The sequence below is a fragment of the Conger conger genome, chromosome 9 (genome assembly GCF_963514075.1).
Source record: "Conger conger chromosome 9, fConCon1.1, whole genome shotgun sequence".
Lineage (NCBI taxonomy): Eukaryota > Metazoa > Chordata > Actinopteri > Anguilliformes > Congridae > Conger > Conger conger.
Genome location: NC_083768.1, coordinates 22745145 through 22817233, shown reverse-complemented (window position 1 = coordinate 22817233; position 72089 = coordinate 22745145). Strand labels below are relative to the sequence as shown.

Below are 72089 nucleotides of genomic sequence, written 5' to 3'. Positions count from 1 at the left end.
GACGCATTTTTCTTTCCCAGGAACGTCCTGTGCTGCTGCTGCTGCTTGTTTATGTGCCTTCATATTTACACAGGGACTGGAGGAGTGTGGAGTCGAATGTGAAGGGAAAGGGAGGCTGCTTCCAATCTTCTTTACCACAAATGTCAGTCATTTCAAAGAAAGTGCATCTTTTTGTTTTTAATATTCATGACTGGGCATAATTTTCTTAAGCAATGATACATATTTTGAGAATATAGTGTCATAAATGAAAATGGGAATACAGTTATTCTTTGTTTTATTGGCTATTTTAAAATTGAGTTAACTGAATAAAGCAGTGCAATGCAGTTGCTCATCAGTGTTGCTCAAGGAGCTGTGAACTGGGGAGGACCTGTTCTTACTGTCACTTTCGCAAGGATGGGCACAGTGCCAGACCCAGTCTCACACCCCCTCCCCTGCCCCGCCCAAATGTCCTCCTATGAGAATACCCACAAACCTTGAGTAATGCTTTCAAGTGATTCATTCTTCACTGTGTTTATAAATATATATGTGTGTGTGTGTGTGTGTGTGTGGGGAACGCCTACAAAATTTTTATCCAAGCCTGTGGTGAGTTTCCATTGACAGTTAGAGACCTGACCATAAGCATATTTCTCTTTAGAAGAGATGCTTTCTTTCTCTCCTATGGTTTTGAAACCTTGATCTCACAAATATAGCCATTGATCTTGTCAGCAGAGGTCCACACAACCTGACAAAAGGTTTATACAAGTTATTGCACATTTCAATGTCTGAAAGGTTGTTGGTGAGACTATTAAATTGGAACAAAGTAAACTACAGAGTAATGTATGGTATATTTGGTGTAAAACTATGAAAGGAATTAGTGCTAATTAATAAAAGTAATTCAGTGCAGCTGACATGATTTGAGGTGTTGCTGTTGGGCTTTGAGGTTGCTTAATGCACTCATAACCAGACTGAGTACATGGCACCAGGTGTCAAGTCACTCCCTGGACAACGCACCAAAGGTAAAATTCTGCCAACGCCACTGTCTGCCATGATGTTTGTACAGAGACACGTAGATAAAATGTGCATTCATGAACCCAGCCTGCCTGTCAGTATGGAAGGTAGGAAATGCCGAAGATGCCCATTCTCTTGTCGGCTGTGTGATTCCGTGGGCTGTAGCCTTTGTGATTTCAGTTTATTTTTTGTGCCTGCCTTTTGTCTGCGTGACAGGGAACATTGTGACTGGCCTCCTATGCTGATTCACGGCTGGGATAAAGAAGGTAAGCGTGTGCAATTTATGACATAAAGCAGACGTAAGTGGGGCAGTAGGTCAGTGTTTGACACAGCCGCTTACCGCTGAGGTCATTGTGTTCCACGCAGCTTTCGTGTGCCACAGCTTTTTCCAAACAAAGACACGGGCCAAAATTCTGCCTTCTCTGTGGATTAGCCGCTGGCAAAATATCATGGAGCCTTTTTTGTATCAAGCACCGAATTAGCATGAGTTTAATGAAGATCCCCCTGATGTTAAAGTTTCATGAAGGCTACAGTAAACCAGCTAGGCCTATTCATTTATAAAATCAACACAGGAAAAAATGTTTAATAAGGGAGGGGGAGATGCAATGAAATTAAGTAAAGCAACATTTCAGCCATAGAACAGGTTTATCCACATATATGCTCAGGATGTTTAGGATTACATCATGTATTAGATCACATTTTCCACATTAGCCGTGTGATAATCTGTTTTTCCTTCCACTGTTTATTCGACACTCTCAAGGTGTGACTTTAATGTTTTTATTACATAAAGTCCTGTGTGGTCAAGCTACCGTCTCTCCTGTAGCTAGCCTTGATATGAGCCCTGAAACCCCCTACAGTGCAGGCTGGTGTCTGGGATTTCAACAAACAAATGGAACAAAATGTGAAAGTAAGTTTCTCCCAATGGTAAAACACAGTATTCCAAGATTGTATCTTGTATTCTTAATAAGAATACAATAAGATATGCATTATGAATTCCTGCTACTGCAAAGGTAGGTCTCCAGTGGCAGGTGGCCTGCAAACCATAGGTTGATTTAATAGGCCGGTGTTTCCCTGGTTACAGCTGCATTCATTCCTCCCTCCTAACTGTAAGCTGGCACTGAAGGCTGTCACTATTCAGTAGAGGTGGAAAGTCCAGAAAGTAAAAGTCCTGCCGTGTGTTCCATCTGTGAATTCAGAGAGGAAAAAGGGAAGGGCAGGGGAGTGTTGAAAGAAATGTCGACAACAACAGTGCCCTACATTAGGATTCAAACCCATGGCCTGTTTCTTCTCCAGTACAGTAGATGGTGAGATTGGTTCACACAGCCTGCAGCTTTTTAAGTGGGTCAGATTTGCGCCGGATGTTGCCGGAACACTGACACTGGGTTAGTCTATGTCCTTTTCGCAGTTATGTCATCCCCAAGACCCGCTGCGTCAGGGTGATGCCAGCCCTCAAATTCGCCCTGTCCTCTCAGGAGGTAGCTCTGTGTCTTCCTGCAGGTGTTTATACCCCTTGTTGGCTGTAACTAATTCTGGGGCTATTTCACAAAGCAGGATTACTGAGTTTGGTAGCCCTCTCAAATCTGGAACATGGACTTAAGTAAAAAATAATTAATGACAGAGGCCCCTGGTAATCCTCCAGACCCCTCGGACTCCCCGTCCAGCTCTTTCTGTTTACCCAATGTTTACGCTCCCACACCCCCACCAGTCCTACACAGGCTTTGGGATGAGGGGTAGGTTTGTTAGCAGCAGAACTTCAGATGATTTGTGTACATTTCCCCTCATGAGGACCATCAGTATTATTTAGTCTGTCTGTAAGCTGTAGCTTGCTCATGCTCGGTTTCTCTTTTTTTTGGTTCGCATTGTGTCCCCTTTGTCTCTTGCAGAGGGTTGACCATTCCCTCAAAATTATTGTCCGGTAGTCTTCCAATTACTTATTCAGAATTTGGAAATTTACTGCAGACATATTATGAGGAGATCTGCACAGTGTGTATGGAATACACTGAAGTCAGTATAGCTGCATGTAATAAACTGGTTTGCTGATAAATTTGTAACTGCTTGTAAACACAACTCTACCTTTGAGCTCTAACCTGCTGTCATAGATGGCTAATATCCATTCTTCATTGTGTATGAGAGCGAGAGAAAGAGAGATTAGATATGCCTCCACCTGTATGTGGCTTTGTTGGAATCAGTGAGCAGGGATGGAGTAGGTGATAGGGGGGCGTGTCTCCGTGTTGGTTGCCGTGGTGAGCACGGATTACCATGGCTGCACCCTGCAGGGGCGAGGGACCATGCAAGGAGGGCCCCTAAAGTCATCTGTGAAATCTGCAGAAAATCCTAATCCAGTTAGACAAAGCATTGCCATCTGGGCACGGTGTGACTGGTCCCTGAACCCAGCTCAGGAACGGCCCCAAACTGTGCTGTCAGACACAGAGAGTGGCCCCAAACGGTGCTCTCAGACAGAGGGAACGAGCCCCAAATGGTGCTCTCAGACATAGGGAACGAGCCCCAAACTGTACTCTCAGACATAGGGAACGGGCCCCAAACATCTCAGACACAGACATTTTTACAAAAAGAATTAAATACAAGAAACTATACCAAATATGAAATTTGAGTAAGTCAAAATAGGGAATACAGTGATTCATTGAACCCAGTGATAAAGCAAATGTGTATATACATGTGCTAATGTCTCTGTTTATTTGACAAAGTCTGTGTGTCTTTGTGCATCACTGTATTTGACTTTATACTTATGGATGTGAATGTGTAACACCAGAGGTGTTTGGGATGAAAATTGCATGTGGAACAGAGGAGTACATAGAAAACACATGAGGGCACATTCAGTGTGGAACGGGTACGTGAGAAAGACGGTGTTGGTGCATGTTGACTAGAACAGTGGGGTGCTACGCGGAGAGGAGGAGCACCTGTATGCCCCATTGATTTGGGAACAGGTGGCCAGAACAGCAGGCCTTCAGGAAGCTGGAGGTTCAGACGACTCCGTCGTTTCGCCCTCCAGGAGTGAGAACGTTGCACAACTCCAGAAAAGCGTCTATAAGCTGACTCCTGTTTTGACTCCTCCAGAAGCTGTTAGGTTAGGTCAGCTCCTCTGACGTCCCACTTTCTCACATTTCTCTGCACCTTTCAGACAACATGCTCGGCCACGTCAAGCCCGTTATCAACCTGAGCTGACCCGGCGGCTGCTAATTGCAGTCCTGTTTGCACTTTGTTATTGTCAGTTTGTCAGTGCCTCTAGCAGAAGTTTGCTCAAGGTTGTTTGGCCTTTGAAACATGCTATTAACTATGAATGAATGAACATGGGTAGATAGAGGACAGTTGTCCCAGGAAATATTAAGTTGACAAAGTATTCGCATAGACATTACATTCCTCTTTTTTATTTTTTCTTCTTTTTCATTCCGGACACACACAGTGCATCATCATGGTGCATATTTTGAATTCTTTCTACCCCAAGCTCTCATTTCTTTTCCCTTGTGTGGAGGCTAAGTGTCTATTTGTCCCATATCCTCCATAGTATAAATAAAAATGCTCATGAAACTGAACCTGAAGCAAGTTCTACCTCAGAGGATGGCATGGAGATGCTGTAGAGTTGATGGGGAAGAGGTGTGTTTTCCTCCGTTTGATTTGACTTCTTTGTAGGCCTCCAGCCTGCTCCCTTGCCTGTCAATCCAGCTAAAATGATCTCCTTAATCTTTCAAAGCCAGTGGATTTATAGGAGCTGTTGCCCACACCTACAACCAGGGTAGAGTAATCTAGTAGATTGCTGATTTTGTTACAGCCAATCCAGAGATATAGATCCAAGTCCCAGATAATCAGCAGCTTTGGATACTTTGCTTTCCTGTTGATCCCTTGCTTGCTCTCCGAGGCAAGAGTTCAAAGATGTCACTGTAAAAACAAAAAGAAAAGCAAACCCTAAAACCTAATCTGAAATGACCTTGTGTACCACGACACATAAATGGGATTAAATCTTAAAGAAACAATAACCCTCAGTAATCCATCAAGGACTTTCTGACTCAACATCCTGAAAGTGTTCTTACCACATTGTTTTTCTTGCTTGTTGGTACCGAGGGAATTCTCGCAGCTTCTAAGACTCCTCCACCCAAAGTGGTGGGTGGGACGCCAGATAACTCCCTCGCCCCTTCTCTCTGGAAAGCAGACCTCACATTCCTGCACGTGTGGGCCTCCCCCCTCGCGTGGCGGGACTTTCTGACTGACTGACGGTTAGCCATGACAGATCTGGGGCACTGTCGCTTCCTTATCTGTCACAGTGGGGCCACTTCTGCCCTTTATCTCTCAATAGTGCCAGAATTTGCATGTCTCTGATTACATCCAGGTTAACAAACATCTCTGCTCATTATGAGGAACTGCCACACCCCGGTCAAGGTGTGTGTGTGTGTGTGTGTGTGTGTGTGTGTGTGTGAGTGTGTTGACATGTCAATAGATGGGGGGGGGGGGGGACAAAGCACTCAGTTCTCAGAAGATTGTTTGTATTGAATTGTTATTACCAGAATGTATCCCTAGTTTGGTCAGTGAACACCAAAATGGTTTACATTGCTTAATAGACACACACACACACACACACACACACACACACACACACACTCACAGGTATAGGGTGTCCTCAGAAGGGCCAAATCTTGTTCTAAGGTGTCAGAAAAAAGTAGCCTATATATTACTAAAACACAACACAAAACTCTTGCTACAAATTCCATCCTGCTCTATACTTCTCTCTCCATAATCACATCTGTTGCACCTTACAGCGATTGTGTTTGCTGTATTTTATTGCGGTGAGGTCGCTGTCGATTTGAGCTAATGGAAGCTGAATCTCTGTGAACTGCTTTCAACAGGTCACAGTCTCTGCATGCAGACTTCACTCAAAATGCTTTAGAAACTGAAAAACACCAGCATGGGCAATTGCCCTGATATTTGACAGTATTGCATGCACATTCACAAATAAATAGCCAATTAATGAGCACACACACACACAGACACCGACACCTATGCAATCATCTTGTTGCTGTTCTTTAACTGTGCTTTGGTCATGGGAGTGATGGGCTGACATTGCCTTATCTGAAGACCCAGGACCGGCAGAACTGCATAAGCGTCCTCTGCATTGTAACTTTGCCAGAGGGGTGTGTGTATGCATGTGCCTATCTTTATGTGTATGTACTAATATGTGTAATTTATTTATGTAACGTGTATGGTATACTTTTTGTGTCTGCCGGTAGTCAGTCTCTTTGTGTTATAAAGCCATGCGCATCTCCAAGAACAACTGCTACACAACTTAAAAACTACACTTTAGCTGTGTTTTTGATTACTTTCAGAAACATGGTTACGGTTTCGGTTTCAATGGTTGCCAACAGGAACAAAAGGAGAAAATATCGTTTTTATTTTTATTGAATTCTAACTGGTTCAGGAATGCTATGTTACAGGAGGAACAAAAGAACAGAAAATTCTGATTCTGCTCGGCCCTAATCATTATACATGTATGGTGTTCTATGTGAAGGGATTCTGTTTTTTGAGTGACTTTATGCGTCTGTGTTTCAGCATGTTCATAACAATTTATGTACTTCCATGTGCATTCATGTCAATGTATTTTACATGCTATTGTGGTCTATATATATACAATATGTAAGGGAATACAGATTTTGTTAATGTGTGCATCTGTGCAGTGCATGTGTTTTTGTTAGCACTAGAATGTGTTAATATTATTTTGTGTGTTCTGTGAGTTTGTTATGGTACATGCAGAGCGGAGGGACAGTGTGTCTCTGTGTGTGTGTGTGTCTAGACGCGAGGAGAGGGGGCCGTGAGCGTGTCCTTTGTTGGAGACTGTTTTTTCGCCACTGCAGGTTTCCTGCTGTGTTATGTAACAGGGGGAGCTGTGCTCTGCTTTTCTCTCTGACCGCATTTCGAGCCAGCCAGCTTTGCCGTTACTGGGCCAGTCTGGCTTGGGGGAGGAGGGGCTGGGGGCAAAGGGTCTTCCTGTTTTCACAGCGGCTTTTAAAATATAAAACACCGTTCCCGTGGGCTGGAAGCCTAGAAGTGAAGTGGGCGGTCAGCTGTGAGCCACAGCGATCTTTCAAGTAAAACAACCACCGGCCACACCACAGGGCTGCCAGGGAACGTCTGACCAATAGCAATCCAGATTAGGGAACCGTAGGGCAGAAGCAGGCACACCTTCATTACTGTCTGGTGAGGTAATCGGGTCGAGAGAGTTTATGGTACATCGGGTTTGAAACGTCTACCCAGGGAGGAGGGGGGGGGGGGGGGGGGTCAGTTGGAATTACAGACATGTATTGTACCATTTAAGGAGGACAAATGTAATTCCTCATTCTGTTGTGAGTGTTCCACATTCATAACATACCATGCATGCCATTGCCAGAAAAAATGTTTGTCAGCTTAATTCTTCGTATAAAGTGAACTGCTGTGTAATGCTTAATGTTGCATGTACAGACCTGAATGCATATTAAGTTAAGTAAAAATGCAACCATGGCAATGAAAACATCTGTTATTACTGGATGAGTACGTTGTGCACTGCAGTGTGCTATATCATCTACCTCAGATAACAGTTCCACCCTTCAGTGTTCAGCGGGCTACTGTGTTGTACCGCTGAAACCAGCCCGGCAATGAAGACGTGCATTTATCTGTCCTTTCCTCTCGCGCCAAAAAAAAATACGAGGGGAGGGGGGGACAGAGTGTTTTTTTTCTCTGTCCTGCCGCTGTTCAATGTGACTGTGTACAAGGAGTGTTCCCTGGTGGTTGCCTGGCGACGGCTCTAGCCGATAGCTGGGGACAGAAGCACGGGTAGTGGGGGGGTAGGGGGTTTGATAAATGTAGGAAACGGGAGTGGAGTGGCTGAGGCCGCACTAACACTGCAGCAAGCGCGCTCGGGCCAGCCAGCGTTTCCCGCCATTTGAGAGTGGCGCGGAGGAGGGGTCCTGGCGCACAAAGAAAGGAAGGAGACTTCCCGCCAAACGGCGGCTATGCAAATAGGCTTGTGGGCGTGAACAAAATGGTGTCTCCCTGCTGCAGTTAACTCCTGCAGTGCCGGAACGTTTAGTTCTGAATCTTCCTATTTCATTGAATCCAATTTCTGCTTATGATTCGTAGTCAACCGCAAGTGTCTTTAACTCCCTAACTTTATACAAAGTAGCACTTTCGATTTCAGTGGTATTAATGTAATTCATTCGCTGCTAAAAACGAATCTTTCTTCTCTTATTGGAATTGTCTGACAATTCACAGCCAACTGCTTTTATAAGCATAGCCTGCGTTGTGTATTTACTGAATAATACCAGTGCCATGTACGTGCAAGATAATATAAGGCAAAAATTAATTATTAAGCTTTTAATGGCTAAATTATATGAAAACGTAATTGTGTTTTGGTGTCTATTCTGACGCATATTAATTTTGCATCATTGTTGCCTGCGCCGTATGAAGTTTTCCAACCGCAAACACAGTATGAGGGGCTTTTAATTTTTCGGATCATCCATCATATATAGCCTAATATGCCTGTTGTTCGTTTTGAAAGGATCGTCTTGTACATTACCTCTACAAGTTCTTGTAGCTGCGACAACTTCGTTTTTTATACAGCGAAGTCGTGCAGACGTAAATCGTGTTTATAATCTGATGGAACACGACACTGTTACTGATCGTTGGTTATATTACCCTTGATCAGTTTTAGGCTATGATATAATCGTGATTTATGAAATGTGTAATTGTGTCACTCGCGCATTGCGTTATCCATCATCAAACTGGCTGCTAAATTATAAAACTTGTAACGATGGTTATCTTTCTACGGTATTAAATCAGAGGCATATGGGACGTGATAATTCCCCAGGGTTTGTAGGTTTGCACCCAACGTAAACGTGCCGAGTCCACGAACACATTGGAACCTGACAGTAGCTGGAGACGAGTGCTGGGGTCGCCTACTCTTTTTGGCGTGAAGTTAGCAACATGAATAAGTATGTGAAGAAGATGGAGCACGAAGTGGGTAGTGGACCTGTACAATGAGTGGTGGTTGTATTGCAATAGAAAAGTTCAGCGCGGTCGTTAGTGGGCTACTGCAAACACTCTCTTTGATAACAGACACCAGCTCACACAAAGCAACTTCGGTCGACAGACCAGGTGGCACCGCTACTCGCACTGCCAAGGAGAACGCACAAGAAATAATAGGCTCATAAAGTAAGATTGCCAAGCAAATCATCACCAACGGTTTGTATTGCGGGCTGGAGCTCACATGCTCCTCTTGAATGTTCCTAACTGGCAAATCTAATTTGGTTTTTGGCATTTTCTCAAACTGACAACGAATCCAATAGTTTATTGTGTAGGCTAGATATGTCAGTGGAACAAATATCAGTTGTTACAGTCGCTTGCAGATGACCATTTATTAGCTACAGCCATAGTCCAAACAATACTTGGCAACCTTGTTTGACGTTATGACCACAGACAATGTTATCAAATTTACTGGGTTAGTGGGGGGGAGGTCATGTATGGTGACTGACATTCAGAGAACAAAATGTTTCGTTTCGCCCCGTCTGCCTACGTGCGCGGTACGGAAAAGCGCGTCTTACCGTGACCAAGTATTGCAGAGGGTGTGTGAGACTCGGGGATCGGAGGAATGGGGAACATGTGAGAAGTTGTGAGTGTGAAATCATAACGTTTCATGAGTAGCAGGAGTCAAATTAGTAAGTACTGAAAAGGGTTGATGATGTGTCTAGTGTCACGGTGCGCTTATATTAAGACAGCGGTGCAACTACTACTACAGTTAGCTCTTCAGACGGTTTTGGCATAGCATATCACAGCCACCTTTCTCAGTGCATCCTCTGGATGTCCCTGCCCTACTTCAGAGAATTCCCAAAGCCATTACGAGCCTCAAATTATGGCAGATATTTTAATATATATACGCCGAAGTGTAGCAGCTAGCCTACATACTTGGACTAACTGGCACGTTTTAGGCGAAGTAAAGTCCGCTGGCATTACATCATTCGTTAATTCATAGTTCACAACTGAACGTTTCATGGTGGTTACCACGGAACCGTATTAACCAACCATAAACCCAAAACAAACACGAACAATGAATGTACACCTAGCCGCTGTATATTTCAGAAAACATTTGCCTCAGATATTATAGGCAATAACATAGTCGTAAAAATAGATGTATTGATTGTTTATCTTTTGCTGCCCTCTTGTGGTGTAATACGGACGCGACATCCGTGGCTGTGACGGAGAAATCAGGCCAACAAAACTCACACAACACACACACAATATAAAACGGAATGTTTCATAGATTGAACATGAAAATTAACCTATATTGCTTTGTCGAATGACAACAATCAGAAAGGACTCCTAATATTCATGACCTCCCTTATCTGATAATACACTGTAGGATTAGCCTCAAGGCAGAAGCGTTTGGTCGAGGACTGTGGGTTGACTGTGAAACCATTGATTTTGACTGCTTTCCGAATGGAGCTGGAGGTGAAATATGACCCTTTTAGCACTGCTGGATTTAGCCAATTAACAAAAAGCTCCGTGAAGCTGGCAATTGTTGCTGGCCACAATTGGAGACTTCTGGTTCGCATTAATCAAAATAAAAGTTCGGTGAATAGAATTATTTATGTCGTTTTTCTTTTTTTAATTAATACAGTTGGATATGATAGTGAGGTAATTGAAGAGAATATAAGATTGTACACTCATTTCTATGAAACCTGTTTGGCAGCACATTTTTGCTGCATTTCACGTGTGGCCAAAACATGCATTGTTAGACACTCAGTTCACAACCAGCTGATTTGCATAGTTAATTACTCAATATATTGTTACCAAATGAAAGGGGGTATACAATTACTATAAAGACCCATATCTTTAATAATGTACAGTACTTTCTGTGAAATCATGTTCTTAGTAATTGTTGCTGTGTTTCCAATGTGGGGCGGCCATACAATGCTATGGACTATCAGTTGCCACTGACATGCTGGGAACATGATTTCACAGAAAAGACTGCACAATATTAAAGATATGGGTCTACAGAATAAATGTACCCCCCCCCCCCTTCATTTAGAGTAAATCTATACCCCCTTTCATTTGCTAATAATTTATAGTTTTGGAGTTATCAGCTATGCAAATGAGCTGGTTGGCAATTGACAGTCAATAGTATTGCATGCTCATACCGCACTGTAAATAGAGCAACAATTGCTGGGAACATGATAATAAATGTAGATAATAAATGTATAATATCATAGATATACATATATTAAATGTATGCCCCTTTTCATTTGGTAAAGCAGGTATGCAAATGAGCTGTTACTGAACCGACTGTGTTTATGCTTGGTCTGCATCATAATAACTAGTCAAATAGCAAGCTAGTTGTTTGCTGACTGTTATAAGTTGTTAAGAAATGCATTTAAACAATGGTAATCATGTGAGAGCGCAGACAACGTGGTAACTATGCTTTCATTATTTAACGTTACCCCGCAGCTTTTATTTTGATGGAAAATCACAGGAAGTTTAGACCGGAAGTTCTGTACAGGGAGTCTAATTGTTGCTAGATTCACAGAGCTTTAACAAAACGCTTCAGTAACAGTCGCATTCTAGTTGATGTCTGTGGACTAGTTAGTGTCTTCATCAGAACCATGGACAGCGTCCTGTTGTCTCCGGATAGGCCAGTATTTTATTTTTATTTTTTTACTAGAAGCCATGGTTCTGGAGCTGTAGCGTGGAGCCGACCTATAGCTGCGTGCAAGTGTTTCACTCGTTCAGTGTCACCTCTTGTGTTAAAATGATTCTTAAAAAGGGGGTTACTGTAAAATGCATGACACGGAGGAGAAGGACTATGGCCACATGCCGTTAGCTAGCTAGCTAGCTAACATGTTGATTCTACACCAAGTTATCGTGATATGGGGCAGACTTACAGCAAGTAACCTTACCCGAGAGACGTTCTACCGCAGCAGCACTGTTGTCAGCATGCGTCCACACTGCACCAAATTGAAACAAGTGCAATTATTCAGAAAAGTAGAATAATATCTAGCTTAAGCATACGCTTTGCAGCGCACCTTCCACCTGCCTCTGTAGGCCGAATGGGAATACAGGCATTGCTAAGGAAACAAATATTTTTACACCACATTTCATACAGAACTACAACACCACATGTCTTGAATGTCACAAAGACCCTTCTGCAGGCTATTCCAAAGGCCTGGGCAGTGATAATCAAAGGTTGTCTCACCATGTCTTTTAATTCTAGCCTCCGGAACAGTTTAGTTCTAACACCAGCACCAGAGGGTCTAAGGGATCAGAAAAGACTGTGGGTTATTGTGAAGCCTTGAATCTGAATCGATTTTTTATTTTTATATATATGTATAAAAATAAACACACACATGGGATGAGCAGAGAGTTGAATTTGTGCTTTTATCTGGGTGTGTGGTTCAAAGAGGAAATAAAGCCAGAAACCAGTCTACAAGACTGATGTATTTTGATAACAGAAGAAATGTACATGCCTTATGCTACTGGAAGTAACAAAAAAGTCAGCTGCGTTGATTGCACCTTTTCAGCAATACAATAGATGATGCTATTATTTACATCCTGTAATTTGTAATCAATACCGGATTACATTTTCCAAGTAATCCACCCAACATTGCCGTTTTTTTTTCCACATTCCCAACAAAATAATACTGTGCCACTGAAAATAACACTGTGCCACTGTGAAGGCCATCCTGAGGATGTTCGGTCTAGTAGCTACAATACTAGTTATCAATAAATAATAATTTGTTATTTAGCTGACGCTTTCGTCCAAAGCGACCTATAGCTGATTAGACTGAGCAGGAACCAATGACCTTGCGGGTCCCACTATATTACAGGCTGCCCTCTATCAAAGGCCCTCCTCTTAAAAGTCAAAGAATGGCAAATTCGCCCATATTTCATTCCAAGAAGCCACCCTTGTTCCAAATGACAACTTTTACAAGTGTGCTCAGCCACTCAGATGACCAGCTCGTTCTAAATTGAATCACATGTTTGTTCCTACTTCACCACGTGATCGTAGCTCTCCTTTTCACTACAGCTATTTTTGAGTACGTTTGAAATTATTTATATTTTCAATTCAGAGCTGGCTAGCTTTGGTGTCTTTTTTTGTTCTGTTAAAGGCAACGTTTATATCATGTAAATTTATAATTAGAAAAAGTAATATTTCGTGCTTGCACGAAGTAGCTGCATGGCTAGCTACTTACGAACCTACGTACCTAATTTGATGCCACTTATTTGTATCTATCTATTTTGAAAAGTGAACCAGCTGCTTTCTTAAAATAGAAGGTTCCACTCTGAAAAGTGAACCATCTGCTTTCTTAAAATAGAAGGTTCCACTCTGAAAAGCAAAAAATCTGCTTTAAAAATAGAAAGTCCCTAAAAGCGAACAATCAGCAAGAAAGTGTAGAACAGATTGGGAAAACGTCTTACCGGGAATCAGGGAAAATGATAAGCAGCGAACCTGAGGAACGGGCCAAATTCGAGCCGTTTTAAAATTGTGAGTTTTTCGACTGAAATGAATTGGAAATGGGCCATATGACGAAACCAAAAAAATATGTGCAAGACAGTGTTAAAATATTCTTAAAAACACCCCACCGGGAAGCAGCTAAAATGATAAGCCCTGAAAAACTTTGGATTTTTTTATATGGAAATCAATAGGAAATGGGCCTAACATAATTAACCAACAGGATCAGGAAGCTGGACCTTGCGTGGTTCTGGGAGCTGAGTCTGGAGCGAAGCAGGAGACTGGACTCGGGATGGAGTAGCCAACTGGACCTTGACCGGACCTGAGAGTTGGGCCCAAGTTCGTCCCTCAAATGTTCAGAGAGTCCATCAAAAAATATATTGCACAGGCCCTTATTAATTGGGAAGAGTATTCTGATATCAGGCTGTTCCCTTGGGGGGAGTTTGCCCACCAATCGGTTTCTGACTCTCCTTATGGTGGCGGTGGAAAAACCAAAGAAACAAGTCAAAAAATAAATCCTCGAGCCCACTGGTTCTTGTACTGACTAGTTTGTTTTGTCAGGGTTGTGGGCCAAAAAGACCAAGCGATGATGAAAAGCAATGAGAAACAGCTGGGACAAGACAGGAAGGAGCATGGGGGTGGAGACACGCAATGGGGAGAGAGGTAAAGTAAGGGCTGATGTGATGCGTTGACTTATGGTAGAACCTATGCACTTGTAAATTGCTTTGGATTAAAAGCGTCTGCCAAATGACTAAAATGTAAAAATGTAAATGGGTAAAAGCAGAGAACATAGAAAAGGGAAAAACTATAGAAGGGCACGGACATGACAGTTCTGAACCATGAAAAACCATCAGAATGGGGAAAAAAATGTGATGTTTGACCGATTTTCAAGCAAACTAGTCTCTAGAGTTTGCAACAAATGGTGCAAAAAAACTAAAAAAATCCAGTGAGCAGGCTTCAGGATACAGCAGTAGAAGTCTACAAAAGAAGTCTAATAAATACCTAATAAAGTGCTCGAAGGGTGCAGTTCCTATGCAGTTTCTATACTATTTTGCCCTTTCCTTTCCAGGTCATGCAATTTGGCCCATGAATTGACAACATTTGAATTCTGCATGCACATAACACCTGCAATTTGGCCCTTCCAAAAGGAGCCAGGGGTGGGATTGAACCTGTGACGTAGCACTTGCCAATCTCAGGGCACACGGGCCCCATGGGCCCCTCCTTTCTGCAATGAGAAGAACGTGCAGTCTGTTAGGGGCCATGCTAATCTGCTCTGTATCGTTGCTATTTTAGTATATGTGCTGCCTGAGCAAGCACAAGAAACCTACCTCTTATAGGTCCTCCATTACTGGGTTCTGGCCATGGTTCTCAGTCACAGGGTGAGTGCGAAATCATGCATAGCAAGCATATATGCCTTATAAGGACAGCCTAAACTGGCAGCAGTTACAAACAAGACAAATCTGCAACCGGAAGTAACTCAAACACAAACTTTGATGTTTATTTGAACATATTTAGACATCAAAGTCCCTCCGAGGTAGGGACACGGAGTCCTGGGGTTATGAATCCTGCTATTGGCTGCATGGTGTCCTCATCTCCGACCTCCTCTTTCCCGAAGCAGTCACCAACAGCTGACGTAAGTGGCCATGCTTGAAAGAATCAGTGCAAACGGTAAAAATAACAATAGCATTAATAGGTAGGATCAGGGCATCTGACAGCAAAGAGTAACATTTGAATTCAACACAAAAGTAAACAAGGAGCCCGCCATCTTTAAATCCCAACACTTCCGGGTCTTCCCATGCATTGCCAGTAATTGCCACCAGAGGTCAGGCGTGTCATTCCTTTCACAGCACACGAAAGCTCTCCAACTAGAAAAGGGGCTACAGAGAAACTCAAAAAGACGGTGCATACACGGAAGAACATGATTCTCACAAAATGAATAAAAATACTTTAACTTCATTGTTTTTTATCAGGATCTACAGTAGCAATGAAATATGCCTGAAATGTACCTTACACAACACTATCACATAAACTTTGATTCAAGTTTTTCAAGGCAATTAATCAAAAGCACACGGTATGCGAGCACACCTGAACCATAACCAAGGTTTAGCAATGCACTAAAAAGGCACAAAAGCTCTAAAAAGCACAAAAAACGCTGAGGAAACAAATTTTTCAAAACACTTGTTTGCTCAAAATAAACCAGGAAAGCAGTATTCCGTCTTTGACCACCGTATATGAATGAAGGCAGACAAAGCAAACATCAGCTGAGTGGTTCTTCTGCATTGTCATTTTCATTAGCTGGATACTTTAGTGCAGAATTATATATTTCAATTTTCCACAAAGGCCTCTGAAAATATTGTGACAATTGTCCTTACCTGTGCCACATGCAGTGCTTCTCATATAGCCTACTCTCCCAATCTCTAACCATGCAAAATGGCCAGACACATAGAAAATGTGTGTGTGAACAGTCTGCTCAGTAGCTGGATAATCCTCACTCAGCAGCCAAGCCTTCCAGCAAATTCAGTAAAAGCCTACAAAACTGAATTTACGACATGTGTAAGGAATAATCCAGGATGAGGTGTTGGCATCTGACAGCAAGCGGGGTCCTTGTTTGTGTTTAATTCAAATGTTACCCTTTGCTGCCAGATCCCCTGATCTGTGGTGTTTGCTAAGACTAATTCAAATGAATGTTTTGGTCAATTCGGAAACTAATAGTTTCCGAATTCTGCAGGGATTGCCACTGTTCAAGAAAGCACTTTCATCCCAGGCTCCTTGTTTAATTTATTGTTCTTAACAAAGAACGATACATTGCTGTCAGTCATGTTCATGTTCAATCGATGACAAATAAATAGATAGTTAAGTGACGTATGAACATGAGAATGTAGTTTCTCTGTTTTGTTGTTGGTGTCCCATCGAAGTTGATGGACTGATGATAGGAATGGCTTCCTCCTATTAGACATATCACCTGGATGCTTGATGTCATTTCCTGTATATGTTGTTTTACAGTTAAATATGACTTTAACCCTCCTGTTCTGTTCAATAATTAGCTGTACTGTTAGCTGGCCTATAGTAACCTGGGTCATCTATTTACAACCATACAATTATGAAATTAATTTTAATATCAATATATCTTATCTTCTCAATTATTACCAATATAAACTATATTTATGGTTAGTAGTAGTTGTTATTTACCTCTGAAAGACCATAACTGTCATTCGGTTTTGATGAAAAGTCCACTATGATGAAGACAGGGAGCTAATATCATGTTAACTGTGAGAAATCAAAATGAAATGAGGTCTTTATGCATCTAAAAAAGAGCTCTTCCTGTCTGAGCCCATAGACTTTTTGTTGACTCTCCATTTCATCTATAGACCTCTGCTAGAATGAGGATCCCACTGCTCTCCAAAACCATGGCTACTATCAAGATTGGTAATTTCCAGAATATTCTTTTTGCATCAAGCTAGGAATCAGGAGCTCAAAGGCAGCCATGATGCCAGTGACAGTGACACCACCATGCGTGTGGCCCGGGGCCCATCCTTGTTACAGTGGCAGCTGAGCATGGTGGTGCTTTCAGTGGTGCTGAAGACCATTCGACCTGGCCATTCCTGGAAATATACATATGCCCTTTCTGCTGCTGCTGCTGGGGGCAGTCATCTTTCTCAAATTCACTCTCATGATCAGAAGTAAATTTCACATTGTCCTCTTGTTTGGGCACCTCCTCCACCAACTCACTATGTGACAGATGATTTTGGAAGATGCCCACATTCTCATACACTCTACACAATTGTATTTTGCCCCTCCCCCATTGTGTACAGCTGTGAAGGGTCTTGTGCAGAAAATGTTTCTCACACTACAGAGGGTAAAAAGGCTTCGACCCACACTCTGATACACAACTCTATTCTGCCCCTCCCCCACTATGGGTGAGGTGTACAGTGGTAAGCATGGATAAGAAAGAAAGGTCAGGAGGGTTCTCGGAGTCAATTTGCAAAGGAACAGTAAATGGGATTGTTTATGTATGTGTGAATGTGCATGCCCAGGCCATTGAACTGCTGAGACCTGAATCAGTTCAGAATGAACCTTGAGTCAAGCTCTGTTATGCATGGGAATCTTCTTGATGGCAGGTCACCTTGGTACATTTCTTTATTTCACCTTGGTACATCTTGTTGAATGACCCTAACATAACCTCTGTAATATAAATATGTAGAGGCGTGTGTAGCTTGTGCACCAAATTTAAATTTGTTGTTCAATTTTGGTTGAGAAACCGAATCACAGAAAGTACACATATATCCAAGTCTCAGCCAGGTGACAAACTGAAAACCAGACAACTGCATGTAAAATGAAAGAGTCTGTATGTTCACTGTATGCTCTCTTACTTTGTGCTAATAAATTCACATTTTAATGGAGCTTACAGTGTACAGCCTATTTCATTTTACAAAAACTGAGCCAAGCAAATAAAGTTCCATGTTGGAAAAATAATGTTCAGTATTGTTCCACCTATAGTAAAAAATGCACACATTTGTGTTCTCCACCGTGTGACGTCTTCTCCAGGATTAGCTAAGTATTGCTTATTTCTGCTGTTTTTAACTTTAAGTTTAGTAGTCACTGTAGTGTGATTCTGCTGTTTGTTTGCTTGTTAGTTCAACTAATGTTTATTTAGACTGCAGTGAAACCGGGTTGTGTGTTTATTTTTCTCAGGTGAGCTAGGCTATTGTCTGCAATTGAAAAAAGAGAATTAAAAGGCACACAACACGGGGCTGAATGTAATAAATGACAAGTTTATTGTTGCACAAAATGTACAAAATAACAAGCAAATGGACACCCTTCTCAGTTTCTTTCATCAATATGAAGTAATAAATCTGAAACCTATGACTACGGCAAGTCCAAAGGTCCAAGCCAAGAGCATGGGTTAGATAGACAACACATACCCAATCCAGATTCACTGAACAATAAAAATGAATTAAAAACACTGTATTTACACGTCTCGTCAGAACTTTTACAACATGCCATCTATATATTTATACAGTATATGCATGTACACATATACCTGTATAGAAAATATATTATAAGATCAAATTAAGTTTGACTTTCTAAGGGCTATGGACATCCACGGTACAGCACTGCGTTTATCTCCTTAGATTTTTTTTTTTTAATCCCCCACTTAAATTACTTATTTTTTAATTGCCTCATACTAAAAGAAGGATTTTCTAGTTGATCATAAGCACATTATTTTCATAGCCAACCAAACCCAGCTTACTTTGATGCCTGGTGGAGTAGCTTGGGGTTTTTTTTTTAGAGACTCGCGCCCTTATTTACACCGTTTCTCTCGCGACTTCGCCCGCAGCTCGCTTTGTTCTCATTGGTCGGGAGTCGGGGTCATGGGGTCGTGGACCTCGACACCCGTTTTGCGTTAGGGCAGCGGCTAAGCTAGTCTTTGTCTTCCTTGTTACCTTTTAAATATATTTTCGTAGCAGAGATGACAGTTCATGTTCTCTTGGAAGAAAATAAAATATTCCCCCCAGACTAAAAACAGTCCAGAAAACAATTTAACTTGTGTTTTTTAATGGCTATGCTCGGGCCAACTCATGGCACGGCTTTTGAGATTTATTTGATAGAGAACTGTTGGGGCCTGCATACTTAAGGGGAACTGATCTTCTCATATTGGAACACACTAACCCCTTGATGTGTAGGTCACAGTTTAGAAACAGTCAGTTACTGTAGTTAAAAGCAAAGGAGCATTATGGCAATATTTCTATAGCGAGTAAATGTTGACTGTACTATAGAATTGATGATGGATCCTGGTTTAACCCGTTACTCTGGAGACTAGTTAGTTCAGGACTAAAACACTGAAATGACTGGAGCAGATTCAGGCCATTTTACATCAAATGCTATAGCACCATTCAAAGTGAAGACTAATTCGGAGAAGTTAATTAAGGTGCAAGGTGTTATTTAATGTTCAAATTATCTACAGTGTGTTTCCAATCTCAATCTGTGTGGTGTTATTGTAGGTTTTTGTTGAAGGCCATAAAAATACCTAGTGAAAGGATTACTCTAGTATACTATTGTGTACCTGTGTGTTTTTAAAAAGCACCCCATTTTATTCAAACATCGTACAAAATAGCTTCTTGTGTTCATACTGTGCTTTTCGAGTATATACAGTATATGTATAACTCTCTGTAATTTGCATTTGGTGATTTAAATATCCTGAAAATGTTTTTTATAGTTTTATAACAAGCCTATTCAATTTCTTTATACTATATGACATGATATGTATAACTGCCCAATCAATATCATTGTAACTGAACTGAAGAAGAAGTAGCATTGAGGGAATTTATCATTTGTGCCATTTATAAAAAGAACTACATTACCCATATTGCAAGAGGCCTTGTCATGGGCTAGCTAGAGATGACTATGGGTAAAATGAGGCCATGGTGTCAAATCAAATTAATCAAAATGCAGGTACATAGAGTCTAACTGTACACTTAATTTCTAGCTTTTTTCTTTACAGTAAAACCATAGTGATGGCATTGTTTTCTTTGTGAGTGCAAAAATACTCTTCAGACTTACATTGGAATATGGACCTTTTTTCTTTTTCTTAACCGTAGAATTTTAATATAGATTCCCCATGTACTCTCCTGTCTCCTGTCTATGTTCATCTTCTACTTTGTGTGTAATTCTGTTTTAACTTTTTTTTTACTTTAATATATATCTCTATATTTTCTCCTTTTTTACAAAATGAGAGACATGAAGATGAGTGATTGACAATATATATTTTTTTCTTTTCCCCCTTTTCAGGTTATTGACATTGAAATTGTTTTGCATTTCACTCTTGTAAACAAACGGGTTTCTGAGGTTGGGTCGCCCAAGACTGTCAGCCACCCCTGTTTGTACCTTCTTTGCCTTTTCTCTCTCTCTCTCTTTCTCCCCTCTCCATCCATCCTGCTCCCTCTCCTCTCTCCCCTCCTCCCTCTCTCATTGCAGCATGGCTCTGATTTGTTTGGAGGTGCTGTCATCATTTAGATGCCGTGTCGTATACCTGTCGAAAAGAAATAGAGCGAATCTGTTTTTATCCCTGTATAAGCCAGATAGGCCTCATCATAGTGCCTGTAGATGAATCCATTCATCCTGCCAACTGCCTCCCTGTGCTTCCTGCAGGTGCCTCACACCGGATCCTCTGTACCTGGATCACTCACCATTTCTCCTCACTGACCACAAGCTAGTAGTTTCTACTGATCCCAGACTAACCCCCGGGTTCTATCTACTGACTATAGTCCAACCCTGAATCTCTGACTGCTGATCCCAGACTAGCCCTCAATTTCTAACTACTGACTACGAGACCAGCCCTGAGTCTCTGACTGCTGATCTCAGACTAGCCCTCAGTTTCTAACTACTGACTACGAGACCAGCCCTGAGTCTCTGACTGCTGATTCCAGACTAACACTCTGCTTCTACCCTGCTTTAAAATCCAGCTATAGCCAGCTCCAAATGACCAGCTACCAGCAGTTTCAAAACATAGCTTGAGCTGGTCAAACTGCGTTGAGTGCGGAGCTGGTCTGAGCTGGTCAACCAGCTATCAGCTGTTTCAAAACCTAGCTTGAGCTGTTTTTTTCAGCAGGTTAACTACTGACAGTGGTACAGCCCTGAGTCTCAGACTGCTGATCCCAGACTTGCCCATGTTCTGACATGACTGATCTCATCCTCTTGCTACCTGAAAGATGGCGCAAACAGCTGAGCCAATATTGGCAGCCCTCAGTACTTTCAGCAGTTCCCTTCTTCAGTTTCTCAGTTCATTCATTAACCCCCCACCCACCCCCAACATAAAGTGTCATGCATTCAATCAGTTCTCATTTACAGTACTGCCCTTAGTTTATGCACCTGTACTGACCTGAGTACATGCATTAGTATCCACCAGCAGTACTGACCTCAGTGCATTCAGTAGTCCCCCCTACAGTACTGGCCAGAGTACATGCATTAGTATCCCTCTGCAGTACTGACCTCAGTGCATTCAGTAGTCCCTCCACACTGTTTGAAGGCTGTTCTTTCAAAACCTTGATGCAGCCTTTCATCTGCAGAACAAAGACACAAACAGGGGCTCTGAGAGGAAATGTCATGGCTCTCTGAACCTGATCTCTCCTGCTGCTCGAATGCCATAACTCACAACCACCAGCCACTATTAGAGACACACTAGCACACTGTTCTCACAAACAAGCTTAATTTGGATGCTGTTTATTATCCAATGATCAATAAAACAACACAAAATTTGGTAGGCAGCAGTTTTTCAATATTTTTATTCATGAGATTTATGTCACCAGTGTCTTGCTGAATAAGTCTATAATCTTTTTATTAACATGCACAAATAATCTGTGATGTTATTGACATTGCTTGGGTTTCTAATTAGTATGACAGTAATTGCATTACCTATGGATGACAAGTTGTTTTGGCAATGTTTTCTCCTTAATTTTGGAATGCCCAATCATGTTGCAAAATGCATTGTCTACCTCTGAGAGCACAGACAAGCATGTGCCCTGATCTCTGAAACACATGAAGTCAGCCACCACTTCTTATCATACCAGATTGAGCCTGCACAGACGTTAGGCAGAGGAAAACACTTCACATGCAGCTAAACAGACTTCGGAGTGCCCAGTCGGCTAGCAGAGGTAACTGGTGCATGATGGGACAGACACAGTCATCCGGCCTGACTGATACCTGAGCAACCCGACTGACTCCCAGGGCAACGTCCAATCAGCCGTACTATCACCCTGTCACGCAGCTGGCCAAATGCGGCACTGGCACAGTCCGAATTCAGTACCAGACTGTGGGGCCAACCCATGCACTAGAATGGTGCCATAACAGCAGGAGCTCCCTTCTAATACGTCTTTAACACTAGCACTTTCAGCTGATCCACAGCCTCCCTGGCATTGGCAGTGCACTGAAAAGCCATTATCTCTGCCATTTTGGTCAAGTTGTTTCGGCGTCTCTGACCCCTTTGCTAGCAACGGCCATGCTAGTCCTGCCTCTCTCCCCCTCTGTCTCTCTCTGGTGTCCCACCCTGGGGGCGGTCAGGAGGCTCTTACGTCGATCTTGGAGGTCTTGGCGAAGGCGCCCACGGGGTGGACGTGGTCATAGAGGATGATGACACCCACCATCACCCGCATGCAGAACAGCATGGTGTCCGTGTTGGTGAAGCGGCACCTGTACTCGCTGCGGACAGACGGACGGACGGAGGACAGAGAGGGACCAGTTAGGGACTTGAGGTAAAACCCCTGGACACGGCTCACTCTGTTACCCTTAACTGGATTAACAGAGCTTCTCTCCCCAGTCTCCTCCTCAGATGGTGGGCGGTGAGAGTTTAGCTGTAAAATGGCCGCTGTGACAGGTGGGCGGATGCTGCACATTGGTAGTGGATGAAGTGAGTCCTGATTTAATTTGAAAGTGCTTTCGGATCAAAGGCTATTTTAATGTAATCCATTAGTGTCATGATCCATTTTTATTCCAGATGGTCTGCTCTGTGCATTTCTGCTATTATAAAACCAAACAAAGCCAGCCTCATCATTGTTCCTGTCTTAGCCTGCATATAGTTACATAGGTTGTGTAAGTTGTGTGTAAACAGAGATCTAGTTGTGTTAGAAAATGTCAAGAACAGATATTTTCCTCTTGCAGGTAACAATTTAAATATTTATCTGGGAGCCATCTTGAAAGTCAGGACTCCATGCTGTGTGAAGGAAGTGGTTTAAGGGGTACAGGGGAGAGAAAGACTGGGATGGAGGTGGAACTCACGGGGTCTCCAGCATGACTCGGCATACACACGCCATGGTGCTCAAGCAGTCTGTCGTATCCTCAATCGGCAGGGTCTTGTTCTGAAACAAAAGCTGACGTTGGTACTGTACCATACACAGCCACTAGAGGGAGCACCTTAACAGTGGGTGCCTGTACCTATGGTCCTCTCTTGTGCATGTTCCTTTGTGTGTGCCTACATGGATCACAATGTAAGGGACCAATGAAACCAAAGGAGAATCGAGAGAAAATGTCTCCTGTTGACGACTCACCTCTGACACAAACTTAGTGGTGGCGTTGCTGAGGGTCTTCAGCATGGGCGTAGCCTCCGCATAGAATAGTGACATTCGATTGGCCATTTCATTGTTCACCTCGTTCTCAGCATCCAGCTGCAGCGGGAGGGGTAAAAGGGGCGTTTATTGTCATTATTCAAAAGGTAACAGAGAGTGAGGTCGACAAGCACTCTGTTGAGCATGTACAGTGTGGGTTTCCCACACTTACAACACGCAATCAGTGGAGCGTCTGGAATATTCGGCGTGATCTTTATCCGCTAATTGGATTTTATCAGCGTGACATCGGTCTTAACAGCCCGCCACAGAGTTCAGTTACCTGCTGGTTGTTTAGTCGGTTCCTGCTGATAGTCCTCCTGTAATAACTGAAGTCATTCTGAATAGCTGGATTTGTCATCTGCAGAGAGAGAGAGAGAGAGAGAGAGAGAGAGGGATAATCATAATTGAGGAAAACTAGGAATAATTCAGGAATCGTGCCAGTTTGTGTGTGTTTGAGGTTCCTCAATTAGTAAATTGACATGGATTCTTTCAAAAACTATCTAGTTCTAGCTCTGCTGTGATGGGTAGGAATCCAGAGTTGAGGCAGTGACCTCCCAAATGTCAGTTGCAGAAGGAAAGAGGGCTATATTCTGCTGATTGAGTGTGCTTCACTAAATCCTCTAGTGGCAGGATTCCATCCCGGATTAAAGCAGTTTCCCTTAGTTACACATCTGAGGCTGTAAATAAGACAGAGGTTAATCTTGTATCGTAAGGGTGTAAGGTGAGCTAGGAGGCATACGTGTTTAATGAATTGAATCCTTGATGTTAATTCGGCTGCAACACTTTCAATAAAACATGGAGTGTTGATTTCCAGTTTATGCGACACTCACTGTGTACTTCAAAACGATTTACCGGGCAGGGGTAAATGAAGAAGGAACAGATATCTGGATATGTTTCATATTGCATGTGACAGAATTTCTGATTGAACGTCAGGATTTTACGTCTTCCGACAAATCCACGGTCAGATCAGAGCCGGGTTTATATTGCCATGGAAACAGCCTTGTCCTCTCTTTCTCTCACCTTGAGCTCGTCGAAGCTGAGAGTGAAGTGCAGGATCTCGGCGAACTGCTTGGCCAGAGCCTGCTCCCGCTCCAGGTGCTGCATGGGAGCGTAGGGAGGGCTCGTTAGCGCCTCCAACAGGCTGCGCAGTGCGTTCTCTGAAATGGCAAACACAGCTTGTCAGCTGGCCATTCATCAAGGACAGCACATCCCTTTCAGTTTACCAGGGCTGGGCAACCACAGACCTTAAGCCTAGTTATGGACAGACACGTAGACCAAGATCATATTCACATTGACATATGACATACATATTAAAACCACAAAATACTTTTAAAAAGATTAAATGTTTTTAAAAAGAAACATACTTTTTTGTGTTAATTTACTGCTGATTCTTGGTGGTGTGACTGACTGCAGACTACGGCTGCTTCAACAGATTTCTAGTACAACAACCCTCTTCTTCGCACTATAGTCCACACATATATGGCTCTGTTTAACTGCATATCAGGTAAATTTCATCCTCCATTTTAGTCTATGCTATGGAGCCGGTCCAGTTTTAATCCCACTGACTTTACTTAATCTTGTCAGGCTTATGCTCCTTTTAATGCTGACTCTGTGCAATTATCAGGATTTCACCCGCATTTTCACCATCTGCCAATCACAGCTCTCCCCTTCCTGGCACATTCAGGTGAATTAAGTGTCAAACTAACTGATTAAGAGGGAACTGCAATTTTCTTAAGTGGCACAGCAGTAGCTAGATAACAGAAACAGGAATAGATATTGATTTCAGCATTCTGCTCATGTCTCGAGATCCCTATTTAACACAACGCTCAGCTGAAACACATTCCGCATCCAGCCAGTTACCGACAACTGATTAACCAATCACAAACAACACATTCACACTCATTAATCAGGAACAACAAATCATTGCTACCTATTATCTTTCAGCATCGATGCAATTCATTAGGTACGCAGTCAGCATAATGGTAGAATACAGGAAAAGGTGAATGCCATGCTGTTTGAATCCTCATTTAATGTGAGGTCCGGAGAATGAAGTACAGAAAACCAGGTATACGATCAAAACAGCAATGAGCAGCAGCCAAAGCTGCATTAATTATGCGCCTTGCGATTCTCTTTCATGTGGCTCCAGACCTGTACCTCTGCCAAAACCACAAGTCCCAGGGGCCCCCGCTGCTTCATACCGAAGTCACTGAGCCAGTATTGTGACTGATATTTTGTTTGTCACCAAAAGCTCAATGAATCTGCGTATCAGTGCACTTCAGGTCCTGGTTGTCTTTCAGCCAAGGCGATCATTTAAACGTGCAGTGATGTATAAAAACAATGATTCTCAAAGCCACAGGTCAACCATATGTCAACAGCATACAACTGAAAGCTGATTTTTCTAAAAGAGCCCTGTACAGTTTATAGCTTGATCCATGGAGTTGTTCTACAGGAACGATATGTGAAATCCTGGTGAAAATCTACTGCAGGCTCAGTTGAGACTTTTAAAAGCTGCAGGATCATCATAATGTCATCATTATGTAATGTCTGTAGTCAGCATGTTTCACAGCTTTCCCCAGCCTGCTATACAAATATTCTTATTTATACTTCATCTGCACAGCCTCAATAACTGGGGCAGGTAAAGCTAATAATTCTTACTTTTGTTCCATTTCAGATTTTCATAAGTGGAGCTTGATTGAAGGCACTGCAAATTAGCTAGTAAATCAATGTATCAATAAGTGATAGATTTTAAATGAACCAACAATGTTAGCTGAGAATTAGAAGGTTCTGTCTGCGTCTGAGTAGTTTTGATATATTGAGCTTCAAAGATTCCAAAGTGAATGGGCTCCAAGCAGATGCAATTTTTAAAATGTGCTTTTTTCATAGTGGTATATAAAAAAAAAAACTTCATACATGTATGTAGTGCCCTATAAACAACATATTTTTCACAAAAATGTCAGTTAGAACTGACATGCTCACGTCATGTACAACCATTGAATGTTTAAATCGCCAGCATTTTCCTGTCTATCTCTGTTCCCTGTACATATACATATACTATCCCTGTTCAAACTCTACCTTAGTCCCCCCTCCTGATTTACCCCGCCCCCCCCTTCTGATACCCCTATCCCTGCAAAAAAAAAAAAAAAATTGCACTTATGATGACGACTATGTTTAGAACAGCAGTCCAGGTGTATTTTTCTAGTTCTGGATGTGATGCTTTGACTTGTGGTAGAACCTATGCACTTGTAAGTCGCTTTGGATTAAAAGCGTCTGCCAAATGACTAAAATGTAAATGTAAAATATAGCTAAATTTGAATTCACCACACATAATTAAAGCCCTTAGTGATTTCTTTTATCCCACAACCGTGTTGAATCCATCTTCTAAAAGTCTGTAAAATAAAATGAAGTGTGCTGCTCAGAGAGAAATCCATTCCCAGCATCAAATATGCAACAGTGTTTCTATTAAAACATATATTTTTGTCAACTGCTGGGACCCTTCAGAAACCTGAACCGCTGTAGCAGTCAGCAGAAAGGCCTATCCGTGTGTTTACACCGAAGTGTCGTTGGGTAAACTGGGACAGGAGAATCAGGGAGGATGCTGGGTAAGCTGAGGAAGCCATTAGAGCGGTGGGAGGGCAACAGCGGCTTCGCAGCGAGAGACAAACAGGTGCCATCAGTATTCACATCCCCACTCAACATGGCTGATCCTGTCACCATGGGAACGGTGCTGTGAGGTCAGCAGTCGGGAGTAGGGGGTTGAACATTTTGGGGGGGGGTGCAAACAGCTGCCTTCAATGGAGACTCTTTATGTACTGGCTCAGGAAATGGCGTACAAAATCCAAAAATGATGGGTGCTCTCAAATCGCATATGCTGCAGTGCTTAATTCATGTTCTGATTGCTGTGTGGATACGACGCACCACGCACCCAGCCTGAGAGAGAACTCGTAGAAGCGCTTCAGTTTGGCCACCAGGGGGCAGACTGCATTCCAAGCCTTCTCCTGCAACTGGAGGTCACTTGGGTTCTGAATAGCCTGGAAAGACAGTATCACCCATGTTGTGTACAGTTCTAGCGACATTACAGTACAGTAACATCTATAGTCAATTGGACAAAGAAGCTAATTCAATATCTCATATTGGACTACTACTGTTTGGATTAGCCAAGTTCTTCATTATTAAGCTATATCCATGAGTTAATTAAAAATTCTTATCACTTGTTTAGCAGATTAAAGCTTTACCACTGAAAAATGCAAAGGTCTAAATGTAATGGACAAAGCTTCAGTACCCTAAATCACTTCTGTTTATGATGTTAATTTAAACAATATAGTAATATATTGTTCTTACCTCTCTTATCTCCTGCCCTGCCCCATTGTAAGACTGCAGCTCCGCCAGTATCCCATGAGCCTCTTCTAGCACGGCACTAACCTGGTTCCATACAGCCGTCTCGGCCTCTGTGGGCTGGGCATCTGCACAGAGAGGGGAGAGAGGAGATGGCCAGGGAGAGGGAGGCAGGGACCGGGGTGTTGAGGTGAGAGAAGGCAAGCCAAGCGTACCTCAGTTCCAGTGTCACAGAGCCATTCTGTCACACTGGTGGTGTTGAAGTCTGCTTTAACAGAGCATTTGCTATCTGCAACATGGAGCTTACAGTTTACAGTGTAATCCACAGTGTGAGAGAATGTACACATTTTTGGCTTGGTCTTGACCAACTGTGAGAGAAGCACCAGTTAGCACCAGTAACGGCCGGCCGGGGTGGAGTAAAGCGATTTAGGGGAGGTTGAGTACATGGACCCACGCTGGGTGGCAGAAGAAGGGGCAGCTTTGAGTGCCGGTGTATAATCCGTCTGCTTCGCCCAGACTGACAGCTGTTTCTCCCTGGAGATCCCGTCGCTAATGCCATCGCGTATTAGGGAGAGAACGCTGTGAGGAACATCTGTCCAGCGGGCGAGATTGCGTGCTTCCCTCTTCTTCTCTCTCCCACTCTTTCTCTCGGGGCTGTGAACTTTATTAGAAGCGGGAGCCTTTATCAATCAGCGAAGGCTTTGCCAGACAGCAAAAAGGCTCTGAGCAGCAAAGTGGTGTGAGCAGTAAGTCTTAAATCTCAATTCCTGGGTAAGGCTTTGCGGCTGTGCTCAGTCTAATTGAGTCCTGGAGAAAAAAAAACAAAGCGCTATGGGAGATACATCAGCATTGTTAAAAATGAATAAACAATGTAATGTAATAAAAAATAATATCTCCCGCGCTCTCGAGTGGCTTGGACGTGAAAGGCGGTTGCCATGCGCTGGGCCCTTTAGCCACGCTATTTCAGGCTCACGCCTCCACTGTGGCTTCAGCCAGTTAAGGCCGGGCGTCAGAAGCTGACCACAGTTCATGCTTTATTCTGCCAGTGGTCGGGCGGGTTTAAGTCAGCCTGGTTTCCTCAGGTTACCAGGCAACACGGCAGGCCCCTGCGAGCTACCACTTATTGTCACTGATTGACGCGCCTCTTCTCCAATCGGAGCTAGCGCTCCTGTGGTGCTGCATGGCCTGCAGAGGGTATGGACTGCACTTCCCTCAGCTACTTCATTCCATACTCCGGAGAAATAAATTGGAAATATTTTCTTGGATGGAAAAACATATGAGTTTAACCAGTGGAGCGAATACTGGAGAATATATCCTTTCAAAAAATATTCCAGATTTCATATAGACCGTATAATATTTACTCATGGGGTCAACTTGCCTTGCTACAGGCAGACTAGCTTATCTTGGATTTTGCCGCAGTGTGTTGTAGACTTAAATTCCGGCTAGGGATCTAGAGGAAGCTACTGACCAATACTCCAGCTGGACTGGTCTTATAGGGTTAAATACACACTGTTTAAAAGTGTGCAAGGTACCCTTGCAGAGTCGAAGGCCAGGCCCGTCTCATTCTGTCAAATTGTGTCTGTTACGGTAAGTTACACAGCTAATGTTCGTGGCTGATGGCCATATCAAACAGCCAATCAGCAGATCCCCCAGGCACTATTTATCTCTTCCTCTTTTTCTCTCCCCGCTTTCCTCTTGTCTGTTTGTTCCCCTCTCTTTAGAATTTTTCTTTCTCTCTTCCTCTCTCTTCTTCCTCTCTCTGTTTTTGTTAACAGAGTTAATGCAGTGCAGGCCCCATACGCACACTGCGGCCATGTCTGTGGGCAGAGCTGAGGAGGACATTTGTGGTTTGTAGCTGATGGCTTTGGGCAGGCAGGATGAACAAGCAGGACTGTCCATGCGTGTGTGTGTGTGTGTTTGCTTTTCCTTTTTTATAAAGAACTGACAGGAAGAGGTACCCAAGCCCTTGGTGTGTGTGTGCTTATGGGCTTGCGTGTGTTTGTGTGCGTGCGGGTGTGTGAATGAGTGAGGATTCGATCGTCTTCCACTAATGTCTACCCCACTGAGAGCTGTAGGAACGCCACAGTGCTCTGTATTGATATAGGAATCAATTGACAGTATTTTCCACTGGTCAAGCCATTACTGTGAATCTTTCATTTCACATTGTCAAATGTTCCTCTTTGCCAATTCTCTCAAATTCTAAGAACAGAATCAGGCTTTGGGCTGCAGTACGGTGACCACTATTACCTGAACTACTTAGTTCAGCAACAGCAGAGGAACAACATCATTTGTTTATTAAATTGGATTATGAGGTGGTTCTGTTGCTACACCACATGGTTTCCTTCCTAAAAGACTAGAGCCACAGGTAGGTGCCAACTTCACAGAGATTCGAGGAGCCAGAAGTTCACACCTGCCAAATGAGCCTTTATGGGTTTTTTTTTCTCTAAGAGTGTTGTTCTCCAGGGAGACTGTGTCCTCTCGTGCCTGATTCTGTTTGGCTACACAAGCAAGCTCCATGGCAGATTAGCCTAACTTAATAAACATATTTTTACAAATGAATTTAGTCATAGGAACAGTGAGGATTTCAGAGGGGCAGGAGTGCCCAGCTCTGATCTTAGAGGGCTGCAGTCTGTAAAATTTTCGTTTAATGAGCACCAGAATCATCAGCTAACATTTGCCCCAAACTGAAACAGCTGAGCCCCTGGACCGTATTACGGAGAGCTCTGGCTGTTTGGCGATTGAGCCCGTCAGAATGCAGCCCTGCCAGACCAGGTCTGGACACGCCCGCGACAGAGGAGCGCGTCTCGACCCTCCAGAGGGGAGCGTAGTTGTTAGGTCGTGGAGACACTGGAAGAGGATAACAGGAGGGAAAGAGAGGTTAGAGGAGGGTTAACAGAGGCCCGCCGGCGAGTGGGCGAAGCTGGAAAACGGGGTTAGCGAGTAAAGGACGGCGGCGTCGGCGTTGCTGCTCGCCCACAGGCCTCGCTCACTCCCCACACACAGAACGCAGCGTGGGACAGCTTCGCAAAGGAAACGAAAGGAGAGACGATGGCGGAATGGGCATGACCATAGATTGGTGTAGTAACCGTACAATTATCAAAGAAATAATTGTACTGGGAGACGCAGACGACTGAGCAGGCATGGCATTCTGGTGAGGCAAAATGGTCGCACAATGACCAATGGCTGTGCCTTGTTCAGACGCGATGGCATCTGATTGATAACAGATTTTGGCATATTGTTTTTGTGCATTTGTACCATTTGGTCAGGTTTGAGTTACTTTTTGTAAAGGTTATTAGACCTTGAAACACCATAGCGTTTATTTTGTATATTGGTTTGCACTATACTTTAACTTCTATGGACTCACATACTTTTCTGTTATTTTTCTTTTCTATGCATTCAATTTGTGCTAATCATGGCTCATATTTATAGAAGTTGAAAAGGCACAAAACACAAAATAAACGTTTTCTGAATGCCAGCCTCTAACATACAAAACAGGACAACTGAGGTAAAGACATGAGAAGAGGTAATAACTTAAAAATAATAATGCAAAAAATAAGAAGCCAATGGTCTCACGTTCAAAGTCAAGGAAAACTATTTGGCCATGCTCAAGTTCGGCGCAAGACAGCACTTTCAGGAGATTTCCCATGAGTCCCCTGGAACAGAAGAAGGGAGAGGCATGTGGGTGAGGGGTGTGTGTGTGAGTGTGTGTGCTGAGTGGGCGTGAGGGGGGGGGGATTGAAAGGGGCTGGCTGGGGAGAGGTGGAGGCTGACTGGGCAGTGGTAGGAGGGCTTTGGAGGGGGGCGCTGCCATGTTCATTCAGACTCACAGACACTCTCTCTTACGCCCTGGCTCATATGTCCACTACCCCCCACCCATTCCATTTCTCCCCAGAATAGCCTAAGGGGACCCCCATAATGGCAGACTGTCCCCTGGTGTTCTGTTTAACAGAAGGGCATCCTCTGTGGCAGGAAGGAGTCAAGGGGGGAAAGGGAAATATGTGTGAAATGGGGGAGGTTCCTTCCCAGTGGATGCAGTGATGTAATTGGGCAGGACGAGTGGTGGATGATGATCCAGAGTGAGATGAAAGAGTGTCTGGAAATAAGAAAATGCACGCCAACATAAACCCCACCTTCTCCAATTCTCATGCCCCCCCCTCCACCCCACCCAGACTTCACTGCCACCCCCTCACCCCCACCCTCTGCCCCCCTACCCCTCCCCCACCCCCGGGGCTCACACACACATCAATGAGCACTTACTTTCAAAGTCCAGGAAAAAATGTGGACAGTTCTCTAAATCCTTGCCAAGGACCTTAATGAGGTTCCCCATGGCCGGCAAACCTAAGTAGGGAAGACAGTAACAGACATACAGTACAGAGTAACTCTCTCCCTCTCCAACTCTCTTTCTCCTTCTCAGTCTCCACCTCAAAGCCCACTCACATGCTTAAAGGTACAATAGGTAAGATTTTTGTGTCAAAACATTGCTACAAGATCATTGTAAATCCCTTCCTATCATTGAAAAAGGCTCACTGACATGTTGACTCACCCTCTGCCTGTGTTTATAGTCCTTAAATTCGGGTTTCAAAATATGCAGTTGACGGGCCGGCACTCTGTACCAAAACATCAAATAGCTGTACAATAATTTGTTCTAATTGCCACAGCCAATGGCGGTTCAACGTCAGCGCATTCACAAAGAAGGGGGAGGGATAAACAGTGTTGTGGTTTGAGCGTGTTTGTTGCTCCAATTCCTCTCTTGTCTGTTAGAAGTCCGAAATGAAATATTGTACCTTTAATAATTCCCAACAACTCAAAATGTTATCCCCTTCCCAAAAAATACCTTGGTCTACAAATTAAGTGTATTAAACATGCATATGCAAATCCCAAGTTAATGAATGATGTTGACATATTGTCTGTTGTCATATTTGTATATTTTTAAATTAATTTAATGCTGTAATGAATGATGTTTTATTTCTGTTAATCAGTTTTTCTCACATTAGGACATTTTATGTTTCTCACAGAGAACAGAGGGCATGTCTGTTAGTGCTGGAAGGCATGCAGGTGTATGGCAGTTATTTACGATGTTGGCTTCAGACAAAATCATTCAGGTTATATTTACCAACTCTATATGAGACAGTGGTGCAGTTCACCTGTGCTAATATTTACAGTAACAATTCACAGAAAAATTCTCTATAGGTATGAGTGGTGATTTGCCTCACTCTATGATACTTACTGAAGAGAACAGTACTTCAGTACACTCCAAGGCAATAAAGGAAGGATATAGCAGAAGACAGATGTTTTGGTTATGTGGTTAACCAGGAATTTGAACAGTTATTAGGCATTTGCATTCACGCTTGATGGTAACCGACATCTTGCATCCTTCCAGACACATGAAAGAGTACGGCCTTCAGACGAAGGGAAGCACTGACCACTTTTCACACCCTTGTGTCTGTATTCGACCATAAAGAACCCGTCTCTCGAAAGAGTACACCGTCACGGCGTGGCGACACACCAGTGCTCCTCTTAGTGGACTTTGTTCCTGCCACTTCTGGGATGTGTAGTCCAATATGTATCCTTCAATGGCTGCCTTTTTAATTCACTCTGAATTAAAGCGTCAGCCCAGTAAATAAATAATACCGTTATCACGTGTGAGGAGCGATGCCTTTCACATGCAGTATTCATTTCCTGTAATGGCAAATCCAGTGGGACACGCGCGCTAAATACCCAGGGATAATAAACGCTGATTATGCCAAGGGCCAGTGAAGCCCGTCGGCTTTTAACAGAGCCGCTGAGGCACGTGCAAGCACAGAGCAGACGGCTGTGTTTGGTTTAGAGACTGACTGTGTAAGGGAGGCTCTAGGAGCCAGCGCCGGGCCAAAAGCCCGCATTAGCGCTGGTAGAGACGGGCCGGGGCGGTCCGGGGAGAGGGGGTACAAAGAGGCTCCGAACACCGGAGAGACAGAGACCGCGATTATGCGTTTTAAGAGCGAGGGGACGACCACGGAGAAGAAGCAGCCCAGTCAGGGATAAAAAAGAGGGAGCATCTGTGCGGCGTGGGGGTAAAAGAGAGGCGGGCAACCCCCCATGCCCCCCCCTCCCCCCTTTTGGTTCTGTAAAAGCCCCTCTCCCACTTTTACTGCCACATCTGGCAGGGAAAGCTTTGAATTTTGGCGCTGAAAGGCGACCTTGTGCAGGACATTGGCCGTGAGGACAAGCCTCCTCAGTGCACTCTCAGGGAGGGGGAGGGGGTGGCTCTATTGTTGGAAGGGAACAATTCTGGTATCCCTGTTGTCCATGCCTGAGAGCGTAGGCCTACTCTCCCAGCCCCTGAATAGGGGAGTGAGCAGAAAGCACTTTTTTTTTAACGCTATAAACCGGTGTCCCGTTGTTGCGGTCGGCTGTGGCTTCGGGTTGGCTGTGCTCTTTGCTTTCATTGTGCATTAGGAATGGAGGAGGGGCACAGCACACCCCCATATCAGGTACAGCATTGAGAAAAGCCCCAGGACATTCCAGACAGAGGTTCCTCTTTTGGAGGAGAGGTGTCCTGTGATAACATGCTGGCCCATTGCAGAGAACGCACTGCATTTGTGTGCATTGAGAATTAGATGACGCGGCAGGGTAAAGCTCAGTTTTTACGTCTACTTTAATGTCTCACTCATCACTGGCGCAGTGCAGCAGGACCAAGGACTGTAAACCCGGGAAAAAAAAAATGCAAATAAAATAACTTTAGAGGGGAGCTACTCAGTAGCTTTATGAGAAAGACGCCCCCAGGGGAAGTGTGTGCTTGGATACAGCAGACATTTATAGATGAGCATTTTCAGGGCCATTGACTCAGTGTGCGCTTAGCACAAGTGAACCATTTTCCATGGGTGCGCATACAGATACTGATGGGTTTTCTCTCTTGTTTTTGAATGCCAGGTGCATAAACTTTCTGAATAATTATTTGATGTATTGTAATAGAATGGTATTGCCTGTGTTGCATAAGTGGTGATGATATAACACAGCTATGTGGAGTAAGTTGGGCCGTGAAACCCGATGTAGGGGAGGTTCTTTTGTATAGAGAACTCTTCAAACATATGATAATGATGTTGTGGCTTTTAAAATGCCCTTCTGCCAAAACTGGGGCTTCAACCCCTTTGGCATTGACCATGGTGCTTCACAAGAATGGTTTAAAAATGGTCACTGATCTGTATGGAGACCTCTCCCAAGCATGATAAGGATGTTGTGCCTTTTCTAAAATGCCCTTCTGCCGAAAGGCGCCAATATCCAATATATTCTCTGCAGAGAGCAGGGGGTGCTGGGTAACGGGAGCCCCCGCGGTGTAGTAGCTTGGCGGGAATAATGTACATCTCCACGGCTAGGCTTGGGCAGGCTAAAACGAGGTCCCCAGGAAATGGACATAACTGCTGCATGTTGGGAGACTTAGTTAGAGGAGAGGATAGTGGGGGGCAATCACTCTCATATACCAACAGGGAAATATTGGGAGATGAATTGACCAAACAGTTGTTATGTTGTGTTGATCTAATTGCCATTTGCTCACAACAAGGGTCAAATTTGATAGTTTCTCTATATACCATTAGCTACTTAATGTAACTACAACTGCGTCTATGTTATGATGTTTGTTATGTTTCTTAAATGGGTTATAGATACTGTTTACTGCATTGTTACATGCTGTGCAATAATATGACTTAATTGCCGTGAAATTGAACTTGGTTTAAAATGATCAGTTAAAATACAAGTGCTTTTCAAACCAAAAAAATAACCGCATTAGGTTAAAAACTGTTCAACTGTTCCTGCCGTAAACAAATTATTTATTTTGATATACATTCTGAATTTAATCTTTAATTTTGGAACAGTTAACATATATTTGGCTATTTACAAGCATCAGGTTGTAAGTCAGTTTGTGTATAAGTGCCAATCTTTCCCTCTGTATAGGATATGGTTTACAAGGTGAGAAGTCTACGGTAATGAATGGCTGAGGGTGTCTGCGTTGGGTACTGAGAGAGAGAAAGGGGAAGCTGGGACAGTGGCAATCACGGGAGAATGAACGCCTGACGGGGGAATCACAGACAACAGCCTCCGCTCCTGCATCAAATAAGTATCATTACCTTCGCGGCTGCGGCAGTGCCTGATCTCAAATTGTGCCAACAGAGATTTCTCCCAAGACACTGGAGATTACACTGACAGGCTGGGAGAGGAGCATAACCCCGCATTAATAAATATTTATCTGACCCCCCAGCCCCCTGGGCAGTGTTCTCAGCAGAGCTGAAGCATTGGGAGCGCAGTTCAGCTGCTGTAGACACCCCAGAGCGCTGGACGTTGAGCACATCTCGGTCGCCATAAATGATCTTTTCGCTCCCTCCAGATTGCGTCTAATACAGGTGAATTGCTGGTTGTGAGCTTGCGATGCTCATCTGCGCACAGCTTAGAGAGCTGGCTTTTTGCTGTGGGTGTTTCTCATATCTTCTAAGAGAGCTGTCGTCAGTCCGTCGGTCTCCTGGCAACCAGCGCCGGAGCCTTTTTCTGGCCCGACCACATGCAGCGCCTTCTCTGCGTGTGGCACACACGCCAACGCTAGGCTACGTAGCAGCGCGTTCGCTACTGATCGCAGCCGATCACTCTGTGCTGTGTGTGTGTGTGTGTGTGTGTTCTTCTGTGTTTGTGTCTGAACATGCATATGAGTGTGTGTGGGTGTCAGAGCCGTCTTCAGTCATTTACAGTACATTACATGTACTGCACACATACGCACGCCCACACAGACATGCACACATGCACACACACACACACACACACACACACTGTACATGCTCGCCACCCCATTAACCCACAACATTTTCTGAAGAACACAACACCACAGTGGCCAACAGAGCTGTAGGCCCACACCTCATTATGAGCTTAAATCACACTGACTATTTAATAAGTCTTCTGCAGCCTCTGCTGCTATCGTAGCAACATTTGTATTCTTTGTGACATCAAGTAATAAGAACAGTGTTTTGGTATTACAGCGTCTAGACAAAACAGTTTGACCCCCCCACCGCCCATTTTTAATATGTGTTTTTACCGTCAAGTCCCTGCCAGGAAAAGTCTTCTCAGTCTTGTTTCTCCTTTTATTTGACTGTATTTCTCTATGATGTATATTTCTTTCCTTGGTTCCGTCTGATACTTTCCCTTCTTCCTCTTTGCTCTCGCAGTGCCCCGACTCCGTTTATAATCCCAGTCAATCCCAGTGTGTTCGGTGTAATCCCTCCGACCCTCTCCCCCCGTCACTCTTTAAGTGGGCTTCTCTGTCCCTAGTGCTATGGCACTGCACGTAAGTCTTTTTCTCACTTCTCTTTTTTTGAAGTTCTATTTTTGAGGCATGTTTTTTCTTTCATTTTCTGCCACTTGCAAACTGTCCCTTTGTGTTCTGTTTTTGTGAAGGAGGTTGGGGTAGTTTTTCACTGCTACCTCTTTCTATCTACCCAAGGGTTAAGTGGTCATTTAAAATCCTAATTTCTCATTTTTAGTGTATGTTTAATGCATGTGACGGTGCTTGAAACACAATCAGTTACTGTGCTTTAAAATAATCCGTTTTTTAGTGAATTAGCATACGGTAGATGACTTGTGCCACAGTCAAGTCGAAACTGTTTAAGGAAGCTATTGACGAGGAAGTGAAGACAAGACTTGGGCTTTTAGTTTTTTTGTTTTTTGTCATTCATGAATTTCACAGGTCTTCAGAGTTGAGCAAAGTGCCATATTTCACAATTGCCAAGGCCCCATGTGATCTGTCGCTCAGGCACCCAGAGCCTTGCTGAAGAACAGACAGCACTACGTCTCAGTTAGGTCTACACTGAACCTCTGAACGTGTATCTAATCTAATACATCATGGGAGCTTAAGTGAATATTTGATTCAGTCGGTGCTTTCTCTGGGTTTGGATTTCAGCCAGCTGTTCTTGGTACTATATAATGATTGAATGTTTTCTCATAACAGGCCGTCTTTGTGTTTTGCAATGTCACAACTAGCAATGTATAAGGGGTAGTTCATGAAGGGCAAAGATTGAATAGGTCTGGAATTGGCAGTAGGCAAATAAAGCCTGGTTAACACACAACGCTAATAGACTAGCACACTGTGAGTGTTCAAGAAGCCTGGTGCCTTGTTGTTATGTGGTAATTGCGCAAACTACCGCATTCATTCAGTGTGTCTTTATCGAGATTACGAGGGCTTGTGTGAAAATGTCTGTACAGGTTTATTTCTGCGTTCTGTCTCTGGAGGCTGCAGTTTGTGCTCTGGGTGCTGAGATGGAACACGTTTTTCCGCAGTTCGGCCGTGTGGACCTGCGGCAGCTGGAACGGTTTAGCTACCTTGCTCGCGATTTTCCTCAAGGAGCTCTTCACTGCATCAACCGGGGGCCGTTCTGCTTCTTCAGAAACACAGCATCAGCACCTCGCAACCTGGGAGAGAGGGAAGGAAAGAGGGAGGAAAAGAGGGAGGAATAGAGAGGGAGAACAAAAGAGAGTCAGTCTAAAAATAGCTCTTGTAATAGTTCCTGCTCTCTATACCTCCTGTGTCCTTGCTGGGTAAAGACAAATTCAAATGCAAATGCCTCAGTGACTCTCTCTCGTGGGGGTGCAGTGGGAGAGGACAGCACAGCCACACCTGAATCCTGCAGGTCTTACCCCACTGCAGATTTATTCTGTATGTTTGCTCTCGGATGTTGTGGTTAACCGGGATCCCTGGCTGCACTGTAGAGCAGTAATTAGCAGGAAATTGATTTTTGAGAGGGGGGTTGCATGTTTGAATCCCCGTTGTAGCAATCCCGTTGTATCATCGATCCAGGAATTCCAATTGAATTTTTCCGATGAATATATAATGCTTGTATAACAGTGCAGTCATTTTGGAGCTGTTGGCTGTTTGTTGAGGCTGGTTACATGCATACCAGAGCCCAAAATGGAGCCATCTGCAGTGTGAAGTATGCGCCAAATGTTATTGGATGCATCACAAATCTGAGATTTGATAGGTTATCCACTTTGGATTTATGACTGCATTTCGTTTAGATAGCAAACAAGAAGGGTTTTCAAATGCATTGGACCGTCATGACACAGCACTGTATGAAGTATACATTTAAGTGACTACTGGGAAGGGTAAGACAACATATTCACAAAGATGCTGGTGCAAGTTCAGCAGTTTACTGTATCATGGGTGGTTAAAGCTGATGTTTGGATATATATGCTTATAAACACAAAATGACTATGTGAACCGTGCAAAACAAATACTTGCTGACCTGAGCACTGATGCAAGGCTCTCTCAAATGGGAAAAGGCTTTGAACAGTGGTAGGAATTGCCAGCCCTGGTATAAAATCCAGCTATGACAAGCTTGAAATTGCCAGCTACCAGCTGTTTCAAAACACAGCTTGAGCTGGTCAAACCATGTTGAGTATGAAGCTGGTCTGAACTGGTCAACCAGCAACCAGCTATTTCAAAACCTAGCTTTAGCCATTTTTTAAGCAGGGAGGAAACCACAGACTAAACATAAAACCAATGAATATAAGTAAGTACTTTGTTAAATTTGTAACAGTTACAAGGTCACACATAGCTATTCAGTAATGAAAAGCTCAGAACTGTGTGACATCCAGGCTTGACACGACACACTCTGGGAAGTGCTTCTTTATGATTGTGACTAATTTCACACATTGTACAAATGTTCTGTTACCTGCAGCACAGCATAAAATCTCAATGAAAGGTTGTCTTGTTAAACACCCACTTTTCTCATGTTTCACCATATGGCAGAGCTGTGGGACGGAATACCGTGAACTCGTTCTCTGGATGTGAGTGTAAGGTGTGTCGTATCTGACCTGAGCACTGCCATCTGCAGACCTGAGTACTGCCACCGGCAGACCTGAGTACTGCCATCTGCAGACCTGAGTACTGCCATCTGCACACCTGAGTACTGCCATCTGCAGACCTGAGTACTGCCATCTGCACACCTGAGTACTGCCATCTGCACACCTGAGTACTGCCATCTGCAGACCTGAGTACTGCCATCTGCAGAACTGGGAGATCACAGATTCAGTTTTACTTTTGCTTTGCTTTGCACACATCCTTGTCGAGAGAGTTTCAAAACAATTTCCATTTTGTTTGATTTGTCAAGAGTTTTAGCAGCACCCTGTTTGGGAATTGAGCCTAAAATCTCCTGGTTATGGGCCCAGCAACACCGCACTTCCTTATGAAGGCCAAAATGGTCCAAAGTTAATGATCCAATGAGCTATGGCTGAGAAGTCACAGTTCACTGAAGGAATCTTGGCTGGTCTGTGTTGCAGTGGAACAGGAGAGTGGTACAGGGGGAAATCATTGATTTTGAATTGGCAGCTGTTTCGCTGCAGACAAACACACACACACACACACACACACACACACACACAAACACACGTACGCGCATGCACACACACAAGCACACACACAGAACTCCTTACAGAAATCTCATACTCTCATGGATCGTGGATCCTGCCCACGGTGATGAGTCAGGACTGGCTAACGGTGGACTCCCACACTGCGCTCCTCTTCGTCAGCCCTGTCTCACTCGCTCCTCTTCAGCACTGCAGCCCGACAGCGGCAGCCCACCCCAGCCTCTCTCTGAGAGCTCACCGCCTTAGGCTGCATAATCTCCTCCTTCTGAGGGAGGCCTGGCTCCAGAGGTGGGGGTGAGATTGGGGGAAAGGGGGGGGGGGTTGGGGCGCGTAACAGTTCAGGACAGAGGTGTACAGAAGCACTCTCGTAGCTGAGCACTCAGTTAGGCTTGCCACAGCATTGGCAGGGAGGTCTGTAACGGACGAGGGGACAGAGCAGGAGCACGTCATGTAAAGGAGACACAAAGCAAACTGGGAGTACTGGGGAATGCTGTCAGTTCCACATCCTGCATTCCAGTTCCCTTCCCTTACCACTGCAACTGTACAATTATAAAGGAACCTCCATAACTGACCTCTATAACTGTTGCGCTATGACTGTACTAGTCTGACTATTCAACTATAACTGTTGCGCTATGACTGTACTAGTTTGACTATTCAACTATAACTGTTGCGCTATGACTGTACTAGTTTGACTGTTCCACAATAACTGTCCACATATAGCTGTACCACTATAACAGTATTGTTATGACTGCACTAGTCTGACTGTTCCACTATAACTGTCCACATATAGCTGTACCACTATAACAGGAGGTTGCATGCTGCCCCTCATTCGAGGTGGGGCTTGATTTCTATTAACTAGTGGCTGCTTCCAGTGAGAGCACGGATGGTCGGTTGATGCCATTAACGCTGGCGGAGCAAACAAATGCAACGGAAAGCATTTTGCAAAGGTTAGGTGTTGGCCAAAAGCATATTGATTACCAGAGCATTCATTACAGTAGAAGGCGATATTGTGTGCCTGCTCGGCGCATTCTCCGGAGGTGAAAAATGATTGACAAAGGCCGTCCGGTCTCAGAGCTTGTGTCTTCACCGGGCCGGGCCTCGATGCTTTCCGCGTAACCGCAGACAGCCGGGCAAGGCATCAGTACGCCGAGGGAGACGCGACGAGATATTTCATAGATCGCCTGTGATCCGTTTCATCACCGGAGTGCCGATGTCACGGGAGTCCATAAATCTACGGCTTCCTCCTCCCCGTCCCACCCCTCCCCCGGCCCCCCGGCCCCCGGCCCCCGCTCGCTGTGTGAATTAGCGCTGCTGGCCGGGATCGATGAATAATGCATGCGGAGCCACTCCATAAATCTCAGCGTACACGTTACGGAGCGCGAGGCGCACAAAGGAGAAGGACCGGTTCGACTGCTTTACGACCCGGGCGACGGTCCGCCTTTATTCCGCTCCCATGTCGACTCCGACCGCTCCCCCCCGGCCCATTCATCCAGGATCCATGCGGTTGAGATGCGACTGGACCAGCGGTCGACCGACCAGACCCCCGCGCCAGTCTGTGGACCGTGCGGTCCTGAGGGGAGCGGTTCTTTAGATGCGGTCCCATCCCAGCCTGGAGGCCCGCACCGTGGGATTGTGAGTGTGTGCCCAGTGCTGTCCAAATGAATCGGCCATTAAACCCTCGGTCGATGTATTGATCCGACATTGACCGCTCTGCAGTGCTGGAGAGGAGAGGCCTTGCGCCCAGCTCGGGAGCACTGGGACTCAGACGTACAGTACAGTATCCTACAGAGCATGGTAGACAAGGTGTCATCCGGCTACACCAGGAATCTGAGTTTAGGCTGTATACATGTAGTAAATCATCATCCATTGAAGGTGTCTGTTATAAATATACATTCTTCACTAGTGATTTATAAAATTCTGTGATGGGGATACTCTGCTCTAGATCTTTATACGATCTTATGCAAAATTTTGATCTTCTGTTCACAGAGTAGGGGTGTTTTTCGTGGTACCCTGAGTAAGCTGCCAACCTGTAGAATCATGTTGTAAAATCACATCCCAGTTAACCCGAAGAAAATAGGTCCATGTCAGGCTTGGTGACTCGCTTTGAGAACACTGAAACTTTTTTTTTTTGAAAGTCCGTATGCACAGTAAGCAATACACAGCTTCAAGGAGTAAATGATAGAAGTCTTATATAGCAACACCAGTATGCCATTCTGAATGGAGCAATTAAGGAACCGTGTTGAAAGCGGTGGCCTTGACCTAGACCGCTGGAATGTAGTGAGAAGCAAGCCACCTCTGATGTGGAACCAATGGGAGGTTGCCCTCTCCTGTCAAAGCCCTCGAGTGACGCTCACAGACTTCATCTCCACAGAGACAAACGTGTGACTCATAGCATCTCCTGTTGCGCTCGACTATTGACGTTTGCTTCTATTTTGAACGTTTCCTGCTTGTTTGTTTTTTCGCGCTGTTAGCCTTCCTGGTTCACCTTTATCGCAGCTTATTGCCACTATTAAATGTGTGAGTATGCAGTTCTGTATTATTAAGAAGATAGCTGTAGATTCACAGATTTCACGCATGTTCCTCATAACCTGAACAATTGGTTTTGTGTCTGATGTGCAGCATAACTGTATATGCGCATGGTTTCTAGGGGCGATACGGCCACAGATATGCTTTCTCCAATATGAAGCATGGTGATAATTTTTGCTAAATTTGTGTTTGTTGCAAACTCTAAAACATTCGTTTTACACACAAATTAATTTAAAGGTTTTTAGACGAGGTTGGATTTCTCTACAGTTTAATGTTGTGTAGAGCTCTGGTTGAGAACTGGTAGAAACACCTCCTACACATATTCTTTTACGCAGTGAACAAAAGTAGGATTCTGGGAGTCCATATTCCCCGTGCACATTTATTTCTCCTTCAGCGATGGGAAAATCTGAATCTTGAGCAGGCCGAGAACAAAAGGTTGCCACAGAAGGGCTTTCTTGTCGGATGTCTGAAGCAGTCTATTCTCATTAATTCTGGTCAACGGGCAGGACTTTTCCAGGGGAGATGAAGGTGATTATGTATTTTCCCCATTTCCCCTCATTTTACCCGCTCTCTTGGTGAAGTGGAAGGAAAACTGGGGTGGTGTGAGTGTGCTTGCTCATTTCCCGACACGCCAGGGCTAAACGACCCACGTTTCATGGGGAGCCAGAGAACATCGGCGTTGACGATGGGTCGGTTTCAGGAGCGGATGCGAGCTGGCAGCTCTATCACGGGACGGGCGTCTCCGCAGATCGGAGGCGAGCGCGAGGCCGTGGCCAGATGAGTTTGGATGTGTGGAGCCTGGCTCCTCCCCCTACCTCCCATGATGCATCAGGCATTCAGCTGTGCTGAGGAGGAAGGAAAGGGGGAGGACTGGATATATCCCAGCACCCCCCTCCCCCACACTCCCCTGATCCACACACAGGAGTCTGGGGTCAGAATGGCATGCTTATTAAAGGGTGATTGCACATTTGCATTTTGTGCAGTGGGTTAAGTTACTAACAATGACAGAGCCTGGCCTAGGTTGTACTTTTTTGTATTTGTGTGCCAACGTGCATTCCAAAATAAAATCCAGATGAAAATAATAAAATAATTAATAAGCAAAGGTTTTTGCTAGTATAGAATTTTATCATTGCTAAGATTTTAGCGGTTATGATATATAATTGCCCACCCCTATTTCATAAACAACTCTATGGTAGAATTATGGTGCATTTATTTCTTGTGATGAAAATCTTTCAAGAATGAAATTATTAGAACATGATTTTGTTTTTTTCAACAACCATTTTGATGAAGAAAATCAATGAGCAAGATTGTAGAGCACGCTTGGTCTTTGCTCGATTAAAAGAGGAACACATTAAAATGTAGCCTCCTCTCTCGCTGTCTCTGGTTTCCTCCTCTCTCTTTCCTTCTCTGATTTAGCAGCTTAATGAAGCGCGTGCAATTTTCATCTCAGTTATTTTTGATTTCTCCATGCTAATGCAAGTCAACAAAGCCTTGGCAAGACATGCTGTGTTTATATGCTGTACAGCACCTTGGTCTTCCATTTTCTTTCATTCCCGGTCTGAACACCTTGCCAAAATGCTACGTACTGTACAGTCAAAGATCAAGATGGCTACTGTGCACACAATAGCACTGCTTATGTGTAGCTTTACGTCTAGCTTCACAACTTTAACATGTAGCTACTACATTTTAGTGAGTGTGACTGTATGTGGATAATGTAAGAGAGCTGAGGAGAGGGTGGATGTGCAAAGAAATGGCGCAAAGAAATGGCGTCTGCATGTATCCATTTGACAAAATGATGCGTTATGCATGTTTGAACAAAGCTTCAGTTTGCCAGCGTGTGCTCTAGCGCCTCACCCTCCAGCAGTAATTACTGTATCAAACCGAGTGGCATAGCTGCCAAATGCCCACTGTGGAGCATGCTGGCACGGTGGGCTCGCAGACGTAAATCCCTTCTCTGCTCAACACTTCTAACAGCTCTGTGACCCTGCCACCGGGGTCATTTCAAAGGATGTCACCCCGCGATGTCACCCCGCGCATCCTACTGCAGAACTGGGCCGGAGGGGACAGGTGAGTCTTTGAAGACGTTACTCTTGAAGCACTATCTTTAAACTCAGTAAATGGACACGGTTGGTGACTCATCTTGGTAATGTACCCTGGGTTACCACGTGTGACGCGGCGTGCGGTTGGGTGTGGAGTCCTGACCGTGTCGCTCCTGACTGTCGGTGCTGGGTGGCTGGGCTGTCCTTGCCTCTGGGCACTTCAGACAGGAGCACATGCTTGTCTACTGTCTTATTCAGACATGAATATAACTGGGTATTCAAAATCGGAAGTCAAATAATCTTGGGTAAAACGAAAAAAAACTAGTAATTACACAGCAAATACAAGTTGCAGTTTAAGCTAAGAAACACTCTTACACGGTCTTATCGTACAAACTCAACCCTGCCCTGGTGTAAAGTCCAGCTTGAGACACCAGTTGTTTCAAAACATAGATGGAGCTGGTCAAACTGGTCAACCAGCTACCAGCTGTTTCAAAACCTGGCTTGAGCTGTTTTTTTCAGCAGGGTGGCCCGCTTTCCTGTGGAACAGTTTGGATGTACATCAGAGAACTTTCTTTCTTTCCTTCCAGAAGGAATTGGGCTGATTATCGGTCTTTCTGATTACCCAGACTCTGCCTTTTGTTTGGCATCTTTGCTATTTTCTTTCCCTCGTTCTTGCTGTTATGCTGCCGGCGTCTGCATTCAGATCTTATCAGTCGTAAATAAGGTCAGTTGCTTCTCTACCGCTCTTAACACTGCTTCCTTTTGAATCAATTTGCATCGCAATCAGGAAAGAGTTTCTAAATTGCAGGGACAAATTGCATATAAGTGTGTACGCATATAGGAAATTTGTTTCAGCTGTTTTTGAAAGCCTGTTCAGAGGCACAGTAGTTTATAATGCATCCTCTCTATATTGAGATCTCTGCAGGTACAAACACAGACCTGGTACATGGATTTATTTTGTGTGTGATTACATGTGCATTAGGCTTTATACATGCATGATGAACGCATGTAAAAACACTCACTTGAAATATATGTAACACACACATACATACACACATACATGCACTCACACCCACACACATGCACGCACACACGCCCACACACACACACACACAAGTACCCACGCCCACACACACACACACATGCATGCACGCACACATGCCCCCACACGCTCACACAAAGCCCAGGTAATAACCAAGCTGTACATGCTGAATATAATTGGATGGAAACAGTTGTGGGTTTTTTTTATCTTGATGCTAACACCACTGACAGACTGCGGTAAATTAGTAGTGCAACGTCTCTCTCTTCCTCCCCCCTTCTTTCTTTCTCTAGCTCTCTCTGTTGTCTTCTGCCTCTACCTGCCCCTGCCAACCACTTGTGCATGAAAATGTCCTGACGGCAGTGACGGTGAGAAGGGAGGAGGAGGGGAGGTCAGGAGGTGGATGCAGCGGACAAACTGATCAAAATTAGCCCTGCTCGTGCCACGTTCCCCACAAATTCACATTTTAATTCAATTCTCGAGACTGTCCTTTCAGTTCTCCAGTGGCCTTCACCGGAGGTATCGTTTTGTTGATTTTGGGAGAGGAATACGAGTTGGGGAAGAATATTAATTAAAGGGCACAGTGATATGATGGACACCTGAAAGCTGCCTCACTTAGATATTTGGCGGGATTTTCCTTTGAGTGGAGTAAACTTTTAGTAGGACTGAGGCCCCAAATGCACCTGGTCACCCAAGGGCCCCTTCGAATACACAGAGGGGTGTGTGCAGATTCAGGGTCGATATGAAAACCACATTTCTCTGTGCTTCTCTTTACATGTGCTTGTTGCAACTAACCAAAATCAAATCCAAATCACAATTGAATATGTTGATTATAATTACGACCGATTATGCGCTTGCTATTGGCAGGGGCTGGAACCTGAATTTCATGCTGTAAGTGAATTTTGTGCAGCAAAGTATTTTGAAAAGTCATGCTGAGGCAAATTGACTCAACTTAAGCACTAAGACAAGCCCTTTGAGGCTATGCAGAGATCCAACAAATCAGCCTCAGCGGTTTCCTTCAATTACTTGATAAAAATTAATCAAGTATATCCTGTGTTATATGCTAGCTTTTTATACATGCCTTTATCCATAAAGCTGTTTGCTTGCCTAGCAGTCCTAGTCAATGCATTACTGCATGGAGACTACACTGCATGGGCTCACTGTGTTTGATGCTGTGTTCCATGAAACCATGCAAGGCACACTTAGAAGGATATGAAGTTCTGATGCCCACCGCTGCTGTGGAAACACTGAGTGGTTGGTCTAATTCACATTAGAATGCATTGATTTTCCACCCTGCTGTCCTGAATCCATCCGAGCAGATGAACAGGGGTCTGGTCCACAAAGCAGGGTTACCGAGTTAGCCGGATTACTGCATTAGTAAGAACCGTTACAAATCTGGAACATGGACCAAAGTAAAAAGAGCTGTTCCAGGATTTTACTTGGTGCAGTTATCCGGCTAACTCAATAATCCTGCTTTGTGGAACAAGCCCCAGATCCAAAAAATATTTCAAAGCTAATCACAGATATTGATTTGTTTGGCAGTCATAATGGTACAACATGACCAATATATCAAGCCTTTTATCTCAAACAACTGACCAGTAATAAATGGCCACTTTATTGTATTTACACCAAAATAAGAAACCTGTCAAACTTATGATTTAATGTGTATTGCACATATTTGTTCTTGTGCCTAAATTAGGTGGTCATCACACAGACACTTCCGATTTTTACCAACGTTGTGAGTTGGAGTCTCCCGACTGTCCTCATTACTGCTTGTGCAACCATTCCACTTCCTGTATTATTCATGTTTCCTTCCTCAGCCTCATGCATGGTGCGGATATTCTGTACTAAGCCAGCAAGCTCCCAAGTGATTGTCTATCATTATCCAGCGCATGATATGGGTGTGTTAAAAGGATCGATAATTCTGCCACTCGCCTTGAACCCAAGAACCGTAGACTCGCTCATGTGGCATTGAACATCTCAGTGGCATCTGAGTTTTTATTCAGAAACACAATAAATGTTTGAGAGCTTCAATCACACCATCATTCGCCTCTGCTATAATAAATCTGCTGGGACTTTTGTGCCATTGTAGCTAGGGCCAGAAAGCTGGAAGAGAAAGAAAACTGTTGAAGTAAACAAGTTTGTGTGCTTACTTTTTCTTACTCCGTATCTAGAGATACCTGCAGAGATTTTGTTTTCATGTATTTTTGTGAAAGCAGTTTATGTAGCTATATTTTTCCACAGGAAAAAAAGCAGAATGCCTTGCAATATGTTAAGACAGTATTGACCACTTTTGTGCCACTTTTGGGCCATAAGTAGGCCACTTTTTGCGAAAGCAGGACCCTTGTAGTTGCTTTATTCCGTAATGACCAAATCTCTTTCATAGTGATTTGTTGGGGCCAGGGGGTGTGATAGCTGTGACAGTAATGACTGAACATCACGACCTGTCGACACAGGGATAGAAAAGGCTTCATTCTGCAGTGTTTTAACAGTGCTTTAAATCTGGTCAAAAACGATTGTAAAATATGATAATGTGTAAAGCTTCATGTATTTGCCGAGTCTGGGCAATTAGTCACTGCAAGCAACTGAGTGCTGCCCTGAGATAGGCAAACTGGACGAAATCCGACACTCTGGATTACCGACGAGTGGGTGTTAGCACCATTCTAATTGGATCAGAACTGATCCCAGATTTCCTGACACTCCGGGGTGACAGACTGGGATAAGCAGGTGTGAGATGATCACCGCTGCCCCTCCTGCTCTTTAATCCCTGACCTTTGTCTTCTGAGAACAAACACAAACACCTGTGACAAAATGGGAGCCTCTTTGCCGGGCATGACTGAAGTAGGGAATTCAGAGCACAGAGGATGAACCACAAAGCCTTGTAGACACACTTCAAGATCTTAAACTCTGGACTTCATTTCCCATCATGCTCTCTGTAACCTGTCTGTGTATGGACTCAATCCCGTTTCAATGGCCAGGATTATTTGTAAGACTGAAGCCAGTTTTTGTCAGACTTTCTGAAGTACTATGAACTGCTCCACAATTGCAAGGGTGGATTGGCTCAGTTTGTTCTGATTTGCTTTGTTGTGAATAGATAACGCACCTAAAATGGCAATTTCATCCTCTGATACCTGAGTAAGCTTCTAGCCGGCCTCTGAGAATTGTGTGCTGCTATTCCCTCTAAGCGAGGTGACAATTTGAAGCATATCTTCTCCGCAATAGCAACTCAGGCCATTTTAAATTAGGCTCTTTCCCCAAGGCTGGAGAGACGGTACATTCCGGAACATATTTGCTTACTTCCTCATTACCAAAACCAGGCAGATACATACATTAGAAGGTGGACCACCTGAAAGCAACACAGGATGGACAGCAGCACTCTGAAAGAGAAACTAGCACAGCTTGTGACACTGTACACAATCATTATAATTTAATTTATTGCAGCATTATCATGGTTGGATCTTTGAGCAGAGTTGCCGGGTCCAGATCCAGACAGGACACTGCTCAATTTCCTTTGAAAAACAGACCCCGGCCTCAGTTAAACAGCAGTACATAAATTTATTGTGGCAGCTAACATTTCCTGAATTAAAAAAACTGAGCTGTAATCTGCAGGGCTCTGACCAACACACAGTGGAAGGGGAGCATGTTTTGGAAGGGTGAATAGCACCAGGCCGCATTGAAGGCTGGGCTGTATACTCAGATTAACATAGAGCCACAACAGTTAAATCCCAATGCCTGTATGAACAAAGATGGACTGCGCTCATGAGAAAAAGGCTTATGGTTGAAGGGAGTACTGGACAATCCCCAACGCTGGAAATGCCAAAACAAATGATGAAATGTGACCTACAGCTAATGTGTACCAAATCATAATTCACAGAATTCCTTTAGTACATTTTCGTTGTTTGTTTCCTCCAAGGGCATTCTGGGACATCGGCGTCCCTCATTCTCTCCATGTCGGCCGGACTGACCTGACCTACTCCCTCAAGCTTTAGAGGCGCACATAAAAAGGAGGAAGGGGGGGGGGGCTCACTCTGTCCCGGGGCATTTCTCACCCACAATGCCATGCTGCAATGAGGACTCAGTAGACTTGTCTCAAGGTTACAGAGACACTCCGCCAACTCTCCACCCCTCCTCCTTCCCACGCTCCTCTCCTCTTTTCCTGCTATGATAGTCCGCAAGAGTCCCCCACCCCCCAAGCCCCTGAAAGAAAACAGTACAGCACCGCGCATCTCAACAACAAGAGGGCCAGCAGGTGCCTTGTCCCTAAATGAGCAAACAATCTTCAGAAGTAGCTGGTAATGCGCTAAAGGGTGTGTGTGTGTGTGAGTGTGTGTGTTTGTGTCAAATACCCAAGCATCATTCGCTGGCGCGCACCACAATAGAGGGCGAGCAAGCGACAGAGAGAGAGAGAGAGAAAGCAAAAGAGAAAAGGCGAGCGGGAGAGAGAAAGAAAGAGAAAGATGTCTTTACATTGGCTTGCGGAGCCCCAACATGGCGTTAAGCCCTGAACCCCCACAGGGGTGTGGGCTGTGGGGGCAGGGGGCTAACAGAGAGGAGGCACACTGCCGCTATTTATAGGGAAGTGTGCGTCTGTGTGCCTTCGCTTCCCCACTAAAGCACCCCATCCCCCATTTCACTGTGGAAATAAACCCACTGCATCCACGCGCTGGGAACAGGGGTGATGAGGACAGAAAGGGGGGGAATGCAGGGGGGCAGTGGCCATTGGAAAGTGTGATAAGGAAAACACAAGGTTTAGGTAGGTTTTTTTATGTGGCTAGGCTGGTTCTTAAAGGCAGTGTCTTGGTAGATGGTAAAGAGACAGAGGAGAGGCTGACAAAGGAAATTGTCACGAAGGAAGGGTAGGAGAATGGACAGATGGGAAGATAGACAGACAGACAGGCAGGGCGACAGACAGGCAGACAGACAGCGGCAGGCAGCCGAGGAGAAAGAGATGCTGGCGGGCAGGTTTCCATGGGCAAACAGAGAGATTTGGGGTGAGAAACTTGCATCATCAGAGGCGGCCAATGAGAAGCGCCCTTCAAAATGTTCAAAGGGAGTGTCCTAGCAACAGAGGAGTAGACACATTTCAACCCCCCGTGTCAATTTTTCAAACATAGTTAAATAAATAATCAAACATCACAGTCCATACGACCTATATGTTGTACATCTGGTGTGTGCCCAGTTTCTAAATATCATTGCATTTTTGGACCCACCCTATTTTTTCTCCCCTTTCTCTGTGCAAAAGCAATGTTAGCTCAGTGTTAGCAATGCTAGCTCGAAGGCATTTACATACCCTCACATGAAGAGAATAAAGCAGCGGATATGTCAGTTATTTTTATGCCTGCTGTACGCATCCACATATGCTAACAAACCAGAACATTGCTGTGGTACCTGATATAGGGTTATGTTTTCTAAAAATGATTGCTCATTATTACTGTTCATTATCAGATCATTCCGAATCCATAGATCTACAAGGATGATAACCAAACCCCATATAACAAATCCCATCAGAGTGTTGTTTTTAACACTGCAAATTCTCCCTGTGTCTGTCTGTCTGTCTCTCTGACTCCCTGTCTATTACACAAACACACACACACACACACACACACACACACACACGCACAAAATGCAGACCTTTCTCTGTAGTCAACACATACAGTACAGGCAACATGAATACAGAGGATTCCTGGGGGATGTGCGAGCTCATCGACATGTACTCCTCTCCTGTTGTAAATCCTCTCCCCCGTTTTGCCTCTCAATTTTTCTGCGCATTTGGAGCGAGGACAGGAGATTTAAAAAAAGGAGTGCCCCTGATGTACTACATGTCTCCATTCATTCCTTCATTCATTATTTTCCCTCTCTTTCCCAGCGACCCATGTCCAACTGCCCCCCTGGTTACGAGCGCCATCGCAGGCTATTGTTTTTATGTGCATGAAAACGCACACACACACACACACACGCACCCACACACACACAAATCTCAGCCTATATGCCTGCGTGTCACAGATGCCGGATGAAGAATGGAAGAATGCTGTTTACAGTTACAGATACTGACGGTTAATCACACCTCATCATGTGTAGAGGACTGCAGCCCCGGGAAGATGAGCTATTATGTGTGACACAGATTAATAGAAGACATTCAGAGATCCAGTGGGTGTGGGAATGTATGTATCGCATTAGCATATACACGCACGCACTTGCACATATGAATATCCATACATTTACAGATACCTGATACACACATAGACCAAAACCCACATACATATACATACATATACGCATATGTACATATATCCATGTATTTGCGTAGCCATATAAATAAGCTCATAATAGATTCATGTGTGTGTTTCCTGACAGTCGTATCTCACTATAGAATGGCAGTCCATACTTTAGCGCCCGGTGTAGCTGTGCGGCGGATTAGTGCAAACTGAGAGGGCTGCGTCCGGGTCCACCTCTCAGCAGAGATGTACTGCGGACCATGCTGTAGCATGTGTGTGTATGTGTGTGTGTGTGTTTTCTTTATGGGAATGCGCTGCAGTTACATGGACCAGCCCCAGCTGACAGAGATGCCGGTTGGTGTGAGGGTGAAGCACCCCTCTGGAGGAGTGGCAGCCCCACGGATTGACCGTTAATGTTCCCTCACCTCCTGCCCAGAGAGGAGGAATGAATGAGAGAGGGGGAGAGAGAACGGAGGCGGCGGTGCTGATGCTTACCGTTTGATGGAGCCGTGGATGACGATCCGTGCCCTGCTCCGTCTGTAGCCAGACCGGGAAGAGGGGGAACAGGGACAGCGGGAGAAAGGATGAGGGCGCAGATGGAAACGGGCAAAAAGAAAAAAAAAAACGAGAAGTCCCCCGAAAACAGAGCAGCACGTGGAAAAGGGCCCTGTGTTTTTTGGGGGGTTTTTTTGGAAAGTGTTCCTTTATCCGAGTGACCCAGATGGCCGTGGATTAGCAAACCTGTGTCTGCTCTCGCCTCAAGCAAAACAGACGAACAGCGCTTCCCTCTTTCTCTTTCTCTCGTGTCTCGCTAATGCTCACACTCACTGGCTCGCTGGCTCTCTCTCTCTTTCTCTCTCTCACTCTCTCCTGCTCTCTCTCTCTTGCTCTCTCTCCCTCTCTGTCTCTCTCTTACTCTCTCGCTCTCTCTGTTGCTCTCTCTCTCTCTCTCTCTCTCTCTCTCTCTCTCTCTCTCTCTCTCTGTATGCTCAAGACAGTCCCTGCCGAGCAGCTGTTAATCTATGTGAAATAGAACGCTGTGTTCCTCTCTCTCTCACTCTCTCTCTCTCCCTCTCTCTCTCTCTCCTCCCTCACTCGCTACCCCTTCTTACAAAGACCCCCGCCAGCCCACCCCTTAACACCCCCTCCCCCGACAAACAACTGACATCTCCAATAAGCCTTCTGCCGGGGGGGTGGGGGGCATGTGCTGATTGTGTGAGAGTGTGTGTTTGGGGGTTAGGGGGGGTCTTTTAACCCTTCCCTCACAAGCCCTCACACAGCAGGTGTGTTGGGGCTCCAATACACTCCAAGGGAGGCCCCAATCAGCTAGGGCTAGTTATCACCGCGGCGGTCACTAGCGCACGGTCAATGGGCCGTGTCTAACCGCGGTGCGGCGGGTTAACAGAATGGGCCTTTGTTCGGCCCGCGGATCCGTTCACTTGCCGGCTGGCATCCCCGCCTTCACGGGCCCACCCAGAACCCCTCGATCCGTTGCCCCTGACTCCAGCGCGAAGCCCGCGGCTTTCTCACTGGCCGCTCAGCATCTGTTTCTGTGGCGAGCTCACCTCCCATTGGTGGAGCTGACTGAGGGTCCTCGTGCCTGCGGTGTCTTGTCATTTGTTTCAGGAAGGTAACAGAGGAACATGGCCTCAGGGGAGTATATTGAATATCGCCAAGAAACACATTTCAATATGCGTCAATTTAGACATTTCTGCCACTCAGATGAGTACACTTACCGTTACATTTAACTCGGGAGAGTATTCGTTTGAAATGCCTTTTGAGATGTATTAATCTTAGCAAATGAAACACATATTGATTTCCACTCTTGGTAAATTCAGAGGAAACAATATTTCCAAGGTCATTACAGGGCAATCTTTATGATCCCCTTTCATAGGAATCGCATTGATTTATTTTGAGGGGTTTTATATTAATTAATAGACACGTTTTAAAAGGAGAACAATATTTTAAGTCATATCTCTTAAGAGCAAGGAGAATATATTGCATTTATTTACATCTCACTGTAACATACATTCAGTGAGCACTTTATTAGGTATTTATTACTTTAAATTTTTTTTTTTTTTTTTTTTTACTTATCAGTCTTCTGCTGCTGTAGCCTATCCACTTAAGAGGTTTTGTGCGTTGTATATTCCGAGATGCTCTTCTGCATAACACTGTGGTTATTTGAATTACTGTCACCTTCCTGTCAGCTTTGACCAGTCTGGTCCTTTTCTTCTGACCTCTCTCATTAACAATGCATTTTTGCCCACATAACTGCTGCTCACTGGATGTTTTTTGTTTTTTGCACCATTCTCTGCAAACTCTAGAGACTGTTGTGTGTGAAAATCCCAGGAGATCAACAGTTTCTGAGATACTGAAACTATCCTGTCTGGCACCAACAATTATTCCACAGTCTTCGATCATATTTCTTCCCCATTATGACATCTGAACCTCTTGGCCATTAGTTGCTGCCACGTGATAAAATATTTGCATTCGCAAGCCGGTGTACAAGTCTACCTAGTAAACTGCTCAGTGAGTATAAATCCATGTATCATGTGTTTTATCTATAGTACAGCATGAGTATGTACGGATACTGAATTGTTTATTCTATATGTCTATGAAGTATCTATGTGAATTAATGGCTAATAAAAAGTATCTAGGTTTTAAAACATTTTTTACAAAACCAACATGCTGAATTGTTGAATAATTTTAATGAACTTGACTCATGTCTGCTGTTTTGATCATTAACATGCTAAACAACCCAAAAATAGATCATTTTGTATTTTGTTTTTTCTTTTCCTTTTATTTTTTTTTTTAGATCTGCTGACTTCCTGGATGCGGACCTCTGTAGACAGTTGCATATTCCCTGTAACGCAGTGAAAAATGATTCTCTATTAATAGCAGTAGGCCTTCCCGTCACCCAAAAATGCAAGTGAAGCTCTCAAGCAAGGATTACTTCTGCAAGCAAGTTTCACTTCCCTCTGCTTCTGAAACCAGGGCTTTCATTGAATAGGAGAAACCAACCGAAAGAGAATTGCACAAAGTTTGTACAAAGGTTGTACATCTGAAGAGGGGAAATTGGGGGAAATTACATTTTCATGTTGACTACCAATGAAAAGAGAAAAGACTCAAATTACCAGGATGCACTGGGCAGACTGTATCAGACAGGAACAGTTGCAGGGTATACAATGATGCAACACCTGACGGTCTACAGTCAACATTGTTCTGCTTCTATTGGCAAGCCTGCTGGTTACCAGGTGACAAGAGGGAATATCTCACTGCATTCCAATTGTATCCCGTTGCATTACATCATTTTTATTTCTCACCAGACACTGGGTGAGCTAATGCAGCTGCCTCCCAGTGAGTCCTGTCACAGACTGTGTACTCCATCAAGTTCTGTAAGAGATAATAGGAATCAAAGTCAATAATACAATCTATTGAACAGATGATATTGCTGTGGCTTTAGGGATTACATACAGGAGCAAAGCTACTGAAGTTAGAACAGCACTGCTGATTTATCACGCTGAAGCTATTACTCAGCTATTCTCTTTCAGAGAAGTATGAGGCCTTTCACATTTATAGCATTCTGAAAATAGCCATATCCATGGCACAACATATATAATGATAACTGACATTTTTCCTTATATTTTTGAGCATACTTGCACTATGTTTTTGCTCAAGTGAGAAAAGCTCATAGAGTACTTTGTTTGTTGTAGAGTAATTGCAGGGTATCAACTCCACCAAAATGTCACGCAATCAATGCGCTCCATGATTTAGGATGAAATGCTGACTGCCACTGTCTTGCAGGTTTATTTTCTGCTGATATTATTCTCATCCTTCCGGACTGTCGCCAAATTCATTATCTAGAGCAGCTTGGTTTTTTTTTTTTTTTACATGCAGTCTATTTATACAGCAAGATATGATGTACCATTCATTTCTCAACTTTGCAAGTTTTTTTTTTTTTTTTTCACAGGAAACACAGCATCAAAAATGACCAAGAAGATGATGCGCGCTGAAAATAACCAGTGAGGAAGAGCGGTGTATTTGTCAGCTGAACTGTTTCCGTGGTGCGGAGGACCAGTGTGGAAATGGTTCTGCTTCCTGTCTGAAAAAAAGAAATGGTGCTGAACAGCAGAAAGACTGTCCTTCTGACGGCAACTTCACATTCAATCACCTCTGCAGTTACAGCCACGCGAGGCGCGATTATTTGCAGTAACAACACGTGCAGCTGCTTGGCTTCGGTCTGAAGTGGACGGCGTGGACACTGAGAAGCAGTAGCAGAGAGGTGCTGCTCTACTTTCTGTCTCTCACACCACCACAGCTCTTTTTTTGGACCGCTGTTTCAGTACGCTCCTCTCTCTGATACAGACCGGTGGTCATGAGAACCGTTTCACCGCCGGAGGGTGATGTGCACCTGAGGTATGAATAAATACACTGAACAGGGCCTCCACCCTCACTCCCTTCCGCTGCCCCTATGTCATTGGGGGATTGTGGTGAAGACTATATAGACGTACTGTGAGAACCACACATGATGCAGCCCCGCATCCTCACAACAAGAACCCGATGTGATACAGCATCACCTCCTGAAAGCTGCCGTCTGCTACCGTCAGTATCTATCCCCCCAAGAGACTTCCAAAACCTTGCTATATAACAGGAGAGGTGACTTTGACTTAATACTCCCAGTCTGTGTTAGAGCCAGAGGAAACGTCTCCCTGACACTGACTGCGACGCAAACTGTGCTGACTGGCATCCAGCGGGACTCCCGAAGCAGCGATAAGTGTCGGCATTAACCTTGAGATAGCTAATGAGAGAGCTAGCGTGAGCGACGATGCTGTCTTCCTCAGTAAGGGCAATGGTTGAGGACCTGGGTAAGCCCCCTTTGCTTGGAGGGAGAGGAAGGGGAAGTTGTGACTCTTGCATCCACCCCACATCATGTCCCACTTATCATTTCTGCAACCCTGAGGTTTACCAGGAGCCAAATACCTATACTCAAATTTGAACAGGTCATGTCAGTTGCAGAGCTTTTTCTTTCGACACCAATTGTCATGCAGTAGAGTCACAAGGCATCCTCCTTCAGCCATCCACTCTAAAATCCACTGTGGATTCATACTGAGCCGGGGCTCGGACACACTTTGCACGCTAATGGCCTGGAGCAGTTTGAGACCTAATGAGGCCCAGATACCAAATATTTTCATTTAATAGGTGAAAAGTGCAAGCTTATAATATGCTCTGTCTGCGTGAGAAAGGCAGATTCAGCTTGATTAATGTAACCACGGCCCTTGTTTGTCATTTTGTAAATGGCCTCACATAACAAAATGGCCCTCATTGGATTCTAAAATACAGTAGGAAGTAAGGGACTGATAGAATGGACGCAACCTGCTAGGAACTACATTTCCCATCTAGCCACACAAAGTGCCCTTTCCAACTGAGGATGAACGTGTTGCAGCTAACTGTCCTGACAACACATCACTGTGTAGGTCAATGGGAGACTGTTTTTCTTTCTTCAATTAGGCAGTTAGGGGTCTATTATGTCATACTCTACAGGGAAAAAAAGACCTCTGTGGCGGCTTCTGCATGGACAATACAATGTGCTTTTTCACAGGACCCTGACAGTTTAACCGCCCACTGGAACCTTTTGTTAGAAAATGTGTTTTAATACAACTGTCCCTCCGACAAAGATGGAGGTACCCTGTTGTGTCTGGGGGTAGGAAAGACATTATTTCCATGCCATTCTACATTTCTATTATTCATGTCCCTACATTTAAATATGACTGTAAACTGATTGTACTAAAAAATGGTAAAGCTTTAAGTGAGTATTTTCCGTATTTCCATGTATCTGCTCTGATACAGATTAGCAGTGCTAATGGCAGGCCTATATTCACCCTATTTATATGTTGATTGTACTGGGGTGATTCTGGCTTAGTCCCAAGCACACAACAGCTAAGCTTCAAACCTATGACCCTGTGGCACTGAATCCAGGGCCCCAGCCCTCATACCACACCACCAACTGGATTCAGGTAAGTGGTTCATCAGGTTCAGGCTTCCCACAGGCATTGAGCACACAAATAGATCAATCTGCTAAAATGAAAGCAAGCTTTATCTCCCATAAATAGACTGAGCACAAGGGGAAGCCTAATCACAGGTTACCGAGGCTAGGCTATGCGCAATACTATTAGAATAACATTCTTAGCCTTCATGCCAAAAAGCACTTTTCAGTGCGATGTGAAATTCTTCATCACACACAGGCAGCCCACGGAGCACAATGTCACTTGTTTCCACAGCCTTCTACATCCTATTTCTGTCATATTTATTCTCAGGCATTCTAAGAAGTGGCATTACTCACTGCCAGGCACCCCCCCCCCTTTCCCTTTTAAAAAACGCCACCCTCCCCACACACCCCCGCAGAGTGTACGCAGATAGTACGTTCTACCCCTGCTCTCGCTCTGCGGCCTCTCTCTCTCTCCTTATAAGGGCAAAATGCATTGAGAGAGGCAGCGTGTGGAGACTGTACCAGCGCGGGCAGGCAGGTAGGGGACGGTGGCGCGGCGGAGAGAGAGAACAGAGGGGGGGTAGGGTGGGGGTTTTTGGTTCTGAAAGGACAGCGCCCAGCGTGTTGTGCTTTAACCACGGGGCAGGGGTGGGGGGCAGAACGGGGGGGTGGGGGAGAAGGAACGAGGACGGCAGGGTTGGGGGAGACGCTGGAGCGAGAGTCTGCGGTCGCGGTGAGATCGGTGCCGGGCTGCGCCCTGTCTGTGCCTGTGTGCGCTACGCATCCTGTGTGCCTGTGTGCACACCTGAACCTGCTGGACTGCGCCACCTCTGCGCTGCACTGTGCAAGCACACCTGGGTCTGCACTGGGGTGCCATGTTCATGGGGTGTATATGTGTGTGTGTGTGTGTGGGTGGGTGCGTGTGTATGTGTGTGTGTGTGTGTATACAGGCATGTATGTGTGTTTCAGTTCATGTACATGTGTGTGTACATGTGAGTTTCTGTGTGTGTATGTGTGTGTGTCTGCGTGTTGTTAGGATGTTAATTATTATGCACAACCCCCCCGTTTCAGCCGCAGCTCCTGCTAAGAGTGAAAAATAGAGCCAAGAAATAATCCAGCCCCCTTGATCTGTGCCGCTAGAGATTTTTTGGAACAGAGAGATTTATTTCTCCACTTTCATGAAAAATCTGCAATGTCTCAGACTCTCCCTTCCTTGCCTAATTTAAAGATGAGGGAGCATGTTTGGCAGTGCAGGATGAGGCAGGCAAAGCAGTGTCACAGCAGCAAGGAGGAAAAAAAGACAACAGAGGTCTTGCTTTTTGTTCAACATCGTGTATCGATGTTTCCTAATCTGATTAGGGTCTTTATTAGAGCACAGAAAGTCCCACAGAGCCTGGATGACTGACAGGAGATAAACTCCCCGGAATATGTACTCCTGCGTAATGACGACTGCTGGAGCTACAGTTATGGACAAAGCACAAATCACCAATGGCCGCTGTTATATTTGGATTGTACACTGCAAAAGCAAAAAAATGGTTTTATTTAATCTTATATTGAGACTTAAAATCATATCTTACTTTTTTGCTAATAAGGCAAAACTATTGCCAATGAGGTAAATCAGTTTGACTCATTTCAAGATTTGGCACTGGAATAAGTAAATATCACAAGCAAACATGAACTAAAACAAGGCCTTAAAACTAATTCTACGAGAGAAAAAAAAAAAAGATTCAGTCTTATTTCAAGACTAAAATGCTTGTTAAGACAGTCACTTTCTGCAGTGTACAAAACAGTCACCGGCTTTATTAACGCATAATAAATATGCTTGCTGTTACAGTCTAAAGTCTTGGTAAATCTTGGTAATTATGTAGCTCTGGGCATTATCAGCGCAGACAAGGTGATATTGATCAGTGCAGTTGATCAGTTATGTGTCTGTGTTGAAACCTGATCAGAGCGTTGGATGAGAGAGTTGTTGGCTTTTCCCTGGTCGTTAGCTCTAAGGGGCTGTAGCAGGGATTAATATTCATGAGTGTCACATGCGCTGTGCTCCTTTAGGCTCATGGGAAGCCAGTATCACTTCCTAACAGCTAGCACTGGAGCGGAGGGGATTACTGAAACAGCCCGAGCTCTGGGAGTACTCTCTTCTGCTCATAACAATGCACTGTATTTGCATTGAAGTAATGGGGGCAGGAATGTTTATGTGTGTTTGTGTGTGTCTGTACTGTACCTATTTGTGTGTGAGTTTGTGCGCCTGTGTGTGTGTGTGTGTGTGTGTGTGCATATATATGTATTCACATTGTTGTTTGTGTGTATACATGGTTTTATGTTGCGTGTGTGTTTGTACCTGGGACTACACCACACCCCCTTAAGCAGTTGGCCTCATCTTATTTGTTTGTAAAAATAGTTGAGGAAGAAGCAGAGGATTGTGGGTTCTCTGAGGTGACATCGCAGGTTCCCGTGGCTGCCGGTGTTCTGGTCCAGTGCCAGCATACGGAGCGAATGAAGCGTGGCGTGGGAGGCGCATTAGTAATGAAACACCGCCAGGCTCTTCTGACGGATAAAACAGCCCACGTCTCACAGGCGCTGCAGTGTGGGCCCGGGGTCACCGCCATCATTAGAAAAGTCCTCGGCAACCCTGCTGCACTTGCTGGGACACGTGAGAGTCTAGTGCAGCGTGGACCGCGGAGTGAGAGGCGTAGTTCGGTTCTCTGCAACTGAAGGCAGGAGTGTAGCTCGAAAGTGCTGGTTCCTCCGGCATATGTAGTCTCTGTGCTGGGCCCTGTGGCATATGTAGTCTCTGTGGTCCTCCTTAAAATTGTAGACCAAAGCAAATTTGTTTAGTCCAGGCAATTTTGCGGCCCCCCTGACTTGGGGCCCTGGGTAGTCAGTTCCTCTCTCCCCCCCTGTGACGGCCCTGAGCGAAAGTGACAGGTCTCAGCCCCTCCAGGAGCATTGGCACACCCCAGCAGGTGAGAGTTGACCTCTCATTCTCCAGTGGGAGTCCAGTTCTGGAAAAAGTAGCAAAGATTCTACACTGTGACCAATGCAAGGCGAGCAGGTGCGCGCAATGAAAATAAACACCGTAAACACTGGGTGGCAGGGAATGGACACAGTCTTCTCACTGAATGGCGCAGATTATGTGCTTACGGTCATTGTGAATACAACCTAATTCCACCCCCCACCTTCCTCGCTGCCTTGTTGTCGTTGGTGGGTTGTTGCGAGGCGGTACGCGGGATGTTGTTTCAGCTGGAGCTCCTCCCAGGCTCGCTCCGGCCCCAGCGGGGATCAGGCGCGACGCGGCGACAGGTGCGAATTGGCGGCGGAGTTTGAGCGGAGGTGTTTTACGCCCTGTTTGCCTGTTTCGGTGTGTCGCTACCGAGAGAGCCTGCGGTTTCCCGCTCATTCTCCCCCTGCTAATAACGTCTCCACTTTTTTTTAGTCCGTGGCTTCTGTATTAGGCGATAAAAGCTTTTGGCGTGTGGGAGATTCAAATCCTTTTAGTCACAGGTTCCTCAGAGGAGAAAAAAATAGATTAAACCAGAGAAGGAGAGAGAGAGGAAGAGAGAGCTTCAATAACACAAATGTGACAGACAGTAAACGTGAGAAGGGGGGTTTTAGATTTTGTTTGTTATCATTATAAAACATCTGTTCCTCATTATCTACCTGCGGGCTCTTGCATTTTCATGTGAAGAAGCAGAATACAGACAGGAGTGTACCCCATGGGGGTTGGACTCGAGTCAGTCTTTCCAAGAAAGAATGGCGGCCCTTTAACAAAGGCGAAGCTGGATTTATAGTGCCTTTGGAGATAAGCTGGGTTCTCATCACTGCACACGATACTCAGTGAGTGCTAAACAGAGACTTAGGCAGTGGATATGAGAATCGTTGATGCTTTTTAGATCAGAGAGCTATGGCATGACAGTGACTGCATACTTAAGCTGAGGGACTGCTCACTCCTCACATATATTTTGCTTTTTGGCATGTGGTATGAGCATAATGTGCAGTACTAAACTCAATCCATCACTAAAGAATGATATTAACTGCTTTGGGATGTTTTTGATCTGAGTTCTTACTCGTACATTAGTTATGTAAACAAGGGTGCTTCGATATAAGTGGAAGTGAGAGAGAGAGAGAGAGAGAGAGAGGGGGGTGGCTCTCACTAGAAACCCGCAAGGCACTGTGGGTAAAAGTATGACTTATATATGATTGATTATGCAAGATGTGTCATGATCCCTCGCAGCCAGAACAGCGTTCATGCAGTTACATAGTTACTCACACTGTTCATACATGTGCAAGCGGAGGAAAAGCACTTATGCCTGTTCTGTTTGCTGTGCTCAATGGGCCAGGGCTCATTCGCTAATGTCACAGTTCATACATGAGAGCAGGAGGACATAGACGGTGCCAGTGTCATCCCTGCAGCTGTGACTGTGTGGAGGTGAGCCTATACCCTACAGCGAAAAACACCTTCAGCTAGGTTTTGAACTGGTTGACCAGTTAGACCAGCTCTATAGTCAACATAGTTTGACCAGCTCAAGCTATGTTTTGAAACAGATAGCTGGTCATAGCTGGGTTTTACACTGGCGTAGGCACCTGGACGTGGCCCTGTGCTGTGTCTGCATCTCAGAACCTTAGCCTGACTCAACTCACAGGAGGTTTGGAGCCCACCATTGGGCCAATTCTGAAGACTATGTGACTGAATCTAAGCTGACATAACTGAAACATTTTCTTAAAGGTGAGCCCGACAAATCTCTAATTAGCTGAATACTAATTCCTTGATTAGGTACACATCCTTGCTCCAGAGATACTATAACCTACACCGGCTTAGAGGAAACACCGTGTTGCACAACAGATGCTATTTTAAACAGAAATCCCCAAGATTAGCTACACTAGTATCAATCAAATTACTAATGAAGTGTGGCTATTTTCACCTGAGGCTCATCTGACCAACTGTGAATGAGAATGTGTCTGGCAATATCAGTCAGGTTGTCAATCTCTCTGATAAAGGATGACTAAGGGCTTTGGGTGGATTGGCAAAGGAATACTTTTTTGTATTTCTGTCCTCCCAACTCTATCAGGCTCCAGGTGTCCAGTGACCTGAAGTGATGTGCAATGCAGGGTAGAGCCATGCTCCAAACCCTCGGCTATCAGCACAGTGCCACTGCTATAGGGAAACTAAAGTAGCCTAGTGGCTAAGGTACATGACTGGGACCTGGTAGGTTGGTGGTTCAAGCCCCGGTGTAGCCAAGATAAGGTCCACACAGCTGTTTGAGCTAGGCCATCAACTCTGCATTGCTCCAGTGCGGGATTATCCCTTGCTTAGTCTAATCAACTGTACGTCGCTTTGGATAAAAGCATCTTAATGAAGATTAATGAAATGAAGGTCCCAAACTTAGGCCCCCATATAGACTGCTGTCTCCTGGGAGATGCTGTTGAACCTGCAGGAAACAACATTTCTGAACACTCCAGTTAATCGCCAGGTCAATGCATTTAATAGCTAAGTGGTTTGAACTGAGTACTCCGTTACCATGATTACAAGGATTTATTTTCAAAAGAAAGTGAAATATCTTGCTCAAATATGACTCACCAAGGCGCCAAAGATACATACTCCTATCTGCAAGAAGCTATTTGAGAGAAGAAGGAATAACCATAACTGAAATTGAAGATAATTGTATTTGAATTGTTTACTTATTTATCACCTTTTTCTCTCTGTGAAAGTAAATTTCTCCTGGCAGGCTCTCCACAGGGTACTTTTCCATGAATCTGCAGGTTTTTGTTCACAGTGAGTAGAAAGGAGTTAATGAAAGCCTCCAGGCCAATTATACCATAGCTGGGATAAACCATAAATAACTAGATTATCATTTTAGATTTTAGTCATCATTTTTATCATTTGGATTATTTTCACAAGCAAATATTGCATTATCAGTGTCAAATTTGAAAGGGTTCTTAGAGATAATCTTTACACGTAACATAATTTTAAAAAATCATATAATCCCCATGACCCCCCATCCCCACACACACACACACAAAAAAACAACAAAAAATAAATGTTTTTACTGTATCCTTCAGACAGTGTTTCTTTACTGCATCATTTCAATCTCAGGATACGAAGGTCTGGGAGGAAAAAGAGACAACCATAAGACATTCCTGGCATCTGAGACCCAGGCCAGATATGCTGCCTCTTTTGTTGGATTACAGGGACACATTTGTTTGACATGCGATCTCTGGCACTTTACAGAGCTCAAACAAGCGCTGACATATGTGGAATGTCACAGTGGGGAGGAAGGGGGGGTTAAGTGTGGCATCGAGTATGCCCCCCCCCCTCATAAACACTGAACCGTGGGATAGCATCTATCTGCTAATCAAACGTGAGCCTTCCATTCCATAATCCCCCAATTCATTACTGAGCAGATAAGTACATTATTTTACGCATCGATAAATAACCCCGGCAGTCTGATATGCTGATGTTGTTCTTGAGAGAGAGAAAAACGCTGAGTGCATTTGAGACTGCGACCGGTTGCCAAGGTTTCTGCTGCAGCTGAAACTTTCAGCTCTGGCACTGCTGCTGCTTTTACCATTTCCACCGCGACTAAACAATAACAAAAATCAATGCTGCTGTTATTGATATTGCAGGTAATATGGCTGCCTGTTTCTTCTTCTGCGTTCAATTCTGGGAACTTGAACAGTCTCGCGCTCGGTGAGACTTTGTTAGAGGTCCATAAAGACGAGTGACTTTTGACCTCAGCGCTGCAGCCATCTGCTGCTCAGAAGACCATATTGAGATGTAGAGAGGCGGTCAAGAGTGGATTGGGCTTCAGAGAAGAGGGCACACAAAGAAACAGAGGGAGGGAAAAGGCGGGAAGCTCTCCATTATCTTCTCGTCTGCAAGCTGTTGTCTGCCCAGGTCAGATGGCCGGAGGGTGTGGGGGGATGGGTCTTGTACGGTCCTGCTTCTCTGAGCTCGGAGGTCACTTGAGTGGATGTGGGGTTGAGCCCCAAGCTAGTCCAGCCCACCCAACATGAGCTGAGGGGCCACCGTGCGGCCAGGTGATGGTGGAGATCACTCTTTCCAACCAACCTTCTTTCCAGCGAGGTGGAAGGTTCCAGCAGCCTGGGACTGCCCATAGGACACGATGAGGGGGCAGGGTCCAGAGCTGAAGAAAACAATAACAAAGACAAAAAAAAGAGGGTTGCACACATTCACCCTAGGGGGGGGGGGGGGGGGGGGATGGGTTCAATGAGGAACAGAGGCCTTATCCCTGCCACTGCCTACATCCCCTCATAACAAGGCAGAGACAGAGAGACTGTGACCCTCAGAGCAATTTAGCCCAGGGCCCTGACAGACCCCATCACAAACACTGTACATCAGGAGACACACACAGCGCCGTAATTGGTGGAATACTTTTAAGAGGACGGTAATGATGTGCCACAATCCCAGTCATTAATATCTATTAAGGATCAAATCAGTTACCTTGGATAGCATTTTTGGTCTCTAGCTGTCCAGTTCAGTAAATGGCCAATCAAAATCATGACCCAGGAGTGTGGACCTCCCCCTGCCCCCGCCCGCCCCCCCGCCTCCACCTCACCGCCAGGGTCCGGTGATGCAACATGAAGCAGCGAGCACATTACCGAGTCTGTACAGTGACCTTGTGACCCTCGTAGGTTGGCTGTGATTGGCTGAGACTAATTGGGCCCTCTGTCCAGCCCTGAAAAGCCCCAGAACTGCCCCCAGAACTGCCCCCTCTCTCTGCGACCCCTGGGGTGCTGACTCCAGCCAGGCTGGCTGTTTTAGGAGATGTCAGGGTGGGTAAATAACAGCTGCTCAACATGAACAGAGGAGAAGTGGAGAGTCCTGTTCAGCAGATATCACAAAACAGAGCATGTGTGTTTTTGTGTGTGTGTGCTTATGCTTGTGTGGTTACCTTGCTGAAAAAGGTTTCTAAACAGCTGGTAGCTGGTTGACCAGTTCAGACCAGCTCCATGCTTAACATGATTTTACCAGCTGAAGTTGTGTTTTGAAACAGCTGCCTATAAATGTTCATAGTGTCATGGCATTTGACATTTGCTTGATGAGAACTGGTCCCACAATGCCCCCTATAAAACATGCACAAGCTCATTGTTACCTCCTGTTTAAATGAATGAGCTGGCCCAGGGGACAGTACGGTGTCTGGAGAGTGAGGGGTTAATGAAGTTTCAGACACAATGTTGTCCATATGGGGACATGGGGGCAGGAAGAGGAGGGGAGGGAGGGGGGGGCATAGCTGACCAAAGGCTAGTGATCATTACATTACATTAGGCAGAGTCACATCACAGCTCTCAGTGGGAGTGTGTGTCTGCACGTGTGTTTTTGTGTGGATATGCATGTGTCTGAGTGTGCCTGTGTGTGTGTGTGTGTGTATGTATGTGTGTGTGAAGAAGGGGAGGTTCTACAGTTAAGTCTACATCTTTATGCTGTTATCTAATGTACAGTAGATTTTCTTTTTCTTGTACTACTAAACATACACCGTTGCTTTTAGACTTGAGAAAGGGATTACGATTTCTGACATGTAAAAGCAACATGGCTATTGGACGGCCTTCAGAATCTCTATCTTTTTATGTTGCATACCTTTTCATAATTCAGACGCACACATGTAAACACACGTGCACACATTGATAAACAGGCCCACACTGCTCTCTCTCACCACCCCCCACACAGAATGTAAGGAGATCCAGGTGATGTATAGTTTCAGTATTCCGCGATTAAGACGTATCTAATTATGTGCGCAATGGGCGCTTAGCGGTCTGCGTAGCACGGTGAGCCACATCTGTCATAATCACGTTACCGTTGGCGGTGGCCTGCGGCGGTAATGGCACATGGCCGCCGCTGCCCGCCCTGGCATGGCAACCGCTGGCTGGCACATGGAAATCCTGGGGCTGCTTCTCCCAGATAGCGCTGAACGGAGCGCAACAAAGAGCAGGCAGGCTGATAAAAGAGTGGCTTTCCCCTGTCTATATCTATCCTCTCTCTCTCTGTATCTCTCTCTCTGTATCTCTTTCTCTCTCGCTGTCTCTGTGTCTCTCTCTGTCTCTCTGTCTCTGTGTCTCTCTGTGTCTCTGTGTATCTCTCTGTGTATCTCTCTCTCTGGCTCTCGGTGTCTCTCTGTCTCTCTATCTTTCTGTGTCTCTCTGTCTCTGTGTCTCTCTGTGTCTCTGTGTCTCTCTGTCTCTGCGTGGCCTGGCAGGAGCATGTTTTGGCAGTCCTCTGTCTGTGTAGTAGCCCTGCTGCTGAGGGCCCTGCTGGGGGGGGGGGGGGGGGGGGGGGCTATGGAGCTGCAGCAGCTGAGCCTCACTCTCCATCCTCCCTGTCCTCTGCACACACACACCCCCCGGCCCCCGCTAACCCCCAGCCTCCTTTCCCATAATGCAATACTGCCATTTCACTGAGCTGCTTAACCTGGAAGCAAGCTCAATTTGCCTTAGTATATTTCCAGCCGATCTGAATGGGACATAATGAAAAATACAAATAGATAAATTAAAATAAATCATCATCATCGTTATCATCAGCAGCATCATCATGAAGGAAAAATTTACAATGACAGAAACATGGGAGTGTTTAAGACCAAACTAATAACATTCTGTCTGAATATTTTCCTGCACTTTACAGTCAGTGCTTAACTATTCTTTATAGTGATTTATATCAGTTCTGCCAGTTTATTATCTGTAAAATCACTAGATTTATCAGACTCAAGCGTGAAAATATCAAATGGTTGATACAATAGCAAAAGGCAGATGTGTGTCGCCATCTAGTGGTTATACTCAGTCACTGCCCCTATGAAGAGAGCACGTTGAATCTGGATGGCTTACCAGAGTGAAACCATTTTATTGTTATTAAAAAATGTAATTGCTTAATGTACCCACACATTTACATGCATGCCCTTGATCTGACAGTCACATTTTAGTTAATGCCACAGACAATTGTTTCAGGAAGTTGTGCTTAGCCTGTTATTTTAAAAGAGGTATTTTTTAAAATTGCATTTACTTTGGCGCAGGCTAATGTACTCTCATGGTAAAGTCTGGGATATGATATTTGTATTTATTTCCTTTTAACTAGAAACGCATTAACTCTCAATATAAAATGGAAGACTTTTTCTGTATTTCTTAACACCATCTATAGTTTGATATTTAACACACACTGAAATATGTGTCTTTTTTCACTCTTATTTGTAAATGCATGTTTATCAAGCAGTTTCCCATAGACAACAGTTTTAACACTTGGAACAAAATGAATGTTTGTTACCATATTTCATCAGTAGATGGCGGTCTCTGCTAATGACAAAATTGTGTAAAATGGCCGTTTCCATTCCATTTATTTCAGGATTTCTATGTCTACGATAGTGATAGCGATTAATTGAAGTAGTGACACTCATCAATTCAATCATTAAAATGTAGTCTTTTCAGGTTTTTGTACGCATCCTCATTGACACTGTCAAAATTATTCTGAGGAAAAATGTATGCCTATGCTATGACAATAATTTCTCTCTCCCTTCCTCTCTCTCTCGCCCTCGCTCTCTGTGTTTCTCTGCATGAGCGTGAGTGGAGTGTTTCTGAAAGCATAATGCATGCGGCAAGAGAGACAAGAGACAGAAAGCAAAAGGTTAAATATGCATTCATGAATATGTTTACTATTTAGTATATGAGCATAAAATGAGTATACAGCTCAATGCGTGCGTGAGTGTGAGTGTGTATGTGTTGTGTCCGTGTGTGTCTGTGTGTGTGTGTGCGTGTGTGTGGCACTTCTCTGTTGTGATTACTGAAGCCAGAGAGAGAGGGACCTCCGCTGTGTTTCCATGGAAACCTGCAGCCACTGAAGCTGGGCCACAGTGCGGAGCAGTAGGTGGGGAGAGCGCAGGTGGGGGGTGGGAGTGGAGGTGGTGGTGTCAACAGAGCTGGGTGCACAGGCAGGGCGACAATCAACTAGCCAACAATCAAACACACATCCTCCTGTGGCCCAGCAGGAAAGAAGTTTCAGTATTGCAATGATATACTGTACGTACATTAAATAATGACTGTTGTGGATGAATTAAAAAAAACATTTTGCGGTGAAAATTTTAGAAAAGGTATTATATTATAAATATTATTCCTGTTATTTTTAATTAAAGTCCCATGTAGTGTTGATATCAGCAAAGCAGAATAAATGGTTCAAGCTTGCTCAGACTCAAACTAAACATGAATCGCAGGGTCTAAGGAGGATACACAAACAACGCTTCAAATCATGCAGAAAATAAATGAAATCAACACTTGTAAACATGGACTAGGGGAGTCCTTAAGAGTAGACTGGAGAGACTTATGAGGCGACACTTACTTTCCAAGCAGTGGGAGTTCAGTCTGCAAAAGCACAGAGAAACCAGGCCTGGGTACAGTGGCTCGCTCAGCGTTTGAGTGCATGAAAGAGGTGCATTCAGAAGCCCCTTGGGAGCCTAAACCACACAGGAGATGAGATAATTGTTTTCTGCGAGTAGATAATGACCCAGGTATGTAGGGGCTGTTCAGTGCCGACACCTGCCTCCACCTTGTCCGTTACGTCCACCTGCCTGCGATGGATGGAGTGGCTGACCCTAGAGACCCCCCTCCCCAATTAACAGGAACACATGCTAATGAGTCTCTCCCGATCAGCTATGGTTTCTGGCCTTGTCGAGTCAGGACATGGGACCCAATGATGTCACTATCGCTGGGCATGTGACATTGAGGCACCTGACTCTCTGACACTCATCTCAGCACAGAAACCAAGCCTGACTGGTGAATCGCTGGCCGGACACTGAAACTATGGCCAAGGCGGTCACACACCTGCAAACACACAGACACGTAAGCACACACTCAACGCACCTGTACACACAAATACATGCTAAAACACACACATACACACACACACACACAGTGCAAACATACTCAAGCTCATTTCCTCTTTTAGGCTTGTGCTCATCCCTTTATCTGTGTGAAAGTCACACACTGTACATCAGAGTGGCTGGGTACTTATCAGTTTTCTGGTTAATTGCTGAGTAGATACTGTGCGTCTCTTAGAGCAAAGGTGGGATAAATCACAGCATGGCCATTGCCTTATTAGCCAGCAGCAAACTCTCCATGTGTCTCAAAATACGGGCACTCCGATGGGAAACCTTCAGTGTTCCCAGAGCTTTATATATTTGTGAACAGACACACACACGTACACTCAGTGACAACTTCACTTTATGAGGTAGACCTGTACACCAGCTTTGTATCTACACATACTCATACTGTACTGTATATAAAACACATACACACACATAAAAGTTGGATGATACATGGCTATACACTCACTGAGCAGTTTACTCTGTAGACCTATACACCAGCTTGTTAATGCAAATATTTAATCAGACATTCATGTGGCAGCAACTAAAGGCATACAAGCATGCTGACATGGTGAAGAGATTCAGCTGTTTTTCAGACCAATACAACTAAAAAATGAGTAATAAATACCCATTAAAGTGCTTATTGAGTGTATGTGTGTATAGACTGGGTGAGAGTTGAAAATTCCACGGAAATGGAATCATAATTTCAGAATATGTCACTTTTTAAGACCTCATTCTGGTTCAGTCACTCTAATCTAAAGGACACCATGGATTGGTTAGCGTTTTTTACCTCACTATTGCCAGTTAAATCAAACATCATACCGCAAGCTGAAATTGATTTTACGTTTCATGGTGAGAGTTAATGAAACTGGGAAAATGGGTGTCTGCTTGCGTTAATTTTATATCCTTTACAAACGCTTGCTGTGTGCATCCAAACACCAACTCAATTTTTCTTTAATACATTTCACATAACTAACCTAACTACCAGCTAAGGGCTGTTTTCATAGCTCTGTCTGGTTCCATGGTTGTGTCTATAAATAGGCCTGTCTGTGTCTGTCATTGAGCATCACTGGAATGGGTGCTTTTCCTCCTCCTGGCCCGCCATCCGATCGATTGATAGGTCGGAATTATCGAGCCGGATGGAGGGAAAGTGCTCATATCTGAACCATGCCACGCTCTGTGAAGTCAGGGTCGTATCCACGGCATCACCGTGACAACAGGGCCCGCAGTGCCTCACGCCACTATTTCAGTCAATGCCATGGAGAGAGAGAGAGCGAGAGAGAGAGAAAGAGAGAGAAAGAGAGAGCGTGAATGAGAAAGAGAGGCCTCAGGAAATTACATTTGTTAAATAAAATTATCAAAATTATTTTTAGACTATTAATATTTAAAAATTCATATTTAAAACGCTTTGAATCCCTGAGGTCTTTTCTAACACAGTAGACACACACAGTAGATTCACATTTGCTTTATATTTATGTGTTATGTCATTTCTAATAATTAACTTTATATTTATGATTCAGGCATACATGCACACATGCACGCATGCAAACACACACACACCAAGGAACACACACATGCACACACACACACACAAAGCAACACACAAACACACCTGTGCATTGTTGGCCACCTGAGGGTCTTTGATACGTGCTGCGCTTTAATCTACGCCGTGGTTCTGCCTGCCTTTGAAGTGATAATCCCTGGCTTCTCTCCTTCTTCTCTCCCCTGGTGTCAGGACCTACCTTTGGCTGAGTTGGCCTGCTTTTAGACCAGCTGCCCCACCATGCACACACACACACACACACACCAACAGGTCCACCCCACACGGCTGCACCCCCTAGATATGCACACACGTGGCTGCAGGCCACACACCTGTGAATCAGCTCACTTTGGAGGAGCATCATAGCAGCCACTGGAAACGTGCATCCTGCTCAGAGCTGGCAGGGTCCAGGGGAAATCACTAATTTCACAGCAGGTCTCATTTCACACACACACACACACACACACACACACACACACACACACACACACACACACACACACACACACACACACACACAGAAACCCACCTACACAGTATATGCTGTAAATACCCAGGTTAGAAATGGTCTGGTTGTGAAAACAGGGCCAAAATCCGACAGTTTCAAGCTTCTG

General features: G+C 44.6%; 2 protein-coding genes and 1 pseudogene across 9 annotated transcripts in view; 1 reads left to right on the top strand and 2 right to left on the bottom strand.

Moving 5' to 3' along the window:
- The window catches only part of trit1 (tRNA isopentenyltransferase 1), a 37382-nt gene extending 36490 nt beyond the window's left edge, over positions 1 to 892 (top strand). Inside the window, exon 11 of the mRNA XM_061254823.1 lies at positions 1 to 892. This exon is cut by the window's left edge and continues 718 nt beyond it. The gene's annotated coding sequence lies outside the window, so the exon portion shown is untranslated.
- A 13829-nt stretch (positions 893 to 14721) lies between these two features.
- LOC133138034 (U6 spliceosomal RNA) lies at positions 14722 to 14785 on the bottom strand (annotated as a pseudogene).
- A 3435-nt stretch (positions 14786 to 18220) lies between these two features.
- Positions 18221 to 53060, bottom strand: fam49al (family with sequence similarity 49 member A, like). 8 transcript variants are annotated; one of them, XM_061254690.1, is made up of 13 exons: positions 52590 to 53060; positions 38233 to 38322; positions 32155 to 32235; positions 31471 to 31550; positions 27904 to 28025; positions 27488 to 27593; positions 24586 to 24722; positions 23846 to 23923; positions 23509 to 23625; positions 23240 to 23319; positions 22537 to 22663; positions 21385 to 21528; positions 18221 to 20498 (listed from the first exon to the last, which is right to left on the bottom strand). In XM_061254690.1, the coding sequence occupies exons 4-13, from the start codon at positions 31541 to 31543 to the stop codon at positions 20475 to 20477; spliced, it is 1008 nt and encodes a 335-aa protein (XP_061110674.1). In that variant the 5' UTR covers positions 31544 to 31550; positions 32155 to 32235; positions 38233 to 38322; positions 52590 to 53060; the 3' UTR covers positions 18221 to 20474. The 8 variants fall into 8 exon arrangements, with proteins under 8 accessions (XP_061110674.1, XP_061110673.1, XP_061110678.1 ...); XM_061254689.1 differs by lacking the exon at positions 32155 to 32235; XM_061254694.1 differs by lacking the exon at positions 31471 to 31550 and having other exon boundaries at positions 52590 to 53059.
- Between the last annotated feature and the right edge of the window lie 19029 nt (positions 53061 to 72089).

Coding starts and splice junctions, on each gene's coding strand:
- fam49al (XM_061254690.1), bottom strand. CDS start 31,543: ATGGGAAATCTCCTGAAAGTGCTGTCTTGCGCCGAACTTGAGCATGGC. Junction 27,594..27,903: donor CAGGGCAGGAGATAAGAGAG/GTAAGAACAATA, acceptor CTGTCTTTCCAG/GCTATTCAGAACCCAAGTGA. Junction 23,320..23,508: donor CCACTAAGTTTGTGTCAGAG/GTGAGTCGTCAA, acceptor CTTTTGTTTCAG/AACAAGACCCTGCCGATTGA.